This window comes from Hemicordylus capensis, chromosome 4 (genome assembly GCF_027244095.1).
Source record: "Hemicordylus capensis ecotype Gifberg chromosome 4, rHemCap1.1.pri, whole genome shotgun sequence".
Classification (NCBI taxonomy): domain Eukaryota; kingdom Metazoa; phylum Chordata; class Lepidosauria; order Squamata; family Cordylidae; genus Hemicordylus; species Hemicordylus capensis.
The window spans coordinates 138186085-138258173 of record NC_069660.1 but is presented as its reverse complement, the minus strand read 5'-3'; the positions used below and the strand labels follow the sequence as shown (position 1 = coordinate 138258173).

The 72089-nt window shown below is 45.0% G+C and overlaps 1 long non-coding RNA gene and 1 pseudogene across 20 annotated transcripts; one reads left to right on the top strand and one right to left on the bottom strand.

Annotated features, from left to right (window-relative positions):
• Positions 1-13289: 13289 nt before the first annotated feature.
• LOC128323161 (probable C-mannosyltransferase DPY19L1) lies at positions 13290-13931 on the top strand (annotated as a pseudogene).
• Positions 13932-30096: 16165 nt separating this feature from the next.
• LOC128324165 (uncharacterized) lies at positions 30097-52135 on the bottom strand. 20 transcript variants are annotated; one of them, XR_008306693.1, is made up of 9 exons: positions 51953-52118; positions 44043-44197; positions 42114-42327; positions 41122-41306; positions 39358-39440; positions 37721-37773; positions 36234-36305; positions 33944-34126; positions 30097-30681 (listed from the first exon to the last, which is right to left on the bottom strand). It is a non-coding gene; the product is annotated as an uncharacterized LOC128324165 (long non-coding RNA). The 20 variants fall into 20 exon arrangements; XR_008306682.1 differs by having other exon boundaries at positions 37721-39440; positions 51953-52135; XR_008306686.1 differs by having other exon boundaries at positions 33944-34030; positions 37721-39440; positions 51953-52135.
• Between the last annotated feature and the right edge of the window lie 19954 nt (positions 52136-72089).

The following is a 72089-nucleotide window of genomic DNA, read 5'->3' as shown; positions in this document are numbered from 1 at the left end:
GACCTATCCATCCCCAACACAGCATCCCTCCAGTGGCTGTTGCTGGTGTGTGTCTTATGTTCCTTTTTCAGAATGTGAGCCCTTTGGGGACAGGGAGCCATTGCATTTATTTATTTATATCTATGTAAACCGTTTTGGGAACTTTTGTTGAAAAGCAAGATATAAATATTTGTTGTATTCATATCCACATTCTTTAATTTCCACAGAAATCATTGGGACTTCAAATTGTATAACTTTGTACAAATTGGACTTTTTCTTTATTTTGTGTTTTCCCAAGTCATTAATACTCTGTGACCCCAGTCCAACTTCGCACCCACGCAGCAGCCAAGGCTGAACATAACCCTGTAAGATATGCATTGGCAATTATGCCAAAGAGCGGTCTGGCAGGAAAACACAGGTGGACACGGGATTAAATTCAGCCCCCTGTTTTATCTCCCAAATGGCTATTTATCTCACAAAGCAATTTATCTCATTTATCCCCCAGCACAGTAATTCCAGTGATTGTTGCTGGTGTGTGTCCTATGTTTCTTTTTAGAATGTGAGCCCTTTGGGGACAGGGAGCCATCTTATTTGTTTTATTTCTCTTTGTAAACCGCCCTGAGCCATTTTTGGAAGGGCGGTATAGAAATCGAAATAATAATAATAATAATAATAATAATAATAATAATAATAATAATATACACCTGTGCAATCCTGACTGCTTGTGCAGTTTGGGGAAAGTCATGTGCAGCATCTTTTCCCACACACAATTACCCATCTAACTAAGAATACATTTCATGTAGAAGCCTGCTCCTGAACATTTATCTATTTAGTTCTGAAACTGGTGTGGAGGTGGATGAACCCCTCAAATCAACATACAGTCAAGGAAATGCATAGAAATGAACAAAAATAACATTGCTAAGAAATAGCATAATAACATTCTAAAGTCGTTTGAAAAACACACACAACAGAACACAGAAAACAGTGTAACCTTATGCAGCAAAACCAAACAGAAAGTAAACAGTTCCAAGAAGCACAAAATCTGTCATCCTATGACCCCTAGATGGATCAAGATATGCATGCTACTGAGCACCCAGTTTTTCTTCCGCTGGTCTCTCTGGGAGGTAGCGTGCCGAGAATAACATGGGAGCAGGCCACTACATGGATTCCATTTTGATGATATTTCTATTTTCAGTTTGAGAAATTGACTGTTTTGAAGCCATCAGTTTGCATAAACAAGTTGACTATCTTCTTGCCATATCCAATCTACCACCACTGTAATAATGTGAAACCTTGTTTATTTCAGGCTTGCAGTATTTACCAATGCAAACCATACCCAAATGGTAGTTAGAGAAACTTCCTTACAATTTGTCTTTTTTGAGCTGGGCTTCTCTTTGGAAAGATAGATTCATATATAATTCAATGTGGCTTGTTTAAACCTTTACAGTTGGTAGCTTAATATATATATTTTGTATTTTGAGTACAAAGGCTATATTATGCTTTTATTGGCATCCTTGCTAGTCTGCATGCCAGCGGCATAATTTTCTTCTCTGCAATATGTCAGACTCTGAGTGCCGAGGGCTCAACAGGTGGCGGTTGGATAAAGTTCTGGCAAATCAAATAGGTAATGTGGTTATTTCTTTTGTCAAATTATAATTAAAAGCAGAGCAGAGTCATATGAAACTCATATGTTTTGCTGGTCTAAAACAGAGTGTGAAATTAAATACAATCAGTTTCTATGACACAGGCACATCACTGTGGAAGCTTGTTCCTTGTACAAACATACAGCACCTTAACTTTGATCTGAAATCATACTAACTCTGAAAGAATGTTCAGCCAGAAAAGCTATCAGTATCAGTGTCAATATTAAGGGTGCTTTAGCATATAATTAGAAGAATCAGCTTGTTGTCTTTAACATGATTTTATTATTAACGTGGCTACATTTGCCTCATCTATGTTGATCTTGTGAAGTGTCCCCCCCCGCACTGCCGACATTCCTCTCCTTGTCATTTTAATCCCTTTAATGAGACTCTTCTATTGTGAAGACATAATGTCAAATCAAAATGAGACCAGTGCTTTCTGCATTCACTCTGAATGGATGACAGACTCTCTAACATGGATGTGGCAGGATTAGCAACACAGATGTGGTTTGGAGAGGCATGGAACACATGTGCATGCATCGCTCTTGATCAGCAGGACACTGAGCTGCAGGGGCGTAGCAAGGCTGGAGTGGGCCCAGAGACAAGATTTTAAAATGGGCCCTCCCTCACTGAAGCTCAGCTCATGAAGTAAAGAAATCTTAAATGAGGCTGAATAGAACATCATCCTAAATTATTTTTTAAAAGCTTTTGTAAATTGTAGACAGTGCAAGTCATTTAATGGTACTAGAGAGAGACCTGCTGTTCTGGTAGCTCCAGGTCTTAACACTCACATCAATTTCGGAGGATGAATACAACTGAAGGAAGCCTGGTCTGGTGCATGGCTGGGGGAGTCAGTCATGTGACTTGCCTCTGGGGTGCCCTCCAAGGCAGTGGGCCCCCAGACAACTGTCTCCCCTTGCCCTATGATAGTTACGCCCCTGCTGAGCTGTATATAAGCCATTGTTCCAGGACTCCATTTTGGAAATGTGAATACAGCAAAAAGTGTATCTGGGTATGTAGTGATCAGCCACCCCTCCCCTAAAGAGTTAACCTGAAGTGAACCCAGTCCTGACTGACAGGCTGGTGAACTCCAGGGATCAGCCAATCAGTACACCAGGTGGGTGGGTCCTAGAAAGCCATTGGGAGGAAGGAGAGCTTCCTTGTTAGGAAGAAGCTGGCTGGGAGGCAGAGGAGGACATGCAGCCATAAAGTCTGGCTATGGGGAAATGTCTCTGCATGTCCTGGGAAGCCAGGAGGGCAGGAAGCTTGAGTTCTCCACCAGGATTTGGTGAGTTCTAGAAAGACTTCGGGAAGTTAGTCTAGGGACAAGTTTGTTTAGTCAGACTGTGTGTTAGACTTTCAATTTCTTTTGTGTGTGTTTGGTATATCCCTGATACAGTTTTAAGTGTGCTTTTGCTTTTTCATGCATACATGTTCTTTGCAACTGGATGACCACAATTTTTAAAGTGTACTGCTCCAACGTCATCTGGGGTGCTCTTTGAAGTATTCTTGTGACCTACTGACTATTTCTACATGTAACTAAAAGCTGAAAAATATGGAAGCAGTCTGTCACATTTGAATAAAACTCTTTTTCTTTTTGTTCTTTGCATTTTACAAACCTCTCAGAGTGTGTTTCAACTCAGGAAAGGAAGGGGGTGCTGAACAAGTCCCTCCCACCAGTGCAAACATGCCTCAGGCTGGGTCAACAGCTACCAGTTTTCTCACCCCATATAGGCTTGCACGTGGAAGGTTTGTTTGAATTTTTCCAATAGGAAAATAAAGAGAGTCTTCCCTGGGATTCCACCCAAGTCCAGTGGGTGGGGGTGGGGGATTTCAAGCTCTGTTGATAAACAGGGATGGATGGGGTTGGCAGCCTTTAGAAACTACCAAAAACTATAGGAAAGTTGAAGGAGAAGCCTTGCTAGGAAAGCATAGAGGGGATGTTTCAGCATTTTTCTTCCCCCTCACATGGGCTTGCTCCAAGACAAAGGCTTTAATCTGCTGCATGGTTTCCAGCGGCGGGATACTGAACAGCCACCAGAGGGCCTCACAGAACAGTTTTCCCCTCTCTGCTTGCCTTTTACATTCTGCGTGAGAAAGCAAAGGGTTTTTTTTTTTTTAATTCTTTTGACCAGGAAGCCTAATTGTTTTGGCTGTGAACAAAAAGAGATTGTGTGCACACACACGGTTATTTAATTTGTAGCTGTCGGGATCGGGGGATAGATAGCCCAGAATAGAAAGCGGAGAGGGCCACTGCATGTTTTTGCAGTCTGTCAGGGAAACTCTATGTGCCAACCCTGCACAGAAGGCCACAGTCGCAAAGATGTCCCAAGTAAGGAAAAAAGTGGAAGCTGCCCACGCAGACCCACCAGCGGGAGGGGCAGAAGCAAACCTCTAGGAACTAGCTTTCTGGAAAATTAAGCTGGAATACAAAAAACTGGAAAAGGAGGAGAAAGACAGACAGCTAGCACTGGAAATTAGAAAACTGGAAAAGGGGGAGAGGGGGAAAGAAAGCAAATTCCAAATGGTTGAGAAGAAAAAAGAGACAGCCAGAAACCCAAAAGCTGGAGAGGGCTGAGAAAGAGATGGAAAAAGAGAGGGAGCTGGAACACAAAAGAATGGAGCTCACCCATGAGGCTGAGATGGGCCGGATACATAAAGGGCAAGCAGAACCAACTGCCTCAGCCAACTCTGTTCATCAACCACTCCCGGGGGGAAACTCAAATTCCCAGAGTTCAAGGAAGGGGAGGATGCAAACCATTTTCTCTCCAATTCTGAAAGGGCCTTCCAGGGCTATAGCATTGAAGAGGACTTGTACATGAGGTATTTGAGATCTCGCTTGACTGGTTCCCCTCTGGTAGTGTCGGAAGAAATGTCAGTCAGTGACATGGAGGACTATGGCTTACTAGGACTAGGACTTACCCCAGAAAATGCCAGGTGTAACTTCAGGGGTCTGAGGAAGAAAGCTGCAGAGTCTTATCAGACCTATTTAAACAATTTAAAGAGGGCACTGTGCTCATGTTGGAATGGGTGGGAGTGAAGACACTTGAGGAAGTCACAGAACTGGTTCAAATTAAGCAATTCTTGACCCAAATGCCAGATCATCTCTTTGAGCAGGTCTTTGTTCAGGAACCCAAGACCATTGAGGCAGCTGGAGAGCTGACACAAAGGATGGCTGATGCCAGAGTTAGGGGGACAATCAAGGCACCTCAACGGGACCAACCCAAGTTCATCCCAAGGCAGGAGGAGCCTCAGCTCCTGTCCAAGGAGGAGCTCAGGAATCCTACCAAGGTGAGCCCAGGGGACGCAAGCCACCTGCTACACCACAAGGGGCAGACGGACTGAACAGGCCAGCCCCAGATGCTTTAAGTGTGGGGATGTGGGACACTTCAAGAGGGACTGCCCCAAGGCTAAAGCCATACTGAACATAGCTCATGTTAGGATCCTAGAGGTGGTGGCTGCCCATAAGGGGCCACCTCCTTGTTTTGATATAGAGGCTATTCCACCCAAGAGGCAAGTGAGTGTTTGGGTCGATGGCCAGCAAATCACAGCCTGGAGGGACACTGGTGCTATGATCTCAGCCATACACCCCTCACTTGTCAAGGCCCAGCAGCTTGCCCAGGCCTCACAGGTGCAGACTACCTTTGCCAAAGCCCAGGCAGAAATGCTCCTGGTGAAGTTACCTGTCCGGTAGGATGGCTGGGCAGGAGAATGAGAGTTTGCAGTGATGGGAGAGCATCCCTGTGCCAGGCTGATTAGAGAAGATTTAGCAGACCACATTTGGAAGACTCTCCACCCAGCAGGGAAGGAGCCAGTGACGGTGGAGCGAGAGACCCAGCCAGCCCCACCTATTCAAACTGGAGGTGCAGTTACAGACAGCACCGTTGGCAGGGAGAGGCTAGAATCCAGCCCAAGCACTGAGAGGCCAAGTAGAGGAGAAGTCCAGCTACACTCAGGAGCAGAGGCTGATGCCCCATCCCAGAATACATGCAGCAGGCAAGTGACCAGGAGGGAGGTGCTGCAGAGGAGAAGGCAGAGCCAGCAGAGATGCCAGTCTTACAGGGAGGGGTGCAGACCCCATAGGCAACTTACAGTGCCTAAGAGACACCACTTGCACATCTTAGAGGTGGTGCATGCCCACCCAACTGCACACGTAGTGGGGGAAACCAAGAACAGACTAAGGAAAAACCTTTACTGGACTGGATGTGGCCAGGACGTGACTGAGTATAAGAAGTCATGTGAGGTTTGCCGGAGGAAAGATGGGACAAAGGGTAAACATCTGTATAATCCTTGTCTGGCCTAGGCACATCCCTTCACAGAGTGGCAATAGACATCCTGGGGCCTATCCAACCCAAGACTCCTAGTGGGAAACAGTACATACTGACTCTAGTGGACTGTGCCACTAAGTGGCCAGGTGTGGTTGCCCTGAGCCAGAAAGATGCCAAAACTGTAAGTCAGGCTTTGCTGGACATTTTTGCCAGGATTGGTTGGCCGGGGGAAATCCTGATGAATGCAGGTGCCAAGTTCATACATGGGGTGATGAAGAAACATCGGAGCACCAATGGAGTGGAGCATCTTACCCCTGTGTCAGGCCAGTTCCTGATAGGTGGATCAGTGGGAGAGGCTAAAGGGACTTTGGGGGCCACAATCCGGAAGTTTATTATAGAACATTCCAAATACTGGGACTTGGGGCTGCCACAGCTGTTGGATGTCTACAAAGCTGTGCTGCACCCAAGCCTAGGATATTCTCCCTTTGAGCTAGCCCATGGGAGAAATGCCAGAGGGATCTTTAGCACACAATCTTTGGGACAGAAGCGATGTCAGTGGGAGGGGAAGGAAAGCCCCCAGGGAGAAAATGTATTGGGGACAAGCCCCAAAACACACTGAAAGAGACCTTGTCCGGTTGTGTGGAAGCAAGGTAGCTTTTTCTCCTACCTTGCTTCCACACAATCATTTCTACCCAGGTTTTCCTCTTACCTTGCTTCCACACAACCAAAAACCTGGTTGCACACACAACTCCCAAACCCAAGTAGAACACAATTTTTGACTGTGTGAATGACCTCATTGTCTGGGATTAGGGAGTTAGAGCATCCAGAGGAGATTCTCATGATCCACCAAAAGCAGGTTAAGGGAGCCTAGCCCGCTTTTGGAGGATTGTGTGCTGCCACTGGAGCTGTGCGGCTCCCGGCAGCAAACCCTCCCAATTCCTCCTCTCCTTAGACGAGGTTAGCAGAGTGCTCACTCTGCTAACCCCATCTATTTGATCGTGTATTGCCGTGCTGCAGCTCCACGCCATGGCAAGATATGAGGAGACCCCTGCTGGGAGGCTGAAACAAGCCTCCTGGCCCTGGGGGTCTCTCCAGGATGCTCCATGCACTCATGCGGGGTATCCTGGAACTTCTGGGGCCATGTGGCCCCTAATCCCCGCAGCCCCCACTGGCTCCATGACAGAGCCGGCAGTTGTGTGGGTGGCCGATTCGGCCGCCCAGGGCTGCAGCTTGAATCGTATGCGGGCACAGCGGGCTTGGCAAACCCCATTCAGGCAAACCCCATTCAGGCAAGTCTCACTGATCGTGAGACTTGCCTCTCAGTCTGATATGATTTCTAACAAAACCTTTTTAGAACTGAGTGCTGAGGATTAAATAGAGATCCTGCAGAAATTACGTGGGGAGTGTGGGTGTCGGACTTTTCTAGAGAAGAGAGGAGGAGATCAGAAGAGTGAAGTAGCTAGAGTTACTGAGGAGTTTGAGGGCAAAAACAGGAAGGGGAAGCTTATAGCTAGAAATGGGTGTTTGGGCAGACTAGAGACTTGAGAGATATGATTGCTTGTATGTATGCATACATTCCAGTGTCATGGCATTCCCCAGATAATGCTGGAAACTGTAATTTGGTGAAAGTGGTGAAGTCCGTTGAGAACAGCACAAATGTTGACCTCTTTAATTCTTCAGTGTAGATATGCCCTAGAGTGCCTGTGCTTCCCTACTAGAAATATGTTTTTAGCAAGCAAAGTGCTTTTAGATTGACATATACAGAATTCATCTCTTTTTTTCATAACTCCCACATACTGTAAATGTTAGAGTAAAACCATGTTAAATAATGTTGCATATTATTTTTAAACACCATATACTGTAACACTTTCCTTTTAAACACTTTCCTGACTGTGCAGCATTGCACAAACCATGCCCCTTTTCTTGATGCAAGTTCGATGTTTCAGATGACAGTGCATCATGTTCACTAAGCTCATGGCTGACAGAGTCAAAGGCTAGCAGCACACAGTGTACTGTTTATCCAGAGGGACTGAAACATTTGCCCCCATACATTTTGGTGTGAAATTTAATCGGCCCCACTTGAAATAGGAAAGATCTGAAACATGATAAAATTCCTCCTTTTAAAAAATGCAAAGCAGCAGCTAGAATGACTGTATGTGGGGCAAAAAATATAAAATAATGTCAGCATATTTCTGCTGACCTTCCTTTGGAGCCATCTGTCTAGTTGCAATGCTCCTCCCGCCCCCTCCACCCCATGGGACCAGGTGAAGAGTTCAACTCCAACACCAAGCACTCCTCCCCTACAGCTGTCAAAACTATTGTATCTGGGTTCTGGCATATGTATCATTAAACTCCATACTATCGAGAGGAGAGAAGGGGAAGCCATATGAAATGTGTATAATTTTACATCAATGGATGATGTACAATACTACGGATGTTTTTGAATTTATATTTTTAGGGCTTTTTGTGGAGCAAAGCTTTCAGACTGCATTGGAGCACTGATGAACAAGCAAAAAATCAGAAGGTTCTGCAAAAATCTAGTTGTATGCCTTAGACTTGGATATACATTAACAGTGTTCCCATTCTCAACAAATAAGATGGCTCTCTTGAGTAGGGCAAAACAGAGGAAATGTCCATTGTCTCAGTAGGAGTATTACTATTGGGTTGGAGCCACAAGTTCTCTTTCTCCAGTGGAAGGAACTTCCTTCAGAGGAAAGACACTATCCTCCAAAGGAAATCTCCTTCCATCGGAGAAAAGGACTCTTTGGATCCAACCCACCACCAGCACCATTATCTTGCTAAAATCATTCCCAAAGGTATTTACAGCTTTGTAAAAACAGTAAAACAAGAAACATTGAGGCTATTCTCATGACCAGCAAAAACTGGGCTAGGAGAGCCAAGCCCAATTTTTGCTGGTCGTGTAAACCACTGGGTTCGCAGGTGAGCCCGGTGGTTTACAAGCAGCTAACCTGCTTGAGAAGCCCTCCCTTTAGCCCAGGTTAGCAGAGCGAATGCACCGCTAACTGAGGTTAATGGATTGTGTGCTGCCGTGGTGTGACACCATGGCAACTCACAAGGACAACCCCGACCGGGAGGCTAAAAAGCAGCCTCCCGGCTCAGGGGTCTCTCCAGCATGCTCTATATGCGCTCATGCAGGGCATGCTGGAACTTCCGGGGGCCACACGGCCCCCAAACTCCCAAGCACCCACCAGCTCCGCAACGGAGCCGGCAGTCATCTGGGTGGGCAATCCGGCCGCCCAAGCAGGGCTTGCTTTGTCTGTGCAAACCCTTTCAAAGCAGGTCTCACTGATCATGAGACCCGCCTCATCATCTATCAAGTGGAATTCAAATTGATTTAGAGTCCTTGGGATAGGATGAAGATGAGGAAAGAATGAATTGCTGTCAGTTCTCTCATATAAAAGCTGCCTCCGGACATCAGATAGTCCCCTGGCCATTGGAAGAGAGGCTGATGACTAAGAGGAACAGGTTTCATTTGTGGTGTTCTGATTGTGGAACTGTCTACTGAGGGAGATCCCTCCAAGTTCACTTCTTAGGAAGATAGTCAAAGCTTGTAAAAAAGAAACCCAAAAGGTCTTTGGGGTTGGATCTGAATAACTGTTGGATTTTATTATTTTTCTGCTGCTTTACCTGAATGGATTTTTAGCCATTGGCCTAGAGCCAACCATCTGTTGCATTCCAGAGGGAGGTGTGGACCTCCCTCTGGTATGTAGTTTTTCTCAGTTCCTCAAGCAGGAGATTTCCCCCGCTGTCATGCTGCACAGTAAGCATCTTTCAAAACCAAGGCCAGTTGCAATATGGCCAGGAGAGAGGAGTCTACCATTCAAAGGAGGGGAGTCTACCATTCAAACTCTTTGTGGGCAAGCCAAAGGCTCTCTAAATCCTGGAGATTGTAGTTTACTAGTGTTTTATTTTTAGGATTTGTTTATTGGATGAGTTACACTTCTATATTTGCATTGAGAACAGAGAAGAGGCAGGACATATAACTGTGGATAAAAGGGTGCAAACTTTATTAATGAATAACCTTATAGAAATAACAAGAAGGCTTTGCAGAAGTAGCTGGATGGCAGATCTTGACATTGATGAAAATGCCTATTGGAGTGAAGGCAGACAGGAATTGTCTCCTGGTCTGCCCAACCTTACAGTATCAATCTATCTGGCTGTTAACTAAACTGTAGTCCAGATAGCCCCTGAGAGGGCCAAATGGTAGAGGCCAAGGCAAACCCCTGCTAACTGGGCAAAGAGGCACCTTTTACCGTGGTGATTCTCTTTATTTAGCAGGGGGAGAGTAACTGGCCCCATCCACCCCCAGCACAGTACTTCCAGTGACTGTTGCTGGTGTGTGTCTTATGTTTCTTTTTAGAATGTGAGCCCTCTGGGGACAGGGAGCCATCTTATTTGTTTTATTTCTCTTTGTAAACCACCCTGAGCCATTTTTGGAAGGGTGGTATAGAAATCGAAATAATAATAATAATAATAATAATAATAATAATAATAATAATAATAAAGCCCAGCTGTCCATCTGGGCTTTATTTCAGCCCTTCAAACCCCCAAGTGTTTCAGCAGACATCCCCCACAGTCTCTGACAAAGACTTATATAAGCCTGATTCCCCCTTTAAAAGGAGTGCCTAACCCCTCCCCCATCCAAACATGGCTACATTCTTCAGCCGGCCATCTAATCCCACCATACAAAGTTGTGACAATTAAAATCATAACTGCAGCAGCAGATTAAATAAAAGCCTCTGCCTCCAATGAGGGCAAAAATCTATTCACCCAAAGGTCAATCAGGATGGTAGGCAAAATTCCTTCATAGCTCCCCAAAAGGACAGCTGGTAGCGCTTGGGAAAAGACATCTCAAAATAGGATGGGAGGGAAAGTTCACAGCTCCAACAAAGCTCTGAATGAAGAATAACAAAATTCCTGCCCATTAAATACTGCACTTCCTTATCTCTCATGAAATCACATGAGAAGGCAGTCACCACAGCCAATGGATTGTCCGAACACATACTTGCCGAATTCACATGTAATGTGAATTTAATGGGCCAGTGGTTCCGTGTACCTCTCCCCACACTCTCCCGTCCAAATTCAGACATTCAGGAGAAAAGCCTCTCTGCAGCCATGAGTCTGCAAAGAGGTGGGGGAGCTGGCAGTGCGTGCTTCCTTCTTGACAGAAGGACAGCCCACACAGTCAATCGGGCCAGAGTGAAGGAAGAGCTTCCTCCCTCAGCTCTGGTCCCATGGGACCGAAACTGCGGTGCCAAAACTGCTGGCGACGCAAAACCAGAGTTAAGGGCAGCACAACTCCACTCTGACCAAAGGTTCAGAGAGGGGTTTGGGGAGGGAAACTGTGGGTCCCTTTTTGCCCTTAACTACTGTTTGCTGAATTTGGACAAGCAGCTTCGGAAGCTGAAGGTGAAGGGACCTCCTATCCGGCCATCATCCGAATCCGGCCATCATCTCAATGCAAATATACCCCTCTCTGCATTCAAGAAGGTCCCATTCTCTTGAAGTTCTTTTTGGAGTAAAAATTTATTTTAAAAGAGGACCTTCTGTATGTTAGTTTCTTTCTTTGTTCTTGCAAACACATAAAGAAAAACACAGAAGACAAATGGCTGGAGTTGTGGGGGAGAGAGTGTATTATGAGCTGACATTTCCTCCAAAGAATATATAACATTTTAACGGTTACAACTGAGAAACATGAACTCACTTCCTTTGAATGCCACAGCTATCCTGTCATTGGCAAGAAAAACATGAACTGGTCAGGAAATTCATTTTCTGGTATTTTTCCTCCAAAAGGCACTGCAAGGATTCAGGAAGGTGCTGAAATCAGGTGAAAGTCTGAGATTCTCTTCCTGCTTCACATGCTGTAGTGAGGTTACAGATTTCACTCATGTAAAAGTAGCCATATAAAGGACTAACAAGGACAATATATAGGACTAACTAGCCTATACAATGTGGAATTTAACAAACACAGCATAAGCAACTAGAGATGTGTGCAGTAGTTCACCAGGAGCTAAAATAAAACTCCTGCTTGGTTTATTCCCTGAGAGAACCAAAAAATGGGGTGGGCAAGGATAGTCCAGTACCTGACAGATCTCAATACACAATTGGACCACAGAGTGTGCAAATCTGAGCTACACACATAAAATGAACATGTAATTACATGTGTGTTTTATATATAGTTCATGAAGCTATTCACAAGACACAAGCTGCCTGGGGTGACTTGTTTTGTTTGGAGCTTGTTTTGTTTGGAGTAGGGATGTGCACGAACCAGTCCGAAAGCCAAGCAAGAGGCCTGCAAGCCGGTTTGTACTGGTGCCGGTTCACAGTTTGATGCTAGTGCATGCATGCGGTGGCAAACATACATGCAGCCCGTACGTCCTGTATTTCCGGGCAACAACGGAGGCAGGGGCGGCAGGGAGGAATGCTGCCGTCCTGGGAACTTTTTTTTTATAACAGAGCACCGGTGGGGGGAAAGTCGCAGGAGGTTTAAGTGCAAACCCTGCCCGCCCCCCGCTCTTAAAGGGAGACCCCCACTGGTGTCAAACTGTGCCTCCGCGGTTCTGTGTACATCACTACTTTGGAGCACTGGGAGCCCTCTGGTCTCAGGTGCTCCAGACCTGAGTAGCCTAGCTTCTGTACCCAGGTCTTTACCAAGATAGAGCAAAACTACCATTTCTCCCACCTGGGTAGGCAATCAAGTGCAGGATTGCCCTGGGTAGCTGGGCTCCCCGGCAGAAGAGGGGTGGGGGAGGGGAGGAGCCAGATGAAAAGAAAACTCCTACCTCATGATGTCTCTTTGCATTGCCTTCTGAACCACACCCTGTGCAAATGATGTTTCTTATGTATGTTATTATGAAGGGTTAAACCATTCACCTTAAATTGTATTTGTATAGCTGTGACTATTTTGAAGCAAATTACGACCACTCAGAATGTTAATAGAAGAAGCCTGATTGCACTATCTGTTTCTAATGGGTTGTTGTTGTTTTTCATATTTCCGTGGCAGTTTGCTCAGTTTGTTCTTCTAACACAGGCATCACTTGCAATATGTTTTGTCCTGATGTTTGGAAACTCTATGTTGCTGACATGCTATTATGCTGCCTCTTTGGAGGTTATCTGGAGTATTCTTGAAGTGGATTTTAAATATCTGAAAATGTACCAAAAAAATTCTGTATGGGCCATTGAAGGACTTTCTTGTTTCCTAGGTACAATTATTTTGAAGTCTTTAATGTGTCTAATATTTGGAATATCGGATGATGCTCATATAAGCAACCTGTACCCAAGAAATTCAGTGAAAGACAGCAGAATCCTTTTAATCATGGAGAGATAGTATACCATGCACTGCAGCTTATTATTATTTTTACCATTCTTGCTATGTATTTTAAGTATGTGATTAAAAAGGTTTCTAACACCTCATATATGCATTATGGCGTCCTTGACATGACATCTTTGATATAAGGGTTCAAAGCCACTGTTTGAATGGGTCTTTTGAAAAGTCCAGCCTAGAACACTTGTCCTTACTATCTTAGCAATGCTGGCCTTTGAAGGAATAGCAAACCTTTAAAAAGAACGTAATATTGTTGGAGAATTTAGCAACATGACATAAGAATGACTGTTGTTGTAGATAAAAGCAAAGCCAAAACAAGATGCTATTTTTGCAGGTTCAATGCCTACAATGGCAGATGTAAAATTATCTGCATTTTGACCTGTTGTAAACCATCCACATTATGAGGATGTGGGTTTGCGGAAAAAGAATGAAAATAGTTTATTCTATGTACAGTCAGAAGCCAGCAAAAGAAGTTAAAAGGGAATTGCTAAATTTGTGAGTGAATTAATACATCTTGGAAGATTCTTGGTGCCTGAGGAAAACTAAGGCCAGCTGCAGCATGCCAGACATTTGGGATACAGAAGATCTTACCAATGTTGGGGGAAAATATGCAGCATCCTGAGGAAGAATTCCAGGCCATACTTCAGAACAGTGTTCAACACCAATATACTCAAAATATTTTTAGTTACCCGGGAATGACTCTTAGTGCAATGCATTCTGTGATAGTATTTGTTTCTAAACTGGGAACTGATTAAAGCATATCTCTGTGAATTTCTGGTCCAAATATAGTTTTATATTGTTTTGAATGTTTTGTAAACTGCCTTGAGATTGTTTTAATGAAAGGCGGTATAAAAAATCAATCAGATTGATTGTTTATCGACTTGTTTATCTACTGTAATCATCTAGGAATCTTCCAACTGATTTGAATCTAGCTGCTGCCCATTCCTGAAGTATGGTATAACCCTGACAATCTGAAACTCAAGACACAGAGGCTGACATCCTGACTAACTCAGCACTGACTTTCATTGGGTGGGTATGTGTATTTTCACTAATCTCCCCTTCGCCTAGAAATGCCCCGTGCAACCAGAAAATATCTCAGTAGCACAGAGTAATTCCAGGAGAAGGGAAGATTGGCAAAATTTATGGCCCACCCCACCCCACGAGGTTCAACTAACTCAGCTGAACCCATGGGGTTCAACTAATTCAGATGGGTTCAACTAATTCAGCCACTGTTGAGTTAGTTGAACCCATCTGTAGAATACACACAACTTATATAGCCCCCATGCTGCATTAGACAGGATGTCAGCCAGTGGATTATTCAATACTGATATACTCAAATACACTACACAACTGGATCTATAAAAGGTAGGGGATTTAACAAGTAGCCAGGCCATGAAGCAGGAGATAGATAGAGTTGAGAATTTAGGAAAGGCATCATCAACAGAGGTGGAGCAAACAGAGGTGGAGCAAATTTAGGAAAGGCACCATCAACAGAGGTGGAGAATACTCATTATATGCAACACAACTTCTGTTTCAAAGGCTAGTTAGTTGACAGCCTTGGAGTGATTTGGGATTCATAGCTGTCATCATTTGTTTATTTGGAAAATAATTTTATTTGGGTACCTTTCTTGCTACAAGAATGTCTTAGTCCAGTGTATGCATCACCACTGGGACATGTCAGCTCTTGAAAAATCACTCGCATATGGTCTGGCTCCATGTCACCTTGGATGTTTCAATCACAGAGGCAGGCTGGGTCATCTGATTACTTCCCATACCAGTGTCAGTGGCTCTGATGAAGGGTGATGCTAGTGTGGCAAATAGCCTTGTGATCCAGACTTTTCATATGATCACAACTTGACTGATTCAACTGGGAGCTGGACCATAGGGGCACTGTTTATCAGCAGCTGCTATGCTGCACTGGCAACTCATGTACTGGACTGAATCTTAGTCTAATATGAACTTTGTGAAGAAATGGTTACCTTGTGAAATAAGATTGGATGAGATGTGATTTAAAGAGCCAGTTATTCCTAATTATAAGTGTATGTCTTGCAGAAATATTAAGATTGTAACATGCAGATGGGGAAGCTGAAGAGGAAAATGTTCTTATTGTGCTAGAAAAATGCTTGTCACAATGATGAGTGGTGTTTGGAGGGAGCATCTGCATATTATGAGGACTCCTAGGGGTATGTGTCTCTGTGCATTCTGCATACAGACACTTTGCCTTCTGATGTGGTATGTCTATTAGTAAGGGCTAGGGCAACCAATATCGGAGCCAGAGGTTATAATGCATGGGCTGAAGAAAGTAGACAGAGAAAGGTCTCTTTTTCTCATAAGTTCCCATTCTAGAACTCACGGTGATCCAACTAAATTGACTGATATCATAGGAGATTCCAGACAGACAAAGCAAAGTTCTTCTTCACATGATGCATAATTAACATATGGGATGTTCTGCCATGTGATGCCATGATGGCCACTAGTTTAGATGCCTTTAAAAGGAGATTAGGAAAACTGATGTAGAAGGTGAGGTCTGTCACTGAGGCGCTTCATACAATCAGTGTGAAGCGCTAGACAGGATTCCGTGAAATGAGTAGGCTTAGCCCGCTCTCCCCGCAGATGAGTGGCTGCTCCGGACGGGCGCTCCTACACCCTGACTCCGCCGGGAGCTCTGGGGGCCGGGGAAAGGGCAGCGCCGGCGGATGGCACCCCAGCCCCCCAAACCCCAGGAAGGCACTACATGAGTCCCCCCCTCCCCTCTCCCCCCCACCCCCAGTGTGCCAGCCACAGCTGACACATGATCCAAAAAACAAGATTAACGGAGCGCTCACTCCGTCAACCTTATTTAAGGGGAGGGGTTGTTAGGTGGGCTAGCCGCCAGAGAGAGCCACCGGGTTTGCCCGCGAGCCTGGTGTTTCCCACGATTGATCAAAACTGGGCTGGGCTCCATTAGCCTGGTTTTGAACAATCATGAGAATAGCTTCACTATCTATTAGTTATGATAGCTATGTGGAAGCAGAGGAGATCTTTTGATCAGACTTCCGGTCAGAGGTCCGGTTCTTCACCGGGGGGGGGCTCCAAATGTCCTCCTGGGGGCCTCCAAATGTCCCTGTGGCCACCCCAGCCAGCCATGTGAAGCAGAGCCTCCACCACCCTGCCCCGATCTCTATTCATGCAGAGCAGAGGCCTCCGCCAGCCGCCCTGCCCAATCGGCAAGAGTGGGGCCTCCGCCAGCTGCCCTGCTCCAACCTCTGTTTGTAGGAGGGAGGAAGGACACCATATGCCGGCAAGAGTGGTGGGGCCTCTGCCAGCCACCCTGCCCCATCTATCTTTGCACTGGGAGGGGTCCATGCTGCATTGCTGCTGAGCAGCTGAGTGCACTGTGAGATCTGTGGAAGGGCCCCTGCACTGCCACCAGCCAGCCCTATTTTCTCTTACATGCAAGGAGGGGTGCATGGCAGAATGTGGGCCGTGGCAGCCCACATGCCTCCACATGGCTGCTTCTGGACCGGGCCACTTTCAGGCACTTGCTTAGTCAGATCTGAGCACCTGATCTGACGGATGCAAGATGGCGCTGCCCACACATATGGCAGGCACACAAGGCAAAGAGGGAGTGGAGGCTCTGTCGAGGTTCAGGCGAGCCTGGCTCCTGCAGAGCAGCAGGCAGCGCTATCCCAGTAGCGAGGCTGGGTGGCTCCACAGGTCAGGTTGTCAACAGGGGCATTGATATTTTAAAATAAAACTCGCCTGTCCTTCTGAGAACCCAGCCTGCTCCCACCCTTGCTTGCTAAGAACCATTTGACTCCATAGGTTACTGGGGAACTGGCAGGGAAAGAGTTAAAGCGAGGGAACTGGGCAAGTCTCCTTTCCAGCGTGTGTGTGTGTGTGTGTGTGTGTGCACGCGCGCACACACACACACACACACACACACACAAAGTTAATCCCCCCTTGCCCCCTTACTTTGTTCTTTCCCCTTTCTTTTTTCTGTTGCCTCCCTTTCTTCCTACCTCAGCTGCCACAGCCTCTCATCACCTCTCTGGATTCCTGTCTTGCTGTACTGTTCCCACCCTGCCCCATCCTTAGCATTACTTATTTGAAGATTGAATAAGTTACTGCTCCGATATCGATCTGAATCTGCTGAAAAATATTTTATTGAATTTTACTAAATATAACGTAGTTTGCGGAAGCAAAGCGAGTATCTTACTATATATATCCCTCCGTATGGATGACAATCCTCTATAATAAAGACCCTGAGTGTGCGGCCGTGCTGCCCGTGTCTTTTTCGGCGGTTCTGAGCATGCGCGGAACGCATGCTCAGAACCGCCAAAAAAGATACGGCCGCCCAGACACGGGCGGCCATGTTGGCAAGGCCGAGGAGAAGCCGGCCGAGGAGAAGCGAGCCAGCCGAGGAGAAGCGGCTGCCGCCAGGTGGGTGGGCGGGCGGGCCGGCCGAGGAGAAGTGGCCGCCGCCGGGCGGGCCGGCCGGCCGAGGAGAAGCGGCTGCCGCCGGGCGCGCGGGCGGGCCGAGGAGAAGCAGCCGCCATCGGGCGCGCGGCCGGCCGAGGAGAAGCGGCCGCCGTCGGGCGTGCGGCTGGCCGAGGAGAGGCCCCGCCACCGGGCGGGTGGGATGGCCGACGAGAAGCGGCTGCCGCCGGGTGCGCAGCCCGGCCGAAGAAAAGCCCCTCCATCCCAAAACCAACTTGCAGCCGCCTATCTGGCTGCTGCTCCTGCGGCTGTTGTTGAGGGTCTCGGGCGACGGGACTCCGTCCTAGCAACTGGGAGGAAGGAAGTAGCAACTGGAAGGAGAAGGGAAGAGGAGCAAACTAGCACACACCCCCTAGAGCCCGTTATTATAACGGGCTTAAAAACACTAGTGCTGTATAATGGGTTAATTATTTTGACTTCTAAAGGTTTCCTCACTCCCATGTATCCCTCTGTCATAGATGTAGGCCCGGCCTGCTCAACTTAGGCCCCCCAGCTGTTTTTGGACTACAACTCCCATAATTCTCAGCCACAGCAGCCAATAGCCAGGGATTATGGGAATTGTAGGCCAACATTTGCAGGAGGGCCGAAGTTGAGCAGGCCTGATGTAGGCTATAATAACAAGGGCACTGTCATAATCAATTACAGGTAGAACTTCAAAAGTGATGCTGGGGAAACCATGACCATAGCTGTATGTGGCCAGAGTATTTTAAGAGGTGACCAGTTTTGCTTTATTATGTGTATAACGAACAGCCAGGCTGATGTGGGGGCTGCTGCCTTGTTGTCCCTATGGCACTTCCTGCCAGTTGGAGATGCTGTGGAGAGAAAGGGGCTAGAAGGCAGGGGCTCTTTTAGATCTGTAGCCCAGTGGACCTGAAGCCGTTCTCCCCCTGGAATGATTCTGCTAATGGATATCGGCACAGAGAGTCTTGTACATCTTTACATTCTTGCAAATTCAGTTGCTTAAATATTGGATCCTTAGAGCCAGAAGCGGGAGTGGGGAAGAAACATGTGGGATGGAAATATGTTAAGTTGTGTGTTGAAATGTTTCTGCGAATGGATATTTGCATAAATATACCCGTTTTATATTCTTACATTCTTGTGAGTTGAGTTGCTGTTTGTACCCTCAAGAACCCCTGTGTTTAACAGTGTGTGTGTGTGTGTGTGTGAGAGAGAGAGAGAGAGAGAGAGAGAGAGAGAGAGAGAGAGTATTTAGGGGGATGATGCTTAACTTGCAGAGGGGAGGGGAGCCTCCAGCACTGAGCGGGGCTTCCAAAGGCCTTTAGGTCCAGTCTCCAAAATTACCGAGGTGCACCACTGTGTGGAAGCGCCATGTTCAGAGCTGAATATCAGTTGCTGGGCAGAGGAACAGCAGGGGAGGTTTGTTGCCTTGACCTTGTTTGTGAGGTTCCCAGAGGCATCAGGTTCCCTGTGAGAAACAGAATTTTATCCAGGAAGCTCTTCTGATCTTATGAGTGCCATTTGCTAGCCTCTGACTACAAAAAGTGGCTGAGATGACTTGCAGTCTAACAGGTAATGGAGGGCATTGCAGTGCCACTGCTGTGGACTCAGAGGCAACAGTTCTGCTGGGGAGGATGCTGGTTATGCTATCAGTATTAATGTATTTTCTCCCATTGTGGTGAATGGGAGAACCTACGATAATGCTGATAGCACAATCGGTATCCTCCCCAGTGGCACCACTGCTGCCATATCCACAGTAGCAGTGCCACAACACCCTCCCATGTCCATTAGAGTTGCACATCAGGTCAGCCAGTGTCCCAAAATGCTATGTTTTGATTTTCCCCAGAAGAGTGAATGGCAACCCATTCTGTTCTTTGAGAGAAATTAAAAGGGTGCTCTCATGGATACCATTGCGAGGTCTAAACTTGCCCTGGGTCCCAGTGGCCACTGAGAAGCAATCCAGCTCTTATCTGCCTAGTACCACCTCTTCCTCAGTGTAGCCCCATCCTGAGTTTTGTTTCTTAGTCATCCTAGAATGTGACAGAATGTTGGCAGTTGGCAGACAGAGAGCAAGTATTATTTGGAATGGTCAAATGTAGGTCAACTCTGTATAGAATACAACAGAATAAATGTGATTGACGATATACTTTTTTGTTACCTCATTTCCCCCAAGGGACACTGCGTGAAACTAAGCAATGGAGCAATTGCAGGCACAAGTCCGTGGAATAGCATCATATTTGATGCAAGGCTCCTTCATAAATAATGAATGAAATGGAAATTATTATGTAGCCAAATGGTTTGTCCTTCGAAGGGTTAAGCTCCATTTGTGCAAAATTGGTTTGCACCCTGTTTCTGCTCTCTTGCCTCTGTGCATCTCAACATTTTCTTGGCATCTCTAACTCTTGTGAGGTTTAAGGGCAAATCTTCTGAGATTTGCTGGTAATTGACCTGTTTGGATTGCACATGACGGGCATCTGCTAAAAGATAATGCCTGTGTTTTGCTGTTAAGTGCTAGTCACGTTATTAACTTGTGGCCAAACCAGAAGAAAAGACTCAAGAGACATCATTTTCCCTTAGACAACTTCATTTTCTTCTTACCGTAATCTCCATTACAAATGAAGCACTTTGGTTTCAGTTTAAAGAGACATAAATCCTAAAGCTTCTCCAGTAATGAATCTGCTGATTTCTCTGTTCATTATTACAGAAGTTAATGTGCTATAAGGTTATCGGTAAAGTCAGATGATTTAACCTGCTGCTGCTACTTTAACCACTAAAGAGCCCTGGATAACCTGAAACTGGCCTCATGGTCCCAAGAAAAAATATTTTTATAGAGAAAAACTGGGCTAGCAAATGAATGAGGTCAGATGGAATTGCTCCCATATTGATACTTATCCCCAGTTTATACATTCAATATTCTCTCATGAAGAGTTAGCCCATTGCTGCAAATGGCATGGAGGACGTAACATATGAGGTGGGTTAAAGGTAAAGTGTGCCATCAAGTCTACTTCGACTCCTGGCGCCCACAGAGCCATGTGGTTTTCTTTTGGCAGAATACAGGAGGGGTTTACCATTGCCTCCTCCCGCACAATATGAGATGATGCCTTTCAGCATCTTCCTATATTGCTGCTGCCCGATATAGTGCCAGTGGGGATTCAAACCGGCAACCTTCTGCTTTTTAGTCAAGCATTTCCCCACTGAGCCATTAGGTGGCTCTGTGAGGTAGGTACTACATGCCAATGCCTGGCCGCAAAATACTACTTGTGCACTTTCTTTCCCTCAGTAAAGGAGAGGAGAAATCATGCAAGGACTTTTGTGCATTTGGATTTTGGCATGGAGGAACTAGATAACACAATATTTCCCCTATGTTGGTGTGCAAATGGATTTTGAATGTATGAATTGCATCTTAAGACTGGTTTATGGTAGTTTTCATTGCAGGATTCCTCACCACCACCACTTGCTATAGCTACTGAAGTTTGGTATTGTGCTCCACATCATTGTTCGGTAGAGCATTGTTCTGCTCTAAAACTAAACTGTGTAGGAAGAAGGAGGAACTGGTGAGGAATTGCTTGAAGGCTATTTCTATGTGGGTACTGGCACTGGCGTCTTTGAACTGGACTTCCAGGCAGAAGTTCAGTCCCCCATGCATCCTGGGGCCTCCCCACACCTCCCGGAGCCTCCAAATCCTGTGCTGCTGTCCACCTGCTGGTGGGTCTGAGCAGCACAACTGTGAGGGGAAAGGGCGGCTGCTGCAACCCAATCTCCTCCCGACAGCAGCCTTCCTAAGCTCCCCCACACCCAACCATCCACTGTATGGCAGGTGGGTGGGACTTCCAGAGGCCCTTCTGACGGAGGCCTCCTGAAGCAATCTAGACAAGAGGTCTAAAGAGTAGGGCAAGGGGGCGTGATTTACCCTTTTTAAAGAAGGCAACAGGCAGTTTCCTCTGTATAGGGGTGGAATGATGGTCTAAGGCAGTGATTCTCAAACTTGGGTCCTCAGGTGTTATTGGACTTCAACTCCCATAATCCCCAACCAAAGGCCACTGAGGCTGGGGATTATGGGAGCTGAAGTCCAATAACACCTGAGGACCCAAGTTTGAGAATCACTGGTCTAAGGTGAGGGCTTCAGTTCCAGACATTTTTGTAATGTTCTACCATGAAACAAACCACTTATAGGACTTTTTTTGTTTTTCGGAAAAACAAAAGGCTGCAGGCAGCGGAGAAGAAAGAAGGCAGAGTTATGGCCTCCTCTGGCCAGTGCACACACCCTGCCCTCACGTGCTGAGCCTGTGCCTGCATAGGTCATCGGACTCCTCCTCAGACCAAGTAATGGAGGCTTTGATATCTGGCACAGATGTAGGACAGGTTAGGAGGGCTCTGAATATTGAATATGAAATGGACTGGGCATTTATTGATTTTTAATAATCTGTTGAATAATAATAAAAAGTCCTAAATATGGCTTGTTTCGTGTTTCATGGCAGAAAATTACAAAAGGTTCTGGAACTGAAGGCCCCCCCCCCCCCGCCCTAGGCCATCATTCCATCCCCATATAGAGGAATCTGCCCTTTGCCTTCATTAAAAAAGGTAAAGCATATGGAGGAATCTGCCTTCATAAAAAAGGGTAAAGAACTCCCTTTTTTGCCCCACCATTTAGATCTCCTGGAATGGCTTGGTATAGGGCTTTGATATTGAGCACAGATGTAGGTCAGGGTGGGAGGGCTCTGATATTTAATTTGAAGTGGATCAGTCAATCAGTTGGTTTTTAATCAGTTTTTCCCTACTGCAGTAAAGCTGGAAGAAAGAGATCTCTGTCCACAGAGTACTTCACAGCTAGTGAAAGTGGAGCTAACTGTTAATATTCAAACAGACAATTAAAAATATAAATAAATGCCATATGCTCAAGTTGGTTTGCAGTCCTGAAGATCTGAGTGAGAACTGTGAAGCACGTGTTGTGGTTTTAACTTCTCCCTTACAAATGTGATCCAGGTTGTGTTTGAACTGTGGAGCAAGGGATACGTTTTGTGTCCCAGTTGGTTTGTGAATGGTCAGGAATCAATTGGGGGTTGCTTTGTTGTTGTTGTTGTTGTTTACAAATGGAACACAGGAAGCTGCCATATACTGAGTCAGACCATTGGTCTGTCTTGTTCAGTATTGTCTATACAGACTGGCAGTGGCTTCTCCAAAGTTGCAGGCAGGAATCTCTCTCCGCCCTATCTTGGAGAAGCCAGGGAGGGAACTTGAAACCTTCTGCTCTTCCTAGAACAGCTCCATCTCCTGAAGGGAATATCTTACAGTGCTCACACAAGAAGTCTCCCATTCATATGCAGCCAGGGCAGACCCTGCTTAGCTAAGGGTACAAGTCATGCTTGCTACCACAAGACCAGCTCTCTAGTCTTGTGGTACTCTGGTCCACACCTGTGGGTTTGTGATGAATGAGCAAGAACATGTCTAATTGGCCAGGATTTATGTGCCAGGTCTGTCAATGCAAAATATGGTATGTGTAGGACAGTGGGAAGTATCTTCCAAATTTTTTCTTTAGAGATCCCAACAAAAATGTTTCCAGCTTCCCCTGAGCATATCCTGGTGCAAGAAATAGTGCATTGCAGCTTATTTGGGGGGGTGGGGTGTGAGCAGTGGCAGGAGGGTCTCCAAAGGGGGCAGCGGGGGCCCCCTCCAAAGGCCTTTAGGTCCAGGTCTTAAAATTGTCTAGGTGACCCCCTGGCAGTGGGTCAGGTACTGAGTCTGCTCCCTATTCTCAGTCCTTTACCTAAACCTCTAGTCTCTGGAAGCTGAGTATTGCTTCAAAGCTATTAAAAGGTTTACTGCTGTGTTGTTCAGAAGAATGTGCTGGGTCTTTTGTGCTTCCAGTTGTAGAATGTTGCATGGGAAATAATTCTTAATTATTCTCAAGGTGGGAAATAATTCTCTCTAAAGTATCACATTTCACCAGTCTTAAAACGACTCCAGATGCTGCTGAACTACAACAATAGTAGCTGGGGATGATAGAAGAAGTAATCCAGCAACATCTGGAGTACAACAGGTTGGGAACCCCTGCTCTATCCTGACATTTCTATGGTACATAGTCTTATTTGTCTGGCATGAGTCGCCACTTATATAGCTGCATGAAATTGGAAAAGGGAAGTGCCAATCAAACTGCATAGAGACTGTGACTCCACCTCTTGCTCCAAGCAACAAAAACAAGGGGTGTTTACTCCCAGCACTGTTAGTCATAGACATGAACTTCGTCTTCTCTTGAGCTGAGCATCTTACCCTCTAATTTGACAGAAAAGCTGAGTCTGATAATATGTCTCTTGCTTGACTACGTGCTGCCTTGCCTCATTTGTTTCCTCTGTTGGTAGGGACAATGGAGTGGCTTTCTCTCTCTTGCAAGGGCTCTTTGCTCCTAGGAATCTTTCTCTTGGAGCCCAAAGAGTCCATGGGCCCAACCAGCTCCCCCCGCCCATTTCCACAGAACCTAATGCCCCCAGGCCAAGGACAAAAAGGAGTGTTTACAGACGGCAGTTCATTTCCACCCCTTAAGGGAGGTTCATTACAGAAAATGTAGGAAATCATTGGCATAGACAGTTCTTGCAACCATGTATAATAGTATAAATCTTCAGTGGCAATGCTGGCTTTCTGTTTGCTCCTATATATTCTCCAAAAGGACCCTATCATCATGGTACCACAGTGTCTTCTTTTGACAAGAAGTCTTGTTACTAAGTACCTATCATCTACTGTATTTATTGGTGAGTCTCACATAAGCAGGTTTACTGATCTTAAGCCTTGTATGCATTACGTTTGTCTGCCTATCAGAAGCAATGCCTAGATGTCTGAACTGGAATCACAAAAACAAAAAAGTGAGCCTTTATACTGGATAAGCCCCTTTATCCTTTTCTCAAAAGGCTTCTGTGAGCAGTGACTTGACAAACACAGGTTTAAACCAAGCAGATTGTATGTCATGCTGATTGTCTAAACATAAAATGAGGAGCTCCTTTTGAACAGAAATCTACCTGTTACTAGCATATCTGAGAAACACCAATGTGTATGTACCTGTGTGGACTATATATAGCCTGTGAAAATTGCCATTCAGCCTCTGCCTCCTATATTTCCCATATGTTTAGATATCTCCTGTTCCAATAAACAGATTGAATAAAGTAGTCCATTTTTAAAGGGCAGTGCCTATTTTTGCACTTTGAATATCTGTAACTGATTTTTAATGAAGTTATTCATGATTCACACTTCACATCTTTGGACTTTACTGTCCACAGAAAATCATCAGGTGGTTGCAGGGGGTCAGTATCTTGGATACCTGCCAAGGCCCACATCTCAGGAAGAGACCCACTGCCAACTCCGGAAGTGAACACAGCCTTGCTGCTACTGCTGCTGCTCCTTGCTGTCACTGCCTCTTTACTCTAGGTATTAGTACTGAGAGAGAAGGAGCAGGAGCCTCCACTCACCATGCCCCCCGCCAAAGGGTAGTGCTGACTGGATGCAGAGATAAAGGATAGTCAAAAGAGCAGTGCTGACACTGGTGAGGAGGAAGTGGGCCCGCTCATGGAGGGGGCCCAGTGAGAACATCTTGTCCAAGTATCCCCAAAACCTAGAGCCACTCTGGATAGTTGAATGTACACCAGTAAATCAGAGGTGCTTCTTGTCAATAATAAAAATGAAAGTGAAAATTAAAAGATTGCTTCAGCTCAGTTCTGAACCCCTATGGAATTGAGGGCTTCAGCCTACAGTGAATCTTGGATCCCAGACTGTTGACCAAAAGGATGTCAAGCTGGAATTCAGCTTGTGTGCCACTACTCTGCTATGGCCAAAAGAAGCTGCAGAGAGACCAGCCACACCAGGAACAGAAACTTGCACCAATCAGCCAGAACAAGTCAGGTGATATTCCTTGATCCCTGTAAAAGTTTTTGAGTCACCCAGGAACTGTGCCTCACAGAAGCCAATATGAAAACCACAGTCTTAGAAAAATCTGGTGGCCGTTTCCATCTCTGTTTCATGATTAGGCTTGTTCACATGACCGTTAACTGGGTAGGACAAGCACAACCTACCCAGATTCCATCCCCAACTTCTGAACGAGGTGGGAGGAAAAACAATCCTATCTAGCTGATGCTTAGCAGATGATCACGCTCCCCACCTCCTACCTTGTTTTTACTCTCACCTGACCAAACGTTGGGAGCACCCACAGCTCTTGGAGCTAGGTATGATGTTTGTCCAACAGTTAATGGTTGTGTGAACAGCCGTTCTGTCTCTTATGAGTGACGTTGATCTGGTTTGCCAGATAGTTGCTGCAGAAGAGTTCATCCTCCTGGATCACAATTTGTGGTGGTACCTTGGTACATTGTATATTGTTTGCCTCCTTATTATACAGTCTATAACTATTGAATTGATGACCTCGCTGCTTCTCCTTTCAATGACTTAGGAAAGTCTGCTTGAATATATTACCTTATGGCAAGTTCACAGATGACTTTCTCTTTGTTCGAAGGATATAACTGCTTCCCCATAACTGTAGTTACCTTTTTAGCATTTGGAGAAGATTAAACTAAATACATCTTGCCAACGGCAAACAGTCAAAGGGTAACTTTCATTTTAATTACTGCAGACATTAAAAAAGGAGCTCTCAGAGAAGTCTGTCAATTTGGAGCTATATATAACTCTTTGAGGAATTCCTTAGTGATTTCCCTGCTTAAACAGATTTCCGTTAAAATACATTTGTTTTCTGTGCAGACTGAAATTATTGTAAAATCAAATGCTCATTTTTCAAAGGTCTCATCTGAATTAGAAATGCTGGCACAGAGTGTAACATACACACTTCCCCTGCACTGCTCAAGCTTTATTGAATTGCTTGAGGAGAGGAAAAGGATAGTTTTAAACAAAAGGTTGACTTTGCATTATAGAGCTAATACTCTTTCACCTTTTGCAAAAAGCTCGTTACTGCAAAATACAGTCTTGTGGCATATATATATATATATATATATATATATATATATATATATATATATGCCACAATAGAACATCATCATCCTAAATTATTTTTTTAAAGGTTTTGTAAATTAATGGTACTAGAGAAAGACATGCTGTTCTGGTAGCTCCGGGTATTAACACTCAGATCAATTTTGGAGGATGAACACAACTGAAGGAAAACTGGGCGGGTGCGCGGCTGGGGGAGTCAGTCATGTGCCTTGTCTCTGGGGCGGGGGGGGCAGGCAGTGGGCCCTCAGACAACTGTCTCCCCTTGCCCTATTATAGTTATGCCCCTGGCCATGATTTTTGGAATGTGGCGACAGCCTAGGCTATCAACAAGAGCACTCCAAAGTATCCTTTCTTGTTTGGTGGAGACTGCTCAGCTGCTTGATTTGCCTAGGAGTTTAGGGCAATGAAACAAGTCAGATGATGGATAGGACATTGCTAGAGAATGACATAATGAATCCAACCAAACCCAGGCTATAACCCCTTCTATGGACTACTCCATGGCAGTCTGGCAGTGAAGACATTTTTTCCCTCCCCCTCCATTGCATCTTCTTAGTGTAGGTCAGCAGAGCTGTTTTGTGTGGCAAATTCATTACTGAGGAACCACTATTTTCATGTTGCTGCAGATAAAGTCACTCACATTCATACCAAATTGGACAACAGGATTTTGGCGGTTCCAGGAACCTTGACCAGTTGTGATGGATTCATTTCAATTAGTGCAGTCTAAAGAAGTGGATAACATCATCAACAGCATGAGGACATCATGTACTCTGAACTACAGATGTACAACATGTATCCGAATCTGGCCAATTTGGGTGATTTGTGCACAAAAGAAACCACCCCTATCCTCAATTGCCTAGATTTGGGTACAAAACAAATCACCCCAGATTCAGACCTGGAAATTCAAGTGATTTGGACCTCAGTTTTGTGGCCAAAGTGGGTTGGGTGGTAGTCCCCAATGGGTGGAAGCTACCACCCAGATTTCAAAGAAATTGGGCAAAGGGGTGATTTTTAAATGAAGTTTATGCATCTTTAAGCTTTTCCCCATGGGGATTTCAGGAGCCTTAGTTATAATTTCCATAGATGGGGTGGCACCAGGGTGTCCCAGAGTGGGTTGTGGTGGGTGGTAGTGTCCAATGGGTGCAAGGAAGCTTCCACCCAGATTTAAAAGGAATAGGGCAAAGGGGTGATTTATAAAGAATTTTTGAAGTTGACATATCTTTGGAGCAGATTCAGGGCAGAAAGGGGTTTTGGGGGCAGAAGAGTGGGTCAGGTGGTAGTGCCCCAATGGGTGCCTGCTGCCACCCAGATTTCAAAGAAATTGGTGAAAGGGGTGATTTTTAAAGAATTTCTGAAGTTTGTGCATCTTTAAGCTTTTCCCCATAGGGAATAATGGGGATTTCAGCAGCCCCATAACTCCATAATGGGCCTTCCCTCTCCCAAGTGGCTAGCCTGCCTAATTAACCCTCCCCTTAAATGAGGTTAATGGAGCGAGCGCTTCGTTAACCTCATTTTATTGCTTGTGTACCTCCTGGGTTCGGAGGTCCCCCCAGAATGCCCCGTACACTTGCAAGTAGCATCCTGGGACTTCCTGGGGCCGGGTGGCCCCCAATCCCCGCAGTCCCCACCGGCTTCGTGATGGATATGTGTGCACTCCGTGACGGAGCCAATAGTTGTGTGGGCAGCCAATCTGGCCACCCAGGGCTCCGGGCATGATCGTCTGCGATCAGGAGAGCAGCTAAGCCCACTCTCCCTGCAGACCTCATTGAGGTGTTTCACAGTAACCATGTGAAGCACTTCAGTGAATGTGTGTTTTGTTATAGCTGCTTCCCTAATAACCCTAATCCCTAACACTCTGGAGGATCTTCCTTGGGACAAACTTCTAAACAACAATAAGATTACTAGATAGAATATAACCAGAGTGTGCTGGGATCTGGTGCTGCCTAAAGTAACAATGAAGAGCTAGAGGGCATGTGTGTGTCTCTCTCTCTTTCTTGCCCTTGAGTGGGGAGTAAGAAGTGCACACGTATCCAAGTGGTGTGCCACGGATGTGTGTGCATAGGGACACTATGCTTATTTTGCAGAGTGGGTGCGTAACACCATTAGGTTTAGGCTACAAAATTACCTAGCTACATCTCTGCCTGCCAGGGGATGATCAGGTAGATGGTTGAAACTGATTATTAATGCCTTATTAAGGGAGAGGAAGACATCATCAAGTAGATGGTGGAGAGTCCACTGTTAAACACACACATATACACACACACACACAAACACACAAACACCCTTCCATTGATCTTTCCAATCTAGATAATTATAGTCATGTTTCAAAGTCCCTCTTTTTAAGCAATGTGATAGAGCATGTTCTGGCTGTGTGGCTGCGGAGGATCTTGGATGATATGGATTATGTAGGCCTTTTTCAGTCTGGCTTCAGACATGGGATTGGGACTTAAACCACAGTTGTCCCACCTATACAGGGAACTAGGCAGGAGGAATGCACCCCTGTTCAGAAGGTGGTGTGGTGGGGAGCTTCTGCTCAACCCCTTGGCCACTGGCCTATGAGGTCCCACATGGTTTAGTGTAGTTTCCCATGCTATTTAATATCTAAACAGACCTCTGAGAGAGGGTGTCTGGTTTTATTTATTTATATCTATGTAAACCGCTTTCGGGACTTTTGTTGAAAAGCAGTATATAAATATTTTTCATATTCGTATTCATTTTAGGCAAAAGTATCATCAATGTGTGGACAACACTCAGCTCTCTCTCACTTTGTTATCCAGTCTTAGGAAGATGATGGGTTTTCTAAACAGGGGTTTGGAGGCAGTGATGGCCTTGATATGGTCTAGTAAACTTAGGTTGAATTCAACCAAGATGGAGGTGCTGTTGGTCAATAGGAGAGCCAATTGGCAAAAGGAGATTCAATCAGCTCTTGATGGGGTTACACTCCCCTTAGATACTTATGTAAAGACAGTGGACAGGGTCCTCTTTGCACAACTTCGGCTGGTGCACCAGCTGTACCCCTTTCTTGAGAAGGAAGATCTGGCCACAGTTATCCATGCCATAGTCACGTCACAGCTGGATCACTGCAGTGCATTCTATTTGGGGCTACCCTTGAACAATATTCAAGAGCTGGTGTAAAATGTGGCCCTTAGGATTCACTCCAGAGCCTCTTGCTGGAAGCATATTAAGCCCATTTTGAAAGAGCCACATTGGCTGCCAATCCCCCCCCCCCCGATCCAATTCAAGGTGCTGCTTATCGCTTGTAAAGCCTTTGAGAGGCACAGTAGCCCTGCAGCTCAGCATTATGGAGATGTAATGCTGCTCTGGATGTTGGCCCGTAATTATAATTGTGATGCTGAAAATACTTCGCCTGAACAAGTACCAGCAAGTAGAACAGAACAAGCCAATTTGGGAAGTAGTACTTGTAGAACAAAAAACAGCCAACATTTTAAAATGGTATAGTTGGAGGAGAACATTTATGTTGTGTAAGCGTCACAATGTTGTTGCTGGTATTACAACACCATCAATGTACATGCACCACATGTCACAACGGAATGGATACACAAAAAAGGATAGGCCCCTCTCCTAAGAAGCTTACAATATAAATTTCAACAGTGAGGGGGAATGCTCAGCACACAAAACCATAACTGCTGCTATTTGCAGGATGGCAGGGGCACCTTTTAAATAAGTAACAATCCACAAGGACTTTTGTCATCAGCTTATGAAAGGACACCATGTGAGAACTTAGCATTATCACTGAGGAAGAGAATCTCCGTCGACATTTCTGACCTCTTTCCAGGTTCTCATATCCTTCAACAACTTTAGTGAAGTGTAGTTATTAACCTTGAGGCACTTAAGCATTTAATCTTGTAAATAGTTACTGACTCAACGTGGATTTATTGAAGATGCCATATTAATATCATGGTTTGCTATATCAACTCCAGAGACCAGCTTATGAAATTTTATGATGGACTGGATTACTGTTAGGGCACTCCCACTCTCCTGGAAAGTTACAGCGCTGAGCCAAATTCATTGTGATGATCTAGGATAATAAAGTTGTAAATTAGTACTGAAGTAGCAAGGAACTTAGCGGAGTCTATGGCAGCACAATTCCCTTCTCCAAAGATGTAGCTTGACACACTGAGGCTGTTCATGTGACTGTGACAGTGGTGGGGAGAGTGGGCAGGGTGAGGGAGGCTTTTAAAAGTGGTGATTCTCTTTATTTTTTATTATTATTTTTATTTATTGAATTTTTATACCGCCCCTCCCAATCTGGCTCAGGGCGGTTTACAAACAAAACAAAAACAGTTAACATCAGTCAACAATAAAAACATTTTTTTTAAAAAAATACCATAAAACGATCAGTTAAAAAAACATTTTAAAACCCTAAAAACACACACACACACACACAAAACACAGTACAATAAAAAACAATCACAACAATTTAAAAACCCTGGAAGGCCTGGCCAAACAGATAACAGATAAGGGCTCTCCTGAAGGTCAATAAAGAGTTCAAATTAGGGGGAAATTTAGCAAGGAGAGAACTGGTCCTATCCAACCCCGGCACAGCATCCCTCCAGTGGCTGTTGCTGGTGTCTGCCTTATGTTTCTTTTTTAGATTGTAAGCCCTTTGGAGACAGGGAGCCATTTTATTTGTTTATTTATATCTGTGTAAACAGCTTTGGAAACTTTAATTGAAAAGCGGTATATAAATATTCATTGTATCGTATTGCACCTTCCCCCCAGACAAGTAAGGAGCTCCTCTTTGGTGCACTGACAACAAAGTGCTGCTTCCAAAGTGCTGTCCCCAAAGTGCTGCTTCCAGCAGTGTGGATCACTGGATGCCGGGGGAATGAGTCCCAGCCTCCAGGTGTCCCATAATACCTGGAGTTATAATTGGGGGATTCCTCCATGAATCTGGTGCTCTATGCTGTGTGTGCTGCACACAGCCCAAGCACACACACAAGAAGACCCCGGTCCTGGGGTTGCGGGCGCACTCACACTCTCTAAGCCTGATTGAGGGACGGGGTTAAGAGTCGGGCTAGTGGGGCCAGAAGTGCAATCCCAGCACTCCACATGAGCAGCCTAACCCAAGCTGGGCTGCTCTAGCCTGGCTAGGGCTGCTCTTGTGAATAGCCTGGTTAATTTTGTAGAGTGATTAATTTGCAGTGATTAATACAAAAACTAACAAGTATTCATTCATTCATTTTAGTTAGTTAGTTAGTTAGAAATTTTTCTATACCACCCAAAACCTGCGTCTCTGGGCGGTTTACAATTAAAAATCATTTAAAACATTAAATCCACTAACCATTAAAATCATTTAAAACATTAAAACATTTAAAACCCAATATTAAAAATATGAATACTATAATAAATATAATTAAAAGCCTGGGTGAATAAATGTGTCTTAATTGCCTTTTTTTAAGTTGCTAGAGATGGGGAAATTAAATTAAATTAAGTTAGTCAATATGGATTCCTGTGGAGAACTTCATTTGATAACAAAAATACTAGAAAAACATAATTGTCCTATGATATGTTGTCAACATTCAAAATAAATCTCAGCAGCTGCAGTGTGTGAAATGGCAGTCTACGCACTGCATGATGCCTTAGTGCTAATGTGCATGCATTGACGTCTATATGTGCACCAGAGTCAAGATAGATAGATAGATAGATAGATAGATAGATAGATAGATAGATAGATAGATAGGTATAATAGCTAGTGATTTAGCAGGAAATAGAAACTGTCAGTGTATGTAGTTAAGACATATTTGTTGTTTTCAAAGGCTTTTGAATGGTAGAATCACAGAATTTTAGTGTTGAAAGTAACCACAGAGGTCTTCTAGTCTAACCACTTGCCCAGTGCAGTAAACTGCTGCAGCATCCCTGACAGATAGCTGTCCAGACTCTGTTTGGGAATCTCCAGCAAAGGAGAGCCTACCACTGCACAAGACAGACTGTTCCATTGTCAAACAGCCCTTACAGTTAGGAAATACTTCCCAATGCCTAGTCTAAATCAGAGAACAGAGAACAAGTCAGATCCTTCTTCAGTATGACAACCCTTCTGATATTTGAAGACGGTCATATCTCCCCTTAATCTTCTCTTCCCCAAGCCAAATATACCCAACTCCTTCAACCGTTCCTCAAGGGACTTGGTTTCCAGACCCCTCACCATCTTTGCTGCACTCCTCTGAGCCTCTTCCAGTTTATCAGTGTCTCTCTTTAAATGCAGGGCCCAGAACTGATCACAGTATTCTAAGTGAGGTCTGGCCAGTGCAAAACAGTATTGAACGACTGTTTCTCATGAGCTGAACATTATGCTTTTGTTAATGCAGCCTAAGACTGCATTAGCTTTTTTAGCAGCTTCATCACGCTGCTGGCTCATGTTGAACTTGTTGTTCTCAAGGACACCTACAGGTAGGTATCTTTCACATGTACTGCTGCCAAGTCAGTACATCCTGTACTTGTAGATTTGATTTTTCTAAACTAAAAGCAGGACTTTATTCTGTTGACTTCATCTTGTTGGTTCTGCCAAGCCTGTTGCCACAGTGAAGCCTGTCTGGATCAGAATGAATCTTTGATTCTTCCTTCTAAGATCTGCACACACATACATAACTGTAAATGTGTACAGAGTGGGTTAACTATTCATGTCATCTGCAACAGGCGTCCCTTAACTCTGTCGCCCTAGTCATTTATGAAAATGACTTAGGGTAAATTGAGATCTATTTCTGGCTGATTATGCTGTACCCTACCTGTAGATATATTGCTGCTTTGGTGATTTTATGTTCTATTGCATATTTGCTGTTTTTCAGGTCATGTTGCTATTGTTATTATCCGTTGTTAACATAAGTATACCATAGGAAAAGTTGTGCCATCGAGTCAGTATCGACTCCTGGCAACCACAGAGCCATGTGGTTTTCTTGGCAGAATACAGGAGGGGTTCACCATTGCCTCCTCCTGTGCAGTGTGAGATGATGCCTTTCAGCACCTTCCTATATTGCTGCTGCCTAATATAGGAGTTTCTGGGAAACACACCAGCGGAGATTCAAACCAACAGCCTCCTGCTCTCTAGGCAGGTTGCTTCCCTGCTGCGCCATTAGGTGGCTAGTATACCATAGAGGTGTTTTATAAAAACCAAATAGTATGAAGACACCACAAGCCTCCAGTGATATATCTTTTCTAGGAAATCAGAATGGGAGTAGAAATGTACCCAAGAAACATCTCAGCTCAAGGGGAAGTTGGAAATGCATGTAAAAGATCTTAAGGAGCTAACAAAAACAAGAGCAAGGGAGAGAGCTTCCATTTACCTATAAGACCCTGATACTGTAAAAAAGGCCCCTTTCCTCTCACTGGCACACTCATGTTTCTGCTCTGTCTTCCTTCCAAGCTGGTTTCTAGAAAGTCAGGCAAAATCCTCGGCTTTGAATGACGTTGTTTCAATAGTGTGAAACTAGATATAACCATCCTTTCAGCTTCTGCAACTTCACCATCTACCAAATGAAATATCTCAATGGACTAGGAGTGATCTAATGGCCCACACATACACCCCCACCAAAACACAAAAGGGAATATGAAGTCCTTGAACTGTATCAAAATACATATTGTGATAGCTTGATGCTATCTTGGGGTCCAGTCATGTTCTGCCACATATCAAGTGATCAGGAAATGAGTCAAAGCTTCTGAGATAAAACACATCACGGATATTAAGATGGCCAAATACAACTGACTATTTGCCAAAAGGTTGGAAAGGGGCAGTATTATTCAGAAGCTGGGGTGGAGGGAATTATGTTTATTTAAAATTTAGTCATCCAAATTTAACCCCCTATGCACACATACAACTACAATTCCTAGAATTTTTTAGAGGCACTATGACATTTCCACATGTGTGAAAATGGTCTAAACTCGTAGATGAAATGCACCTAGCTGCAAATCACTGGCTGCCTAGTTTCCCTGGTCCAGCCAAACGACTTGTAGATTGGATCGTGCTTAGTCATAACATCATTTTGATTCTACTGAATTTTCCTATCCACTTTATTGGATATATTTACTGGAGTGGAACTCAGAAGGTCAGAATCTGTGGTTCTTCTGGAGGTATATTTCTGGAATGGTGCACCATGTAAGATAAAAATACATTTATTTTACTTAAACCTATTTTAATTTTCACTTGGTTTTTGGAATTGCATAGTTTAGATGTTTTTATATTTTAAAAGTATAAAACCGGGAATGATATTCAACGCAGACATCACATTTTGTTAATGTGTTCCCACAGGAATGAGTACAAACAGGCTGACATGCAGATCAATAGTGCACTAGTGCAACCAAGTTGTGCACACACAAAAATAGCAGAGCGGGATGTGGGGATCTACTTTCACCACAAGTTACACACCTGTTCCACAAGTTCCTGGAACACAAAAGTTTAAGGGGGGCAAGCTCCTAACTTACATATATATTATTACATTTCTATACTGCCCCATCCAACAGCTCTAGGTGGTTTACAAAACCAAAATATAATCATTTTAAAAACAAATTTAAAACCATGTAAAATCTAAACAATTCAAACACAGTTTAAAACCATTAAAACAATTTTAAAATTTAAAAATTTAGCAAATCTAACTTTCAGAACAGTCTTGTAGTGGTGCAACTTGTTTGGCCGAGCATAGCATGAGTCTGGATGTTAGCCACTGGGTTTTACTTTCTGTTTTGTTCTGTTTTTAAAATTATTATTGTGCGGGGACAGGTGCATAGACTCTCACCAACATTCCAGAATCCACAATTCTTGCCAGAATTCAAGCAGAGTAAAACCCAAGTGAGATCAGAATGTCATTAAACAGTTAATAATACTTAGCATTTGTATTGCACTTCTTGAATGTGCCAAGTACTTCGCATGCATAATCTTGAACTAATCCTTACAACAGCCCTATGAGCTAAGTATCCCAAAGGATATACAGTCCTCTGCCCAAATAGCCTATTGAGATGGAAGGAAGAAAATTAGGTGGTTCAGACTTTTATTCCAACTGGCAAGTGAGCATGTATTTTGCATAGCTCACTTTGCATCATTTATTCTTATGTTAGTAGCCATGAAGGGGAAGAACCAATAACTGTGCATCTCATTAAAGCCCCATTCCCCATCCACTGGATGTCATGCTTAACCCTTATATGGTGAGCTTCTGAGAGTTCACTAGCATTGCCCACATATATTCAGGCTAACTTGCAGAACTTGCTGTTTTGCAAAATGAAAGATGAGATCCCCAAAATGCTGGATTTCATTGAAATCACAGGCACTATACAGTACAGCCATGGATGTAACCAATTACCTTGACATGTAAAGTTATTTATGTGCCCCTTTGGAAGAAGTTGGAATTTTTATTTTCTACTCTTGAGCAGATCTTCAACTGGGAAAAAATATAGTTTGATCTGCCAATTCTGAGTCTGTATCCAGGTTATTGTGGCTATGCGATTACATGTTCAGTTCTTTAAGCACTGTTTAGGTCTTACCTACATACTGAAAGATAGATGAGACACCCTCATGGTAATACAGCTTTTAACCTTTCCTCTCCTCTACCATGACGGCAGAGAATTACAGTAAATGATGGTTACCTTGTCTGTAGTAGGGACAATTGATTTGACCTGACGGCCGCTGATGCACTAATGGACTTTGTGGTTGAATCCCTGGAGATATAAAATATGTCCAAGTGAATTGGGGCAGGTTAAAGAACAGAACTGCTTTTTTTCTCCCCCTTGGCTGACTCAAGTGCTAATAGATCTTCCAGTTGTTCAGAACAGAAGATTAAAAGTGATCAATACCCAAATCATTTTTAAAAGTGTTGACTTCTGTAAATTCACTTTATTTGGAAGGAAAGTGGTACTTTAAACAGGTAAAAACAGTCTTTGGAGGAAATAAATAGATATGAGTAGGGCTGAGCTGAAATCTTCCTGAGTTTCTGGATTTGTCTCAAAATCTGCATTTCTGACAGGGGGAATTTTTCTTCAAAACAATTATGTGATAATCAAAATGCTGAAAATTTCACAGGAGGCTGTCAAAACACGATGAAAACTGGAAGGGTATTTCAGTATTAACCCAACTTCATGACTCTAGATACGAGAGTTTTCTGAAAAAGTTTGACTAAATTGTTGTAATGTAAAGACTAACAAAAGGCCAGCTCTGAGTTGGTATTGTTCAATTCAGCAACACTTCAGCAACTAGTATCCCAGACAAGTGTTTCCACGGTGACAGACCTGATATAAAATTATGAGAACAGGAACTGAATTAAGATACTGTCATAACCATGCATTCTGCTGTCTGGCTTTCAGGGCTGGAAGAGAATCATGTTGCACTTGCTGGTCTATCGTAGCAGAAGTCTCCTTCCATCTAGCAGCTAGTCTTCTTGCAATGTCCTGGGGCTGCTGGTAGCAATGAGAATGTGTTTGAAAGATCACCAGGGTGTTCTCCAGCTGGGTAGGAACGCTGGGATCAGTGTGGAGCCTAGCCCAGGTTAAGCTGCCCTAGTTTGGGCTAGGCTGCTCGTGAGAACTGCTTTATTATGGTACATATTTATACCCTGCATTTGCTATCATATATCACCATAAGCTAAACACACACAAACACACTTACACATTTGCTTTGGTCTTACAGATTCTTAGATTCTAGATATACAGTGATATGTAAGACTTTGTTACAATAGTTATAATTTACAAGCATACCACACATTTCCCCTTATATATGCACATGATGCCTGGTAAAATCTCTTTACCACTTGATAGGATGATTCAGATGACCCTAGAATGTGAGAGAGCCTCCCCCATACAGGCAATCATACATGGACGGGAGTTTAAGCAGCAGAAGGAAGTGCCAGCCCTCCATTTTCTATACTCTAGAGCAGAGATTCTCAACGTTGGGTCCCCAGATGTTACTGGATTTCAACTTGCATAATCCCCAGCCCCAGAGACCTTTGGTTGGGGATTATGGGAGTTGAAGTCCAAAAACATCTGGGACCCAACGTTGAGAATCCCTGCTAAATTTTATATAAATGGCATTCTCTTATCCAGCCAATGGCCCAGATGTATCTTTTTCCAGACAAACTGACCTGTGCACAGTGGTGTCACCCAGTAGTAAGAGCTTCACTCTTGATACAAGTTGCTTATGCCAGAACGCGAAGGAGACATTCAAAATACAAAAGAGACTTAACATAAAAGTGTGGACCCATTTTCTTACAACTTTGGAAACATTTTTTTCCTTACGCACCCCGCCCCCCAAATACCCTATGGGCAAATGTTGCACCACACCTTAAGAAAAATTTGTTAAGCCCATGAGGGAACAGATGCAATTACTTCTGGACCCAGATCTGGCCATTGGGTTGCTGTTTAGTCATCCCTGGTTTATGGTAAGTGGGTATGAGATCTTCTCTGTAGCTCTTTGGTTCTAGAAAGTGCTGCACACAAGATCAGACCCTGGATAGGTTATATGAAGAACAGCTGGTGACCTCACCAGGTTTTCTATTCTTGTATTTGCAAACATTGTCAAATGTTACAAACATCAAGATATATGAAAGGCCAAAGTTGAACACTACATTATCTGAGTAGATGACACCTTATTCTTATTCCTCAACAATTTTAACAACTTGTAGTCCCTCTCAGCCTCTTTATGAACACAGATGTCATTTTAATGGGGGTCTAGTTGAAGTGACAAGAAGGTGACCTGTGGGTGAACTCAGGAGCAGGTGAGACCTATCTGTTTCTAATTTGAAACTGGTGTCAGTTTTGAGGAATGGCTGGTATAATCACATTTGTAACTGATATATGCTATAAACTCCACAAACATTTAGAGTGTGTCTGCTATGGGCAATATACAATTAACAATTCATGTTTATTGCTGTCAACACCGAACTAAATCAAATTGGATTTAGTTAACTATATCATCTCAGTGGTTTGTGTGTGTGTGTGTGTGTGTGTGTGTGTGTGTGTGTGTGTTTCTGTAAGAGAACCTTAGTTTGTTCCAAAGATATGTAAGAAAATAATTGGCCACTATATTAAAATATGTACATTTAGAAATGTTATCATCATTTAATCATGGATGTGAGAAGGTTGGTTTTTTTTTAATGCAGTGAAACCCGCTGTTCTTGCCATATCTATTGTTATGAATGTTTATGAAGAGGGTGCCTGAAATTTTGTTCTCCCCTTCCCAAGAAAACTCAATACATTGTATATCTAATAGTTCCTGAGAGTGGGGGACAACATGAAGCTACAGAAGTCATCCTGAGCATCACATAAATTCCCAGCTGCATTGAATGTGCCATTAGAGCATGCAGCTAATGGTATGGGAATTAGGGTGGGCCACAGTACCCAAAAAAGGTAATGGTGTAGAGAAAACATGAGACACTTGTCAGCCAGGAAATAATCCCTCGTAGGATTCATGCCACCTGGTTGCTCCCTGTGTGGCCTCTGAGGATCTCTAGGGGCATTAGAAAATGCCATCTAGTTCTGATTCAACATTCACCAGACCAGTCAGGGTGGTCACATGGAAAGGAGGGGGTACACCCTCCCTCCTCTCTATAGTGCATTAAGCATAATGCAGATGCATACAAATACCCCATGCAAATTTCCATGACATTTTGAATGGGGGAAGAATCATGCAAACCAGGCATCTGAGCTATTCCCTGTGGAACACCCAAGTTACAGATGGTAGTATCTGCGCACCCTTGTAGCCTGTAAAAACCCACCTTACCCTACTAAATGTTATACATGCTTGGCTGTAACACAAAACCTGAAGCATAACAACAGCAACTGCCTCCTCCTGGTTCTGGACTTCTAGGAAACAAAAAAAGATACATTGCCTAGAGACAAGAGGGGAAAGTGTAGTAGTGGGTGCATGCAGGTAACCTAGATTTCTAAATGGCAACTCTTGAGGCTCTAAGTGGCAAAACCTGGTTTCTCTCGCCACCTACAGCTGGCCACCCCTTACCATTGGAAGGGTACCCCAGCCCCTGTACTTGTAAAGGGGAATCCTCACAGGAAGAGAGCTGGTCTTGTGGTAGCAAGCATGACTTGTCCCCTTAGCTAAGCAGGGTCCACCCTGGTTGCATATGAAAGGGAGACTAGAAATGTGAGCACTGTAAGATGTTCCCCTGAGGGGATGGAGCTGCTCTGGAATGAGCATCTGGGGCTATTCTTACGATCACAAAAATCGGGCTAGGAAAATCCTAGCCTGGTTTTTGTGATCATCAGAACCACCAGGCTCGCAGTCGAGCCCAGTGGTTCTGGAGCGGCTAACCCGCTCCTGTAGCCCACCCCTTAGCCCGGGTTTGCGGAGTGAGCACTCTGCAAACCGGGGCTATCTGCTCGTGAGTAGCCATGGCGCGGCTCTGCACCGCGGCTCCTTGTGAGTAGACCCCCGGCCGGGAGACTTTAAAGCAGCCTCCCGGCTCGGGGGTCTCCCCAGTATGCCCTGCACGCTCGCCCCCACCTCGCCGCCGCCCCCAAGCTCCCCAGCCCCCGCCAGCTCCGTCTCAGAGCCGGCCATTATGTGGGTGGCCGATCCGGCCGCCCGGGTTCCCTGCCCACTCAGCGCCCTAAACCGGGTCTCACTGAGCATGAGACCCGGTCCTCTATGTTCCAAGTGCCTTCGCTGGCATCTCCAAGATAGGGCTGAGAGTGATTCCTCCCTGCAACCTTGGAGAAGCCACTGCCAGTCTGTGAAGATAAAACTGAGCAAGATGGACCTATGGTCTGACTCAGTATATGGCAGCTTCCTGTGTTCTTATGATTCAGACTGAATTGGTTCAAATTCAAACTGAATCAGGTTTTTTAGTTCATGCACACCCCTAATTATGTCTGAGAGAGCAAGTTCTGCTAATGATGTTAGTGCAGCTCAGGCACTGTGGCTGGCAGTGGATTCTGGGTCAGTGATTATTTTCTGGCCATTTTTGAACTAGTTTGAAATGTATGTTCTAGGTTGGGAAGGACAGATTCAGTTTTCCTTTTACTGTGTGCTTCTGCAGAACTTTTCAAGGTTTCAAAATGCATTGCAAATTGCAATGCAAAACTTTTGTGCATGCACTCTGTGAGTGCAGTTTTTTCTGGCAGTAGGGAACAATGTGGAAACTTGAAACACCCCATTGTCAAATACATCTTACAGGGATTTGGTAGTAAAAACTGAAAAACAAGTAGCCTGTAACATCATGCCAGTAGAAAGGAGGAGATTTTTCTCTTTCTGTCACAATGCTAGAAAGAATCTCCCAAAAAATCTGCAAATAGCTTTACTACTTCTAAGAGAATACAAAGAGCCCACACAGAAACAAACGATCTCAGGGTGGACTCTTTCACCTTCGGGTAGCTTGGTCATCTATATTATCATGCTAAATGGGAAATAGGATTTTACAGCAGATCATGGTCTTTCACCCTATCATCTAGGGGTGGTTTGGGGGAGGGAAGATCTCCTATCCTGATCCTCACAGATGAGTAGACACTTTGTTTGGGTCTGCAAACTCACCAGCCAGGTAATCACTGCAACCATGGTCTCCATTGTGGAAAGGGGGAGGGTCGAAGGAGGTATCCCAGAATGCTCTGCACTCCCAGTAGGTAGGCAGTCCTCAGTGCATGAGCAGCTCTCCACTGCTTGACCCCTCTAGCTGCAGCATCCTGTGATCAACATGGTGGCTGGCTGGCTGCCAGAAGCTGCAGAGAAATGGAAGTGCTGAGTCGACACAGGTGCAAAAGGGATGTGCACAGAACTGGGTGGGGGAAATTCAAAGGTGGGGGGGGGTCTGACTTTAAGGGTGGGGGAAGGTGCGCTTACCCCTCCCTCTGCTCCCCCCCCCCCGGCGTTCCATTTGGAAAGGCTCCTTCATACCTTCCTGCTTCCCTGACTCCTCTTTGCTCAGAAGTACCAGGAACTTCTGTGCGTGTGCATGCTGGGTGCACATGTGCGCATGCCGGGTGCAAGTGCAACATGCATATGTACACACCCAGCATGCACACACATGCCGGGTACTTCCTGGTACTTCCAGGCAAAGAGGAGACGGGGTGGCAGGGAGATATGCTGCCACCCTGAAGGAGCCTTTCTAAATGGAGCACCGATGGGAGGGAAGCAGAGGGAGGGGTAAGTGCACCCTCCCCAGCCCTTCAAGTCAGACATCCCCTCACTTTCGAACCAGTTGAACAGCTGGTTATTCGAACCAGTTCAGAGGCCCTTAAAAGGTTCATGCACATCCCTACATGCAAACACTGAGGTAGTATGGCTCCTTTCCCCATCCTACCTTGGTGAAAACTCAGGTACAGGATCTGGGCTACCCACATTAGAGCAAGCTAGGTTGGAAGGCTTCCCATGGCCTCCTACTCTGCCATTCCTGTTCGTGTGAATAGGCTGATAAAGTGTCTGTATGTGGTAAAGTGTTTTATAGAAGAATATGTGGCAAAATGATCATCTGTATGGGCCCCATCAACCAGTGTATCAAGTAGTTACATGTCTCTGAGGTCATTTACCTGGTAAATAGTCATCACCTGTATGTACTCCTTCTTATGATATCCACCTGAAATCCTCTATATTTGCATTTTCGCACAGAAGAAGATTTGGTTTCTGACCAGCAGGTGAAGATGATTTATGGCAGCACTTGAAGTTCAAAATGGGTCTGAAACCTCTAACAAATATTTGAGAATTCTTTGGATCCTGAGTACTGACTTTCAGCAGCTGTGGAAACTAGACCAGACACATATACAAATCCACAAAATTAATCATCAGTTGTGATCCTGCATCTGTCCAGAAGTTTAGCACAGAGGCCCAGTATGCTGAGATGGAGAGTTAAGTGGTATGGATAGAGAGCCCTGAACAATGTAAACTTAAATATCCACAGATGTAATGGCTATAGCAGAACAAGGGCTTAAATGGTAAAAGTATGATCATAAAGCACAATTATTTAGTGTTTGGATAGGACAGGATAATGTGTGATACAGAAAAACCTTTCAATCTTTAAAAAGTCATTTCCATTCACTCATCTTCCTAAACCAAATATATTATGTTTTCTTCCTGGCTTATATGGATAATATTCGACATATGGTTTAAATAGAAGACCTACCTCAGTGGACCGTAGCCTAGTTAAACAACATATGTTCTTTTCTGTTCAAATCAATATGGAAATATTGGCAGCTGTGCAGGGCAAGCCTTTCCAATAAAAAGACAGGTTTCAGAAAAAAAGAAATAATTGTGTGGAGGATAGTTTGTCTGTTGTTTCATTTCCTTTGGTAGGGAGGTATGGGGGGTGGTATTCTGAATCTGCTTATTATTATTATTATTTTTATTTCCAGTACAACTTCGGAATATATTATTATTGGATCTGTGTGTAGCATATCTAGAGAACAAAGTAGTCCCGGAGAATAACAGACATTGGCCATCCCTGATGTATATAATAAAGAAAAATTGGCTGTCACCTGAAAACCACCACATTAGTTTCCCTTCCTTCCCAAGCACTGGCTGAGGTTCTGCAATATCACAGAAGGTTCACAAACATTTTAACTGATGAGAAGAGTTAGTCTTGGGCTGCTCAGCTTTGGCCCTTCTGCAGATGTTGGCCTGCAATTCCCTTAATCCCTGGCTATTGACTACTGTGGTTGGGGATTATGGGAGTTGTAGTCCAAAAACAGCTGGAGGGCCCAAGTTGAGCAGCCCTGGGTTAGTCCAATATTTGTATGTAAAGTAAAATATCATGTTGTCTGTGACGGTGCAGGGCTGAAGCCTGCCTAGAAATCTAAACCCAGATCCAAATAAACTAGCTAGGTTATTCTGTGGTGCAGAAAAGGCACCTTAGGTGTATTCAGAATCACTCTTTACTTTGCTATTTTTTTCAGAGTTTTCTGAAGGACCCTAGGACTGAGCCTAGATTGGAAACTGATTCTGAGACCTATGGATATGAGGATATGTAGTGTTATTGTAGACCTATGGATACGTAGTGTAATTGACACACAGGGATGCAGAGAGATAAGCATGGCTTAGTTTCACAAATTTATTCAAAATGGCTCCCCAGCTCTTAGTGAATGAGTCTCTAGCATTATTACTTAATTCCTCAGAGACTTTTTTGTTTACATTTTTTAGCATGCATATCATATCTTTCTTCTATCACAGAACCCCAAGAAGCGTCTATAGGGTTCCAGGCAGTCTGCCATCCTGCCACAGACCAGAACCAGACCTGCTTAGCTTAAGCAAGGCTTGTTTTATAGCTGCTTTCCTTGTAAATACAAAGCAATCTTATGTTTGTTTAACTAAGACTTTATTCCAGAAACAACTCCATTTTTATCCTTCTCTTTCCCCTCCTTTCTGACTCCCCCCCCCACACACAAACTCTACAGGATCCCAACTGGGACAAACTTCTAATCAACAAAACATAAGGACTGCTGGAAAGGATACAATACATATCTCACCTTTATAACAAACGGAATTGAATTAATTGGTGACAGAGTCTTGAGGTCTTTTAGGTTGTCTCCTGTCATGCACACTTTTCCTAATTCTTGGTTTCTCTGGCATAGGAGTTAGTGATTTGATTTAGAGGATTGTCCTTCATTTTCATCAGCCTTAACTGTGAGATGAAAACAGGAGGCAAGATCAAACTCCTCTACTGTTTCTTTCTTGAGATCAGACTCCCTTCCCTCTTTTCTCATAATGCCCCCTCCCCTGGCCTCATGCTGAGGGGAGGGCAATTTGTCCCAGCCCCTTGAAAGCGGCCCCAGGAAGGACCTGATTGGGCCTTGGCATTGGGGGTGGTGGGGCTAAGGCAGCCGCTACTGCGACTCCTTGCCCCAAACTTTCAGTTTGATGAAAGATTCCCCCACCCTCCCTTCCCTAGGAGCAGAGGAGGTCTAGAGGCTGGGCATCCTTTGGGGGCCAAGTAGGAATTTTTGGCTCCCAACGCATTGGCCATGTTGGGGTGTTGTTGTTTTTTGTCTACTCCGTTCTGCTAACCTAGCCTAAATGGTTTAGTTAGTTAGGTCACGGCTTGGCAGGGTCAGTGCGGGTTGGGTCGTAAGTAGACAGGATGGAACATCGGTGAACACCCTTGGGCAGTTAAAACAGGTGATTGGTCAATCTCTTCCTTGTGGTCTGTGAGGCCCAGGGAGGATGATTCACCATGAAACCTGCTTCAGGACTTCACAGACCCTTGGGCTGTGTGGTCCAGGGTGTGCTAAGACCTAGAAGGATCCAGGCCCCCTTGGGGGGTTGGCTATGAAGGGGAGGGAGCAGGTTTTCCACCTGCTGCCTTCTGGAGCAAGGGTGTGTCGCCCAAGCAAGGTGTGGGGGAGGACTGTGAAGTCCGAACCTGGTCATTGCTAGGCCCCGCACTGTCTTTGGGGGGGAGGGATCTTACCCCTATCCAGTCCGCTAATCTGCATATAGTTCTTTAATAAAGCTGTGGCCCTTTTACCCACCATATGGTGGTCTTCTTGGGGCTGGGGGCTGGGGACAATATGCATGATTGAAAGTCTCGGACTGTTCCATGTCTTTCCATCATCCAACATGACAGAGTCACCTCGGATTTTGATTACAGGAGACCTTCGCTATCCACTGTTTCATGGATCACAGTTTCATTTATCTATGGCTGGATCATAGAGACCCAGTTTCTTTATCCACAACATGTGATATAAACAATTTTCAGCTATCTGAAGTTCTTGAGTGGCCGGAAAAGACTTCTTTCCAGCCACCATTTCTGGCCACCATTTTGAAGCACAGAGCCATTTTGTAGGTCTTTTTAAATTAAGTTTTTAAAAAAAGGTTAAAATGAAAAATGAGAGGATTTGAGGAATCTGGGAGGCACACCTGGAGAACAAGGTACTATGCTTTTCTACTCTTATTTCAGCCTCCTCCCTGCTTTTATCACCAGTTTTTTAAGCTCAAGAAACCTAAACCCCCTCCCTCAAATCCCCATAGAGTTAAGGCCTCTTTATTTGTGGTTTCATTATCTGCAGATATTAGTGGGGGGCCACCAATGTATTTGTTTTGGTCCAGAATATCAAGAACATCCTTTTCTCACTTTATAAGGCAGCCACTTGTAATGTTCTCTGTTTTGCACCCCGTTTCTGGTCCACATGCAATTTACATTTTTGTTGTTTATTCCTTATACAATCTAGGGGTGTGCACAAAACCAGTTTGCTCGATTTGTTTCAAGTCCGAACTGGACTCAAACAGAACCGGCATGTTAAGTTTTGTGCACCCCAAACAGCCCCTCTCCAGCTCAGCTCAAATTCAGAGAGCCAGCATGGTGTAGTGGCTAGAGTGCTGGACTAGGACCAGGGAGACCCAAGATCAAACCCCCATTCAGCCATGATACTTGCTGGGTGACTCTGGGCCAGTCACTTCTCTCTCAGCCTAGCCTAGTTCACAGGGTTTTTGTGAGGAGAAACTTAAGTATGTAGTACACTGCTCTGGGCTCTTTGGAGGAAGAGCGAGATATTTTAAAAATGTTTTTTTTTTTTAATCGAGCTGGTTTGGGGGTTCTATTTTTTAAAGACAATTTTTTTAAAGGACTCACCTTTAATTTTTTAAAAGGACTCATGGCAGGTGCTGCCATGGCTGCAGGGGGTTCTCCAGCGGTTCTCCCTCCCCCTGCCGGCCTCCCCCCAGTCTCAAAACAGCCCGGTTCTAGCAGTTTTCGGCCCATTCTGGGCCCCTGTGTACTGGTGACAGCCATTTTGTATGCCACTGTGCATGTGCAATGGCTATCTGTGTGACTGGGAGTCGCCAACAGACGAGCCGGTGACAACCATAACTGGACTTCCCCAGATATCTCAATAGGCGGCAGGGATCGTGACAAGGTTCATGCCAATGGAGGCACTCTCTTAAATACCCTGGACCTAAGCTATTCAGGGCTTTATAGGTAATGACCTATAAAGTTGGGTTGGGTAACAGTTGGGTAGGCGACTAGAGCGCAAGTGGAGGAGAACTCGGTTCAAATGTGACAGGATATAGCATGTGACCCATTTGAAGAGTTATGCGGTCACGGTGCATGAGGCAAAAAAGAGCTTTTGGTCTGCGCGCATTGCGGCTGCAGGTTCACGCTCAGCAGAGCTATCCCAGGTTGTGAGGAGTTTGATTTCTACTCCTTCTACTTCAAATCAGTCCCCAGGGTTGTTCTGCTGTGATGCCTTTAATGGGTTTTTTGCAAACAAGATCTCCTGTATTCGGGCCAACTTGGACTCCACTGTTTTTACAGGATCTATGGAGGAGGTGTCCAGCAATCCCTCTTGCAGTATTAGATTGGATCAGTTTCAATCTGTGACTCCTGAGGATATGGACAAGCAGCTTGGGGCGGTGAGGCCTACCACCTGCTCTCTAGATCCTTGCCCGACTTGGCTGCTTCTGTCTAGCAGGGAGATTATTGGAGATGGCCTAGTTAATATCATAAACGCATCACTGAGAGAAGGTAGGGTGCCTCCTTGTTTGAGGAGGCATTGATTAGACCACTCCTAAAGAAGCCTTCTCTGGATCCCTTAGTGATGCACAGTTACAGGCCAATCACCAATCTCCCTTGGTTGGGCAAGGTGATTGAGAGGGTGGTGGCCGACCAGCTCCAGGCAGTCTTGGAGGAAACTGATTATCTAGATCCATTTCAAACTGGCTTTAGGGCTGGCTATGGTTTTGAGACAGCCTTGGTCGGCCGGATGGATGACCTTTACCGGGGAATCGACAGAGGGAGTGTGACTCTGCTGGTTCTTCTGGATCTCTCGGCGGCGTTCACTACCATTGACCATGGTATCCTTCTGGATCGCCTGGGGGAGTTGGGGATAGGGGGCACTGCTTTGTAGTGGTTTCGCTCCTATCTCTCAGGTAGATTCCAGATGGCGGAGCTTGGTGACAGTTGCTCCTCAAAACGGGAGCTGCTATATGGAGTCCCCCCAGGGCTCCATTCTGTCACCAATGCTTTATAATATCTACATGAAACTGCTGGGTGAGGTCATCAGGATATTTGATTCTGGGTGTTATCAGTATGCTGTTGACACCCAAATCTACTTCTCCTTTTCATCTTCAGGAAATGGCACTCATTCTCTAAATGCCTGCCTACAGGCAGTAATGGGCTGGATGAGGGAGAACAAATTAAAGCTGAATCCAAGCAAGACGGAGGTGCTCATTGTGGGGGCTCAGAAGCTGAGGGATGAGTTAGATCTCCCTGTGCTGGATGGGGTTACACTCCCCCAAAAGGAGCAGGTATGCAGCTTGGGAGTATTCCTGGACCCAGGCCTCACCCTAGTATCTCAGGTGGAGGCCATGGCCAGGAGTGCTATCAGCTTTGGCTGATTCAACAGCTGTGCCCATTCCTTGGAGAGGATGACCTCAAAACAGTGGTGCATCAGCTGGTAACCTCCCGGCTCGACTACTGCAATGCGCTCTACGTGGGGCTGCCTTTGTACATAGTCCGGAAACTTCAGTTAGTTCAGAATGCAGCAGCTGGGTTGGTCTCTGGGGCAACCCAGAGAGACCATATTATGCCTGTTTTGAAACAGCTACACTGGTTGCTGATATGTTTCCGGGCAAAATACAAAGTGCTGGTTATTACCTTTAAAGCCCTGAACGGCGTAGGTCCGAGTTATCTAAGAGAGCACCTTCTTTTACATGATCCCCACCACACCTTAAGATCATCTGAGGAGGTGCGTCTCCAGTTGCCACCGGTTCATCTGGTGGTGACGCAGAGGCGGACCTTCTCTGGAAGCTCCTGGGCTGTGGAATGCACTCGCGGCAGAAATTCGTAATTTGAGATCATTGCCGTCCTTCAGGAGAGCCCTTAAAACCTACCTATTTGGCCTGGCTTTCCAGTGTTTTAAATGATTAACTGTTTCAAATTGTTTTAAATTGTTGCCCTGATTTTCAGGGCTTTTAGCTGTTTTATCGGTTTTATTGTGTTTGAATAGTTTGATTTTAATTGTTAATTTGTTTTAATTGTTTTTATCATGCTGTGAACTGCTCTGAGCCATTTTGGAAGGGCAGTATATAAATCAAACAAACAAACAAACAAACAAACAAACAAATAAATAAAATGACCAGCACTTTGTATTCCACTTGTAAACATACTGGCAGCAAATGCAATTCTTTCAAAATCAGTGTTACCATTTTATGGTAAATAAAATGGTTGCCATTTTAGTGACCTCCACGCCTGTTCGGAGGCCCAAATTGGGCCTGATCCAGGCCCAATCCAACCCTGCCTACCTGGGGAGGCTAGCGGGGGAGGGGGAACCACTGCCACTCCTCCCCACCCGCAGCAGCTGCAGCACTCGTAAATACTTTCTTGAACTCCTTCCACCCTCTGTGTCTTTAGGGAAGCCCTCCATAACCACCCCTTGCCCTTAACTGGTAAAGGGGAATCCTCACTGGATTCCCCTTTACCAGCAGAGCTCCAAACCCTTTCAAACTGGCTCTGTTTGAACTTGAACTGGGTCCTGCTCAACAGTGCACAGAACCGGACCAAATTTGGTTCGCTTTGCAGAGCATCAGTCTCAAAGTGACACCATCTGGAATCTACCTGAGTGGTCGGAACAGAATCACTATAGAACACCCCCCTCAGATGACCCAGAAGAATACCATGGTCAATGGTATTGAAAGCCACTGAAAGATCCAAAAGGATCAGCAGAGTCACATTCCCTCTGTCAATACCTAACTGGAGATCATCCATCAAGCTGACCAAGGCAGTCTCAACACCATAGCCTATTTGAAAACCAGTTTAAAATGGGTCTAGATAATCAGTTTCCTTCAAGACTGTCTGGAGCTGAGAGGCCCCCCACCCTCTCAATCATCTTGCCCAACCATGGGAGATTAGATGGGCCTATAGTTGTCTACCTCTGAGGGGTCCAATCAGGGGCAGATTAACCCTTTTGCCTCCCGTAGGCAAGCAGGGAATTTGCTGCCCCAACCAGCCCACTGCCACCCACCTGCTAGATGGAGTAGCAGCTGCCAGAGGCAGGCAGCTGTTTGCTGTAGCTGCGGGAGGCTTTGGTGGGCTGGCATGACTCCCAGGGAGTTTCCAAAACCCCCTCCCCTCTCCTCCCTTGCTTCTCCGAACACACACTTTGCACCCACCTCTGGATGGAGCTGAAAAAGAAAAGAAAAGCTAGAAAAGAACAAGGGGGGAACAGACCATAGGGGAGGTGTCTCTTCCTGTGCAGAGCCTTCCCCCTCCTCTTGGGCTCTCTCTAGGAGTCTCTGCTCTCTCCCTTTAACCCTCTTCCTGCCTTGCCCCTCTGGATCCCATCACCAGACTTGCCCTGCCAAAGTGAGAGCACACTGCAGGCTGCCAGGCTTCTGCTAGAAAGCAAGGAGGAGGAGGAGGAGAGGAGGAGGAGGAGGCTCCCGGGCAGAGCTCAGCTCAGCTTCTGATCCTATTGGCGAAGGCGCTGCTGAGGGCTATCCAGGCAGCAGGATAGCCCCAAAAATAAAGAGCACAGAGAAAAGCTTTAACCTGGACAGTGTCCAGGCATTTCCCTCCACCCAGCTGTCAGCCTCAGTCTGCACTCTGCACGTGCCTCAGCCAATGACCAATGGTGGGAGGGGGAAGAGAATGAGGGAGTCAGAGAGAGAGAGGGAGAGGGAGGGAGAGGGAGAGGGAGGGAGGTATTCTAACCTAGAAATAGGAAAAGACGATTCAATTATCTGGTGCAGGAACTTTATGGTCCCCTTAAATGTAAGTAGGTAGACAGATAATCCTTTTTAAAACTGCTGCCAGAGCTTGGATGTCAGTGGCGATATTGATTTGCTATTGCAAGACACAGGAAGAAGAGGGGTTGAGTTCAAAAGCCACCAGTAAGGAGAAGGGGGGGAAGATGGAAGATCGAGGAGGAGAAAGACTGCCCAATCCCTCTCCAGGCATTTCGTGCTGAGCTGACAGCCAGCCTCATTAGGCACACCACTCAGCCAATGACAAGCAGAGAGGGATTAACTCTTTAATGGTACTGAGAGCTGCGTAGAGTATAGAAAACAAGGGAGAAATCTAGGATTTTAGTGTAGCTGTTGGGAAACAGTACGTCAGTGAGCACATGGGCTCCATTGCTAGAGTGGGAGGGCCTCTGATTGGGCTAATAGCACACAGCAGCCTGACCACTTTTCATTGGCCAGTCAGTGCAGCAGGAGTGAGAAGCAATGCTGGCTGCCTATGTAACAGTTTGAGTCGGTGATTAGTAAGTTTCTCACTGCCAGCAACAACTTTGCAGCCTGCTGCTGCCATCCCACTCCCTGTCCCTCTGCCTCGCTGGTGCCATGCCCGCAACTGATGATGAGAGACACAAAACACAATGTTAGAATTTATTTATTTTTAAAAAATGCCACTGGGGGAACTTTTGCCGCTGTAGGCAGCTGACTCCACTGCCTCTCCTACAATCCGCCTATGAATCTATGTAGAGCAAACTGGTTGGATTGGGACCAGCCTTACAGGCCCAAAAAGCTAAGCTTAGGCCTGTGTCTAGGACTGCTGGTTTGCAAGAAACTGAAGTATGAGCCTTGGTTCTGTTGAACCCAAATAACTGAATGAAATTGTTTATTTTGTAGTCAGTGCCTGGTCAGAGGGAAAATTCCCCCTCTCCCTGCCTTGAAGTTGTTTGTGCATTGTGGTATGCTAATGTTAATCATGGGAACTAGCTTGAAACTGCTGAGAGTAATCATATTTACAAGGTCTTAGGAAACCGCACATATAGATATAAGTACCTACGTATTTTAGTGGCACATATTATTCACACAATTAGCTGATAACCTCTTTGCATGCTATCTCTTAATAACATTTTTTGAGATTGGAAGGCACTAAACCATGTTTCAAGAGTGACCACAGGCCGGTCAAGCTGTGCGTAAACAGGAATGTTTCCATCAGGATTAATTAAACAATGTCAAGCCTGGAATCCACCATGAAAGGCTCCTGGCCAGATATGGTAAAATAGAGTCAAGGATGGGAGACCGGGATGTTTACATCAGGATGGAGACACAGATGAATTGATGTGGCTGTTTTTGAAATGAGATATGGCAACAGGCCTGGGGAGAGGTTATAAAAAGGACATACCCCTCCCACACAAAGAAGGAGAGGGGGAGAAAGGAGAGGACGGGAAACATACTCAGACCCCTGTGAGTAGGATCTGTGCCCTATCAAGGGAGACACATGCTCTTGCCCCTTTGGGGTTAGTATGTGAAACTTAGTTTGCAAAAGGCAACCCTGTGATTCATAACCACTCCTGCATATTTCATCTACACTCCTGAACAGACCAGTCTCCCTGCATTTCCTCAAGGCCTCCAGAGGACTACAGACAGCGTGGACCGGTAATTGTTTATCTACCAGAAATGCCTTCCAACCAGCCCTTCAGAACTAACTTACCCTTCCCAACTTGCCTTCCCTCTTCTCCAGCTGTAGAATCTGTTCCTCTCCTGTGCTTTAGAAAGATCTCTCTCTGTTAGCTTTCCTTGCTGTTTCCTTCTTCCCCCTCCGTCTCTCTCTTCCTCTGCTTTTGGCTCATTATTAATACGTCAGAATGAGAACTCTGTGTCTCCCTCCCCTTTCTCTCTGCTTTCGGCTCACAGAACATGCATTGCTTCCTCTGTCTCTGCTTACGCTTTGAATGAAATGTTTTCATTTTTGTACCAAGAAAAGAGAGATAAGGTGAACTGTTGCCTAGGAGACAGGGCTCTGCCAGCAGCCTTTAGGTAAGATAATGAATGTGGTTTTCACTGCTAGTCAGAGAGAGAAAATGCTTTCTGGCTGCTAATTCATTTCTAGTAAAGGAGAATGATTTTTAGTAGTTGTTGAGAACACTACACTACATTGGGAATTAAAACAATTGATTGATTTGCTTGCGTGCTTAATTCTTGGATGCCACTATAGCCATAATAAAGCTTTTAAACTTGTGGTGTATCTTCTCACCCACCCACCCCCCACCCGACTGCTCCATGAACTCAGAAGCCAAACCAGAAAGATCCTCTGCTGGCTAAAGGGGTGGGTGGGTTGTGTGCTCTATTCCTCTCTCCCTTGCAGGGAGGGGCATCACAGCCTGCTCACAACAGGTCCAATGTAAGTTTTTTCAAGTAAGGTCTAATGATAGTCACTAGTTCTTTAGGAAGACATTCTTTTGCAAAAACTTCAGTCATTAATTGGATCACCATGTTTGTGGTAATGATGTTGAAAATTCTGGCCACCTGGAACAGTAATTCACCATCACTATAACGAATCTTTGTTTTGTGGGTTGGATATCAAAAGGCTCCACAGTATATCCAGAGCACATTTTTCCCAGGGACCACTGGGATACTCTACTGGAGTCAAGGGGGTGGTAGACATCTTCTGCAATTTGTCACATATAGCACAAGCCACACAGTGCCTGATTACGTTTGTTTGTTTGTTTGTTTGTTTGTTTGTTTGTTTGTTTGTTTGTTACATTTCTATACTGCCCAAAACGCAAGTTCTCTGGGTGGTTTACAAACAATAAAAACAGCCAATAAAAGATTAAAACATTTCAACAATTAAAATTAAAAAGTTAAAACTATTCAAACACAATTCAAAAAATATCTAATTAAAAGCCTGGGTGAACAAATGTGTCTTGACTGCCCTTTTGAAAGTTGTAAGAGATGAGGAGGCTCTTATTTCAGCAGGAAGTGTGTTCCAAAGCCTCAGGACAGCAATGGAGAAGGACCGTCCCTGAGTGGCCACCAGACGAGCCGATGGCAACTGCAGATGAACCTCTCCAGATAACCTCAATGGGCGGTGTGGTTCATAGCAAAGAAGACATTCTCTTAAATACCCAGGGCCCAAGCTGTTTAGGGCTTTATAGGTTATAACCAAAACCTTGTACTCTGCACGGAAACTTACCGGCAGCCAGTGTAGATGTTTTAAGATGGGAGTGATATGGTCTCTCCGAGATGACCCAGAGACCAATCTGGCCGCTGCATTCTGGACTAACTGCAGTTTCCGGACTATGTACAAAGGCAGCCCCACATCGAGTGCATTGCAGTAGTCAAGTCTGGAGGTGACCAGCAGATGTACTACTGTTCTGAGGTCATTTATCTCAAGAAATGGACGCAGCTGGCATATCAGCCAAAGCTGATAAAAGGCACCTCTGGCCACTGCCTCAACCTGGGACACCAGTGAGAGCTTTGTGTCTGGAAGCACCCCCAGACTGTGTACCTGTTCCTTCTGAGGAAGTGTGACCCCATCCAGAACAGGCAGATAAAAATCATCTCCCGAGTTCTGACCCTGCACAATAAGTACCTCCGTCTTGTCTGGATTCAGTCTCAGCTTATTACCTCTCATCCAGGCCATCACTGCCTCCAGGCAAGCATTTAGGGAGGTTATGCCTTCTCCTGATGACGTTGACATGGAGAAATAGATCTGGGTGTCATCAGCATACTCATCAGAATACCCTGGAGGGAGAAGCTGGGACCAGACTGGGCCACCAGCCTCCCACAATCAAGTCTCTGTAATACATACCAGGTCTGCCCCTTCATCTAGAATCAAATCATGGATAGTTTCTGACTTATTCTGGACAGACCTGGCATTACAGAGGAGCAAGGTGAGAGGTGGGAGGTTGGCACTGCTCCCCAAGGTCAAAGAGCTGGCAGGGCAGCCGGAAGTGGAAACGGCTAATAGATTTCTGACTTCCCTTCCCCTGTAACAACGCGCTGACCTGCCAACTTTACTTCACCACCACCACTGGAATAGCCATCCCACAGTCAGTGGACACACACCCCTGGCTCCCCATCCCAAGACAAACCAAGACATATCTGAAACACCCAGGATCCAAAAACAACAAAGCCAAAAAATTTCACCAAGCCCTTGCCCTCGTTGCCCCCCGAAGTGGCTCCCGTAAAGGGGTGACCCCCTTTGGTGTCACCCCGCTGGTGACGGGCCCGCCACCACAGTGCAGCAGTCCTTTTATAAGCCTAGAAAGATGGCTACTCTGAGTAGCTGACCCTCAGGAACTGCTAACTCACCCCCTCTGGCCCCGATCCCACACAGACTCACCTGCAGGGCAGCCACAGCCCCACAAGCTAGGGGGCACCTAGGCTGGCAAGCTGACAACAGCAGACAGTAACCCCCCATGCTCTCACTACTGGGCAGCCACTGTCTCTGGGAAGCAGATGTTAAAGCCTCCTCCCCCCTACAAAGCTTCTGGCACATTTTCAATGTGTTTGTCCATACTTGGCCACCATTAACATTCTCTGATTTGCCTTTTAGTCAAGCTAATGCCCCACCTCCCAGAAACATGCTAGAGCTTCTTTTTCAATGACAGAATACATCTTATCCGATGCAGTAAGCGCTCTGGAAGCAAAGGCAACTGTAACTTCCCTGTCCCTTTTTTGCTGGGGCAAGACAGCACCCAAACCATATTCAGAAGCATCAGGGGTTACAGTAGTGTGCCTGTTGGTGTCAAAAAAGTGAGAGCAGAGCTTTCAGCAATGGCCCATTTGATAGTCTGAAAACTAGCCTTGCAGGATGCATCCCAGTTAAATGCTACATTTTTGAGGCAAATTGTCTAACAAATTTAGAGTAATGCTCACAGAGTCCTAAAAATGATTGAAGTGCATCCTTGTTGTGTGGCTCTGGTGCTTCCCGAATAGCTTTCACCAAGTCTGTTTTGGGATGTCCGCCAAGCTGAGATATTGTGAGTCGCAAGTCTGTCACCAAGTGTGTGCAAAACTGACATTTCTCTGCAGAGATAGTAAGTCTGTGTTGTTGGAGTTTTCTTAAGATTTTTTCAGTTTAGTATTGTGCTCTTCAATGAATGGTTTTGCCATACACTAAAATGTCATCCTGAAAGTAAGTGATGCCATCCGTAGTTCGAAAAATTGCGTGCATCATTCTTTGAAATACCGAAGCAGCAGAGGCTAACCCAAACAGCAGTCTTTTGAACGGAAAAAGACCACCTGGAGTAAAGAAGGCTGTATACAGTTTTTGCAAGAACTTTTGATCAGATGAATTTTATGATAGACCGAAGACAAGACCAAAGTTGTGAACTTATATTAGGTAACAGATGACAATCTGCTACCATGTTGGAGTTCACATCTCTTAAATCTATGCACATTCAAATTGTACCATTTGATTTCTGCACCAGAACAATTGGAGAGACCCATTATGATGAATCAACAGGTTCTATGATGTCAGCATGTTGTAGTCTTGAAAACTCCTCTTTAAGTGGTTGGCACAATGCTATGTGTACGTTCCTCACTCGTGTTGTACAGGTATTGCATTTGCCTTCATCTGAATTTTATGTTTGAAAGGTATGGCAGTGCCAGGAGTATCAGAAGGAACATCCAAAAAATCAGCAATCATATCAGCATACGGATGCTCCATCATCTGTAATACAGGTTCCATGCTATTGGATTCTAACACTATCTGTAGATCTCTCTGATGTTTCCAGCACAATATTGAGATTCCTTTTTGTGACATGTACATTTCCCATTCTGCAGTACATCCTTTGTATTCCTGGGCAGCAGTTAAATATCCATTTATGACAATAGGGGAACCTCCATATCCCCATGGGTAGATGTCTGAAGGCTGCAGGTGCAGATCTGATGTAGTCAGGAGTAAATTAGACGGAACCAGAATAAGCCATCATCTGCACTTCATGGCCATTAAGTTTTCCTTGACAATGTGGAGAAGCAGACTCTGAGTCTGTCACATGTTAAACGCTGTCAGAAAGTGGTTCATCTGCCTCATCCTTATCATATAGTGAATCAGTAATGGAGGGGTCAGCAGACTTGCAAACCTTAGCAAAGTGTCCCCTTTTCTTGCACCTGTTGCAAGTGACCTTCCATACAAGGCAGTGAGCAAAACTGGCTTTGTGGTTAGAGTCTCCACATCGGTAGCAGTGATAGCTCCTCCCTTTTGTGCTGCCACTTTCTCGGGTGGTACCCTATGAGAAGTTTGATATTGGAAGGATTTAGACTGAATAGCCTGAATTTCAGGAAGTTGGTTTTGGGGTACCGAAGAGAACAATTTGACACAGCAAAGAACATTTTCAACCCTCCTAGTCATCTCTAAAACTTTATCCAAGGTAAGTTTCTGCTCCAGTAGCAGTTTTTCACAAAGTTTGGAGCAGTTTGTTTTCATAACAATCTTACCCCTGACAGGGACGTAGCAAGGTTGGAGTGGGCCCAGAGACAAGATTTTAAAATCCACCCCCCACTAAAGCTCAGCTGATGATGATGATGATGATGATGATGATGATTACAACATTTATATCCTGCTCTTCCTCCAAGGAGCCCAGAGTGGTGTACTACATTCTTGAGTTTCTCTTTCACAACAACCCTGTGAAGTAGGTTAGGCTGAGAGAGAAGTGACTGGCCCAGAGTCATCCAGCTAGTTTTATGGCTGAATGGTGGTTTGAACTCGGGTCTCCCCGGTCCTACTCCAGCACTCTAACCACTACACCACGCTGGTTCTCTTTACATGAACTAAAGAAATCTTAAATGAGGCTGAATAGTGGTAACAAAAAGCATAGTAAAATTTTTATATATCGATATCTATATCTATATCTAACCTATGTGCCACAATAGAACACCATCCTAAATTATTCTTTAAAAAGATTTTGTAACTTGTGGATGATGCAAGTCATTTAATGTTACTAGAGAAAGACATGCTGTTCTGGTAGCTCCAGGTCTTAACACTCACATCAGTTTTGGAGGATGAATACAACTGAAGGAAGGGCGGGTGGGTGTGTACCTGGGGGAGTCAGGTGGGGGAGTCAGGCGGGTGTCAGTCATGTGACTTGCCTCTGGGGGGCCCCCCGAGGTAGTGGGCCCCCAGACAACTGTGTCCCCTTGCCCTATTATAGTTATGCCCCTGACCCCTGAGCATTTCATCAGTAATGTTGGCTAACTCACAAGTTACACTTAAGGCACGCAGTGCTCTCCAGTAACAGCAGGAGAGAGGACATGCCCTCAGCTCCTGCCTGTAGGCTTCCAGTAGCATCTGGTGCACCACTGTGTGAAACAGGATGCTTGACTTGATGGGCCTTTGGCCTGATCCAGCAGGGCTGTTCTTATGTCCTAATGCTGTGAAATACTGATCTATAGATTCACCAGGCAGTTAGGATCTAGAACAGAACTTGTAATGTTCAGCAATCCCATTCAAAGTAGGGCTGAAATGATAATCTAAGACTTGAAGAGCAGCTTCATAGGGGTAGGGATCCCTATGCAGGAAATGGCAAATGAGTATATATTCTTTGGTCTTCAGGACCCAGGCAGTGAAGCAATATAGTAGGGGTGTGTGAACCAGACCAAATTCAAACCGACCCCAGGCCAGGATGGGCTCAGGCTCGGCCAAACAGGGTCCGGTCCAGGGTTAGAAGAGCCCCCGCTGCCACCAATGCTGCCATGACCACGGCTACCTCCACTGCCCCCACTGCCCCAGCTACTGAAAGGTAAAAGTAAAATGTAGCCTTTCTACCGCCCGCCCCCTGCATTACAAGCAAATTCCCTATACTTATAAGGGGGAATTCTCCCTTACAATATAGGCCCTCAAGCCTACTCAGACACCTGGAAATCAAAAAATGATTAGGGAGCCAAATAGGCCTCAAGATGCAGGGAGCAGGGATGTGCAAAACCAAATTGACTGGTTCAAGCTCGAACCGGACTGCTCCTCCAAAAAGGGGGGCCGATCTGAGTTTGAGCTGAACAGTTCGGATCAAACCAGTTTGGCCTAGTTCGACTGGTTCTTTATGCTTTAAGCAAAGGGGAATCTGGTACAGATTCACCTTCACAAGCAAAGTGGGGGAACCTATGGGGTTGAAAAAGGAGGGAGAGGGTGGAAGGTCACTTTTTGTGCCATGGTGGCAGTGCAGCTCTGTGGCAGTGGCCAGTGCTGATGGGGGGGGGAGTACCAGCGGGGCCTAGGGGAGTGGCTGCCACAGCCTTCACTTTTCAACCCCATAGTGTCCCCACCCTTGCTTGTAAAGGGGAATCCTTACCGGATTCTAGTGCAGAACCAAACCACTGGCCAGTTCTAATGAACCGGCTCGCAGTTCAGTTCGAGTTCAGTATGAACTCAAACCAAACCACCGGGAGTGGTTCCCTAGCAGGGAGTTTCATAACCTGTAGGCTACAACTAGGTCATGTGTCCCTCCAAAACAGACCCCTGAAGGTGGGGAGACAATTTCTGAGGGTAGATTCATGTGGGGATAGGCAAACTTTCAGAAATCTTGGTCTCAAACCATTAAGGACTTTAAAAGCTGATACCTGACAGTATGGCTGCATTTGCACATAACGGGGACCAGAGTAGCAGGGACCCATGGTTTCCTTACTGTTACATCCAAACACATGCAACTCCAGTCCCATCTGTAGTGCAACCCAAGGTCGTGCTACTGAGACTCCAATTTGAACCCTTAGTTCGTAGTGTGTTTTGCTGCTCCAAACCAAGGGTCCAGGGAGCCTCCATTCCACCCAAATGCAGAGTGCCGAAGGCTGCATTTGGCCATGCTGGGAGGACGCTCCTCCCTCTCTCCCTCCCTGATTGGCTGTGTGGGCTGTCCTTCAATCAAGAAGGAAGCCCACCAAGGCAGCTCCCCCGCCTCTCTGCAGTCTATGTCCAAATTTGGGTGGGAGAGCCGGGTCCATTGGATTCGCGGTTCCACCTTACATGTGAATGCAGCCCTTGAATTGAACCTGAAAGTAAACTGGAAAGCAGTATAGATGAAACAGAATTAGAATCATGTGCTCTTGGGCATGGACCCCAACCAGGACCTTAGCTGCTACATTCTGTGCAAGTTGTATTTTCCAAACACTTTTCAAGGGTAGCCTCAAATAGAGTATATTACAGTAGCAGAGTGTGTATACAATAACCCTACAATTGATGTACTGTATACTGTATTGGTTTATTTTGGCCCAAGGCCAGCATATACAATTGATGTGATTTAGCCATGTACATAGGAACATAGGAAGCTGCCTGATAACAAGTCAGACCATTGGTCCATTTAGTTCAGTATTTTTACACTGACTGGCAGAAACTCTCCATTGCACCCCCAGACCACAATAAAGACAAGACACATATAGTTGGATGAACTAGGGCCACTTTATTAATTTAATTAATACAAATCAAGACAAGATAGTTCAGAGTGTGGTAACCCCAACCAAGGGTCAGTCGCATAAGGATACTGACCGCCCAACCCTGGGCAAAAGACTGGGTGTTAGTTCCAGCCAGATTGAATCTGGAAATCATAACAGCCACAGGGTGAAACCCCCGCTGAGGGGAGGTCAGCCAGCCCCACCCACCCAGGCTGCAAAACTCTGAGCAGTGGGTGCCAGCCTGCCCCTGAGTAGGCACAGATCCCAGCCAAGGGCTGCAAAACATGCAAAGGCTGTTCCTTGGTTTGCCTACTCACCATTAAATGGTCCTCCAGTCAAACACCAGTTAATACACTTAAACTAACCCACACTCATCGGCCACAAAAGTTGGGCAAACCTCAGTTTAGTCTGGCTTACCCCACCCTCAAGACCAGCTCTTCTTTCTATTCTGTGTGTAGAGTAGCTAGATTTGCCTTCTTCGGGAAAAGGTTCAATCAGTTGGCACACCAACTGAAATTGTGCAAAGGTGCTCCTGGCCACCCCTGTCACTTGGTCATTGAAGAACAGTACTGGATCCAGGAGCACCCCTAGACTGCAAAACTCATCCTTTAAGAGGAGTATAACCCTGTCCAGAACATGCTTTACACTTTCTATTAGATTAGCTTTCAGCACATCTTTCTTGTCAGGATCCAGTCTCGGTGTATATAATCAGCTTGACAGATATATGTACTCAGCCTGACAAATAACCAGCATTTACAGTTAAGGTGAACTGTCATGTTAATTTCATCACAGTTATTGAATTGTATTGAGATCATATAACTGTTTGTGTTATACATGTTCATATGAGAATGATATAATGCAGGGGTTCCCAACCATATGTAGCTGCAAGCCCCATGCCTTATATCAGAGGTTCCCAACTGTGGTACTCCAGATGTTGCTGAACTACAACTCCCATAATCCCCAGCCACAATAAATTGTAGCTGGGGTTGATAGGAGTTGCAGTTCAGCAACATTTGGAATACCACAGTTGGGAACCCCTGATATGGGGTTTGGGGCTTGCAGCTACATATAAGTGTATGTGTAATGAGTGGTCCCATTGAAGTCAACACCTTGCTGTGCTTGATGTTTGATATATGATCGCAAAGCACAATAGGGTAGAAAGACCTTTTAAAACTTCCAGAGAGAAACACTGTGTGATCTGAGGGGCCAGACATACAAAATTAAAGCCAACAGTGATGATCCTCTTTAAGAAGCCTATTTATTGATGTAAAATGTAACAGTGGTTCTCTGTATGAATTCTCTGTACAGTGCAATTTATTGACTTGTCTTACTGACTATTACCATTACCAGTATTGTCCTTTCAAACAAAATCATGGGTCAAAATGACTGTATTCCTGCGAGGCAAAGACACAACGCATTGTTGCTTTTCGCTGGAGTGTGTGTTAAAGAAATGGTCACTTGACTGCCTATAGAGGAATGTATAACACTGCCTTGCCTTATATTGATTCAGACAATTAGTCCATCCAGCTCAGTTCTGTTGATGTCAACAGTGGCTCTCCTGTATTTCCCATCACTGCATAGAGGTTTTCCAACTGTTGCTGCAGAATTCTGGGATTCCTTGGAAACTTATGAGGGGTTTGTCAATGAGAATATCTCACCACCTGTAAAGGTGGTGGTAAGCAATCCCTCTTGCAGTATTAGATTGGTTCAGTTTCATTCTGTGATGCCTGAGAACATGGACAAGCTGCTTGGAGCAGTGTGGCCTACCACTTGTTCTCTGGATCCTTGCCCGACTTGGCTGCTTCTATCTAGCAGGGAAATTGTTGGAGATGGTCTAGTTTATATCATCACTGAGGGAGGGGAGGGTGCCTCCTTGTTTGAAGGAAGCAATGATTAGGCCATTTCTTAAGAAGCCTCCCCTAGGTCCCTCAGTAATGGATAGTTATAGGCTGGTCTCCATTCTCCCTTGGTTGGGCAAGGTGATTGAGAGAGTGGTGGCTAACCAGCTCCAGGATGTTTTGGAGGAAACTGATTATCTAGACCCATTTCAAACTGGCAGATTCCAGATGGTGGAGCTTGGTGTCAGTTGCTCTTTGAAACGGGTGCTATTATATGGAATTCCTCAGGCCTCCCTTCTGTCACCAATGCTTTTTAACATCTACATGAAACCGCTGGGTGAGGTCATCAGGGGATTTGGTGCAGGGGGTTATCAGTATGCTGATGACACCCAAATCTATTTCTCCTTATCATCAGGAAATGTTCACTCCCTAAATGCCTACCTACAGGCAGTAATGGGCTGTATGAGGGACAACAAATTAAAGCTGAATCCAAGCAAGATGGAGGTGCTCATTGTGGGGGATCAAAATCTGAGGGATGAGCTAGATCTTCCTGTGTTGGATGGGGTTACACTCCCCCAGAAGGAACAGGTATGCAGCCTGGGAGTGCTCTTGGATCCAGCCCTCAGGTAGATCCAAGGTGGATCCAGTATCCCTGGTGGAGGCTATGGCCAGGAACGCTTTCCATCAGCTTTGGTTGATTTGACAGCTGCATCCATTCCTTGAAGAGAACAATCTTAAAACACTGGTACATCAGCTGGTAACCTCTAGGTTGGAGTATGGCAATGCACTCTACTGGGGCTGCCTTTGTGCATAGTTCAGAAACTTCAGTTAGTTCAAAATGTGGCAGCCAGAATGGTCTCTGGGGTAACCCGGAAAGACAATATTATGCCTGTTCTCAAACAGTTGCATTAGCTGCCAATATGTTTCTGAGCAACATACAAAGTGCTGGTTATTACCTTTAAAACCTTGAACAGCTTAGGTCCAGGTTACCTTAGGGAGCGCCTTCTTTTTTATGATCCCCATCACATGCTGAGGTCTTCCGGAAAGGTCCATCTCCAGTTACCACTGGCACGTTTTGTGGCAACTCGGAACCGGGCCTTTTCTGAGCTGCTCCTGGTCTGTGAAATGTACTCCCAGTAGATATCTGTCGTTTGGACTCATTGCTGGCCTTCAAGGGAACCCTATAGACTTACTTATTTGGCCTGGCCTTCCAAGGTTTTTAGATTGTTTTAAAGTATTTTAATTGGAATAAGATGGAATGAATGAATGAATGAATGAGGGCAATGAGATACACATTTTAATTGGTTTTAAATGATTTTGCATTGTTTTAAATTTGTTTTTACATTGTTTCAAGTAGCTTGTTTTAAATGGTGTTCGCCTTTGGTTTTTACTGGTTGTGCACTGCCCAGAGCCTTTGGATGGGACAGTATAGAAGTATGTAAGTAAGTATCAGATGTGGCAGACAAACTTACATAAAAGAGAGTTTTCCCACCACACCTAATATTTCCCTGCTATCTACATCCAGGTGAGTGTCAAGTGTGTGCAAGGGCACACTTTCACCTGAAGTATGGCTGAAAGGTTGAGAAAGTCTGGACATTACTCTGTGTAGACTGAATGTGCAGTCTAGTCATAGTCACTGATTGTTGGCCACTGTGGCTTGGGATGATGGGAGTTGTAGTCCAAAACCAGCTGAAGTGATAGAGTTGTGCAGCCCTGGCCTAAAATATGCTTCATAGTCCTCTCCCGTACAGGGATCCTCCCGTGGAAGATATAAGGGGGTTCCTTGGCAAACATTGTCAATGTGCAAAGAGTTCCTAAAAGACAGAACATTTGAAAAAACGGTTACAGGCAAACCTCACCTTTCATGGAACCAACATCCGTGGTTCAATGTATCCGCGGCTGGGTAAATGACACCCAACCTTGGCATATGCAGGGGGGCAATTGTTTGAACGGGTTAATTTCCACATATCTGTGGTTTGGGGGTGGCCAAAAATGACCTCTGAGGTCATTTCTGGCCACCATTTTAAGGAAAGGAGCCATTTAGTGGCTCATTTTGTTGTGTTTTTTAAATCCCACAAAAAATGTGGGGAATGGCAACTTTGCACATTTGGGGGGCATTGCAGTGCAACTGCAGACCTGTAAAGCATGATAGGGCACTTTGCATTATTACCGGCCATTTTTGCAGTTTTCCCCACCATTTTGAAGCCTCTGAGAACTTAACCCCTCCCCCCAATTCCATTGACTTAATGCCCCATTATCAGTGGTGGTTGTAGCAAAGAATGGAAACCCCATGGGTTCACCTGTATAGGATTTCCCCCCCTAGACTGTCACTGAAAAAATCAGGAACTTTTTTATTGTTGGGTTGAAAGTGGGCTTTTTTCCTCTGGAGGTTACTTAAGTCCCACAGAAGTCATATGATTTACATGATGCTTACTGTGCTAAGGGTCATCCAAATGGATGCCATTGTGACTATGACTGTGATGTTGGTGGTACCTGCACTGCTCTCGGAGTTGTACTCGTGCTAATAGGTTTAGCACCATATCATTCTCACAGCAGCACCAAGGTACATGCAGCTACAAACAGCTTAGTTTCTACTGCAGATCCCACGTTGCCTCCTCCATAAGAAATTGGTATGTGTGTGTGTGCATGTCGTGTGTGTGTGTGTGTGTGTGTGTGTGTGTGTGAGAGAGAGAGAGAGAGAGAGAGAGAGAGAGAGAGAGAGAACGCATGCACAAGCCTGATAGTGGAGTTAAAACAATCTGCCTGTTATACCTCTTCAGTTATGAAGGCTGTAATTGAAATTGGGTTTTAGTATTCAGCTCCTGGCTCTTAACAGCTTTTATTCTTTGCTAAAGTTTAGGGGAAAGGATCCTTAATTGTAAACAGCAACTCTGGCAAACATCCACTAGATGTCAGTCATGCAGTTTAGCATCAATTTACATCCCTAATACAAGTGGACATGCAGCACTTTTACATCTGAAAAACAAACAAACAAAAATCCCTCACAATGCACCCTTAATTCTGCATGCACACAACAGGGCCACCTAGCATTCAATATTTCCACTGCACAAAATCCTGTCTCCAGTCCCACAGGAAGTTGGTTCCATTGTTCTTAAAATTTCCCCAATAAGCTTTCCCCTCCTCCCCTAAATATATATGTCTGTCTTAATACTCATTTAACTGACTAGGGAAAGTAACTGTTTGAAGGCACCTTATATTCTGCATTAATTATGGAGTGCAGACATAATTAGTTTTAGAATTCCATATGAAGAACATAGAAGGGATATTTGCTCAAAAATGCAGCTGTAGGAAATGCAGAAGCAGATGGGAAGAAATCATGGTGAAAGTAAGATTCTAGGGGTCCACATAGTGGAGTCCTATGGATGTTTCCTCAATGGCATTTACTCCCTAGTAGTAGATAGTACAATACTTAGCACTGAAGTATTTGCTGTGACAGAACTGTCTTCTTCTGAGATCCTCAGCTCTTCCTCAGTAGTTTGTTGAGTACCATCCAACCTGAGGGGTCCATCATCAGCACTACATCGACAATCATTCTATTTTGTCTATCCATGTGGTTTTCTTGGTAAAATACAGGAGTGCTTCACCATTGCCTTCTCCCGCGGAGTGTGAAATGGTGCCTTTGTCATTGTCACCGAAGTGATTGTCCACCTCCAGCACCTTCCTATATCGCAGCTGCCCAATATAGGTGCCTGCTTACTTTAGCTGGGCAGCTGGGATGTCCTTCGCACTTTGGGTGACCCTACTGGGAGTATACCTCCTGGCGTACTTCATTCATCCCTCCAGGAACACCAAGTCCTGCTATGCTACCTCATCATGTACATGTCAGTGTGATCTTATTACCCTTCTCTGAGGGCCGCCAACCAGCTGAGGTTAGGTGGCAGCAAACAACATCCCATTTGTGGAACACTCTTCCCAGGGCAGCTCTCCCAGCATTTATTCTCATATCTTTAGGCTATCAAGTGAAGAATTAAAATGTCATAGCTGCCCGTCTTTGCTGCTGTGTCTTAGTTTAGCGCTGTGTCTTTACATTTGATGATGTTTTCAATAACTTTTCTTTTGTTCGTTTTACTAATTGCAATTTGCAATTGCTCCTCTGACAGGTTTTTTTTTTTTTTTTTTGCTGAAGGGCATGATATATATTTTGCAATAAATAAATAAATAAATAAATGTGAAGGTTAGTTAGACTCATTGATTTCAATTGAACTTTGCCACGACTACCTTTGCTGGATTGTGCTCTTAGTTTTTCTGTTTTTTAAAAGAGAAAACTCGCTTTAAATCTGGTTTTCTTACTCCATGCTAAATTACTTATGTTGATTGGCAGTACTAATTAAGTATAATTTGAACTCTCATTTGCTGCTCACCTAGCCTAAGTATCAATTGCCCTGGTTTAGTATGTAATATGAGGCAGGCAAACTGGCTAAATGCAGCTTAGTTATAACCTCAAAGAAGCAGAGCTGTGCTCATGACAGCACTGAGGCAGAGCAATGCAAGGGAACAGCACCGAGGCATTTGTAGAGCTGACACCAGCATTTTGCCTCAAGCAAAACAAATGTGGAAGATCCTCCTGGGGTAAAAATCTAAAGAATGTTGAGAGAAGCCTCAATAGGACTACTGACATTTCAGCATCTGAGGAACATTAAGGGAAGCCAACAGTTTCAATAAGAATGGGAATAGGAGAGCTGGTTTTGTTTTAGCAAGCTTGACTTGTCCCTTTAGCTAAGCAGGGTCTGCCCTGGTTGCATATGAATGGGAGACTTGATGTGTGAGCACTACAAGATATTCCCCTTAGGGGATGGAGCCGCTCTGGGAAGAGCAGAAGGTTTCAAGTTCACTCTCTGGCAGCATCTCCAAGATAGGGCTGAGAGAGATCCCTGCCTGCAACCTTGGAGAAGCCGCTGCCAGTCTGTGTAGATAATACTGAGCTAGATGGACCAATAGTCTTATTGAGTATATGGCAGCTTCTTATGTTACTATGTAAGGCTAGACAATGGCCTTATTGGAGCAAGTTTGGAAGGTGGCCTGGGGAAAAATCAGAAGTGCAGCCTCTTGCTTGCCCCCCTCTGCTTGTTGCTTGTCCCCCTTTGCTCATGGCTCGCCACCTGCCATACCAAACCCAGGAGCAGAGCCAGGCTGACAGCCGCCCGGCCCCACCCCCTGCATCTGATGTCAGATGCGGGGGCATGGTCTCCCTTCCAAACGGGGCCAGGAGATCGGCCCGCACTGCTTTGAGCAGAGCTGTTCCGGCCACGCTGCCAATGCAGCGCAGGCCAATCTGTATCCTAAACAGGGCCACACAGCTCCGTATGGGAGGAAGATCGATCGGCCCCGCTGCATTGGTAGCAGGACCAGGAGCAGCTCTCCCTGCCTTTAAGGCAGGGAGAGTCATTCCGGCACCCTCTGCTCGAAACAGCATGGGCCAATCTCCTTTCCAAATGGAGATTGGCCAATCTCCTTTCCTTTTGGAAGGGAGACCACGCCCCTGTGCCTGACATCAGATGCGGTGGCGGTGGCTGGGGCCATGCTTGCGGCCCCTGATTAGGCATGGCCTGGGTTCTTTGAACATGTTCACCCAATGGTGGCTCTGCCCCTGCTCAGCCCAACTGCTAGCAAGAACAAGCCTGCTTAAAGGGGCTGTCTGTTCTCAGCTGGTGCCACACCTACTTGGTGGCAGTGCAGTCAATGACAGCAGGGAGGTGCAAAGGTGGGGAAAGCACCCTAGGGAGTGAGGAGGAGGCAAGCATGGTGGCCCCTTGGGTTCACTGGGCACCTGTGACCCAGAAGCACTGTATGCCCTTGAACAATGGAGCCTACACTACTGCGACTACATAAAGTTCTCAGGGAAAGGCTTCATCCTTAGGACCTTTGAGACTGATGTATCCCTTTCTTCTGATTTCTTATTTTGCAATAAAGGTCTAACCACAAGCTCCCATATGAAATTCCTCATTCATTAAGATCTTGATCAGAGGTTCCTCTTGAAGTGCCTTCAGACTTTGGAGATCAGGTGCGTAGAGACCAGGCACAGGACTACTTCTGTAGTGGTTCCTCAGCCCTGGAACACTCTCCCCAAGGTTGCTCACTTGGCACCTACTTTAATTGACTATTTTATTTGCCAAGACTTTTACAATACAGTAATGTTGGTGTTTTATTGCTGCTGGCGTAATGCTTCTATTGTTCATTTATTGGGGGGCTTTTACCATTTGTATTTTATAAAGTTGGTTTTAATGTCAGTTTTATAATGTTCGTTTTAATGTAACTTAGTTTTGTTAACATTTAATATGACTGAAAGCTGTCTTGGGTTTTTTCCTAATTAAAAGGTGAAATACTCATCCTTTAAATAAAAACAAATAGATAGTGTTGTCACTTATTCTTTCCTAGAAATAAGATGACTTCAATGTGAGGTTGTAATTACTCTCTCAACAGCTAAAATTCATGAGATTACATATTGATGATTGTATCCAAACGCCCCACCCCACTTGCGGGAGCACCTTCCATGAATGGAAGGAGAGCTGCACTGATGGGAGGAATCCTCTTGCATGAGCACAACTCTCCTTCTGTCCACGGAGCAAAGTGGCAAGTTTGGGTACAGCCCAGCATGTTTACAGTGAAAAGTGTGCAATTCTGAATTACTGTGAACAGAAATATGGTTCAACAGAACTGACTCTTTTGTACAACCTCTTATAGATTGTAGAAAGAGAAACCTATAGAGAAAATAATAGTATTTAATAAAGAAAACAAAGCACCCACATGTAATATGTAGCTCTGAAATTTGTCCTTCTCCATTGTACCTCAATTTAAAGACCATGGCTGCTATTTTGGACACATCTTAAAAAATAAGAAAGTAGTTTAGGAGGTTTTAACAGTTCTCTTGATTCTTTATATTAAAGATATAAGACAGTTATTTACAATTACAACTGGTCTCTTACTTCCAATTCAGCTATATTATTGCACTGAATGTCATGAAATATGTCATTTCCTTTGACAGTGAGGCCTTTCTTATTTCTTACTAAGAGGGCACCTTAGAAGCAGAAAATAGAAGTGTCTTGATCGAGAATCCCATACATGCTCCAAAAATATATATAGGAGTATTAGTTTTAATGAAAGGACTAGAGCCATTATGAAATAACACATAGGGGTTTTCTTTGTCTTAGAAACAAATGGGGAAAGTGCTACGGTTGGGGAACCTCTGTAGGCATATTGGCACTCCATGTGATAAAGATTGCTGCATTGGTTCAAGGATGAAATCCAGCTCTTGCTAAAGTGAACATCAAGCATAGATTTTTAGTGGACCAGAATTACCTCTTAAAGGAACTACAGAATTTCCAGACTGACTAATGCAGCTTTCCAAAGATTTCTCCATCCATCAGGTCTGATGCAGCAACTGAGCTCTGGATTATCTTATTTATATTAACTCTCAACATTATACTGGATGGGGTCTCACAATTGAAAAGAGTGCAGCTTACCAGAAAATCCCGATTATCGGGCCCTACATGCTCCTGCGGAACATGTCGTGAGAACTCAGACATTTCCATCAATTCCAGATCAATGCAGAAAACTTGCAACATTTAACCAGGATCGACCAGCCAAGTTCAGATCTGACTATCACAATTAAATGTCAAATGTTTGCAGCACCAATCTGCGATCAACAAAACAATTGTGGACTCTCATAATACACTTTGAGAGAGTGCAAGCAACTTAGTGACTGGGATTTTCCAGTAAGCTGTGCTCTTTTTAATTGTGAGAACCCACTCTGTAGAATGTTGAGAATTAATATAAATAAGATAAGCCAGAGTTTAGCTGCTATATCAGACTAGAGTTTCCTGCAAGAGTGCTTCTGAAGGTCTGTTTTGCAGTGGAACAGCTTGCCTCATGGAGTGGTGAACTCTTCTTCTTTAAGGTTTTCCAGTAGAGGCTGGGCAGCCTCTCAGGGAAATTGTAGCAGTTTCCTGCACTGAGCAGAGGAAAGGACTTAGAAAATCTCCAAAGTTCCTTCCAACTGTAAAATAAGAATTGTCCCTATAATAAAGGTAAATTTAAAAAAATTGAAAGGGGCCAGGTGCAGTATTAGCATTTACAAATGGTGCAGGATGTTCTTCGTCTTAAAATGTGTGTGTGTGTGTGTGTGTGTGTGTGCGTGTGTGCGCGCGCGCACGCATATATACTGAATATATGTGTATGTGTCTATCTTTATACTGCAACCTACCCCATTGGCTCACTGTGAGTAACGACATTTGTATGTTACTAGATGGTTGCTATCCAGTTTCAGAGACCATTTAGGAAAAATAAGAACCAAACTACACTTGGATTAATGCATACCCTCCAACATTTCACAGATGAAAATAGGGACATGCCTGTGAATGCATAGGGAGTGTGGTAAAACAACCTGGGAGGCATGACCTCCCTCCCCCTACCGTGTGGGGTATTTCTTCTTTTTCCCCCACCTCAATGGGGACAATTCTCCTTTCCTCTCTTTGCTTGCCACCCAGCAGGCTTCCCTGTCATCTCCTTCTCCTTCCAGATAAGGAAGTCAGAGGAGGAGGAGGAGGACTGGGGGTGCTCTCACTAGAACATTCCCTGTACTTGTCTTCTCCTTCACTGACTTCCTCTTCTGAGAGGAAGAGGAGACAATGGGAAAGCTGGTTTGGCTGCTGCAATGGTGTCATGAGGAATGAGGAGAGGGGAAAGGAGGGGCACACTCCAGAGGGACGAGGAGGGGTGGCAGTGGGACTCCTGCTGACTCTGGGCCTGGCAGTCCATATCCATGGTTTCCTTGGACTGGAGGTTACCTGATTGTCATAGTGGTCATGACAATCCCAGGTACACTGGGACAGTTAGCAGGCATGGACATGCATGGGCAGCGACAGCATGAATCACCTCCTGCATCATCCTAGTCATGACATCAACCACAGCCAGGACTATCGTCTGAAGGCAAATGATGTGGCAACCTTGCTGAAGCTAAGCAGCTCTGGGATTTGAGTCTAGTCCGGTCATCTGTGAACGTTTACTGCCTTGTCCTCCATCATGGAAGAAAGGTGAAATACCAATGTAATGAAGTGTGTAGTTTGGGAAAACATGTGGGGATGCGATACCATTGTATTAGCATTTCCCTACCCCCACAAGCAGTAAATTTGTAGTTGGGCCTAAGGCTGTGGACAGATGGTCATTTCTGAAAAGCTATAAGAGCTACTTCTCCCTTAAGGTCAGTTCTGATACAGATTCAGTAGCTCAATAAGTAGGCAAGCATAATGAGATAAGGGGAAGCCTTGCTTCAGGGACAATGGCCTCTCTTCATTATGGGGAGGAATCATAGCTCATTGGTAATATGTGTGCTTATTACGGTGAAGATGCAGGTTCAATCTCTGGTACTTCCAGTTTTTAAATTGGACACTTCTAAGTAGCAGGGCTAGGAGAGAGACCCCTGGAGAGAGGGCTAGGAGATAGCTCTGCCAAACAAATGTTGAACTAGATACCAAAGTTCTGGCCGGGTGATGTCACTTCACGTGTTTAGATTCTAGCAAAATCATGCCCCTTGTCCTGTGCAAGTCATTGAAGAGGTGAAATCAACTAGATCAGAATGTAAGCAGCAACATTCTGACCTTCTGATCTGCTGCTTTACTCCCAGAATTCTGAGAGTGGACTCTTGTTTATACTTGGCTAAGGGAAACTTCCCCAGAACATACTCTGGCATTTAAATAAGGCTCCAGCTCTCCGCCCATAGGTTCTTAATCTAAACCTTAGTGAAAAGTCTAGATACTGCAGAACCAGAAGCATATGTTGGTATTCTTTAGGTATTTTTGCTCTTTAATGCAAAGAGCAAAGATAAAAAAATTGTTGGGTGGCTTATGTCATGATTTAGACACACTGTAATGTAAATTGCCAGGTTTGGAAATCTGATGAGTGGTGTGTGTGTGTGTTTGGAACCCTTGAATATCAGACCATAATTGGCAAGACGAGAGCTGTTGAGTGCTGGTCCCTTTAGAATGCCTGGCACTGAGCTCTTTTGTAAATCTGACCTCACTCCTTTGAATTGTTATCCTGAGAAAGCTTTGCATCGCTTCAGCGTTATCATTAGGTTACAACAATTCCTAGCAGCGAAGCATGATGCAACTTGATCCTCTGTGCCATCTGTATGCAACACTGTAACAAAGTAGACAGTTGTCATCTAAGGCCTCGGCTAAAAAAAAAATCCACCAACTAGGTAAGTGCTTACGAGAGGGTTTAGCTAATGGCACATATTGCTTAATGATATTAAATGGTAAAGACTAGTAACGACTGCTGCAGGTATTTCACTGGCACGTCCTTTCAGTGTGAATGAGCCTATACAGATAAAACATTTTGCCACACATTCAATCTGACATGTTACCATATCTTGACAGCTGATGTGTGTCCACCACATGGCAGAATGATACAGATGAACAAGCTAGTCTGAAGGGAGAGAGCTCACATTGTACTATTTTGGTCATCTGCATGGACTCAGAAGAAGGCTGTGCCATAACCTTTCACATGCAGGTGCTCCCTGGCCACAGGAGCCTTCCATGAACGCAAGGAGAGTTTTGCTCCTAAAATGACCCTTTCCGCTGGTTGAAGCTTATAAGAATGGAAGGAATT